Consider the following 72,089-nt stretch of genomic DNA (forward strand, 5'->3'; position numbering starts at 1 on the left):
TCCACACAAAAGTGTTTAAATGAGTTGTTGATGGTGGGTCCAACAATTCAGGAAGAGCTTTACTCAACTCTTCTTAGATTTTGGCTAAACAAATTCGCTCTGGTAGCCGACATAAAAAAGATGTAACGTCAAGTTTATAGTGTGGATAAAAGACCCGTCTGAGTCCTTGAAATTGTGCAAGCTCAACACCGTTACATATGGCACTGCACCAGCCCCATTCCTGGCCATAAGGTGTTTGAAGAGGTTGAGAGGTTGAATCCGCGAAAAATACATTCCCTCGAGCTGCTAAAGTTATTGGGTCTGACTTTTACGTCGACGACATGTTAACGGGTGCTGGTTGCGTGGAGGAGCTAAAGACAATTAAGTCTGAAGTAACTCAGGTTCTTCAAAACGCTGGGTTTTAATTAAGCAAGTGGTTTTCAAACTCTCCTGAAGTTACTGCATCCGAGAGCTCGGTTAAGCCAATAACACTTTCGGACTCAGAGCTGACAAAAACATTAGGAATCGTTTGGGTTCCTAAAGATGATGTATTTAAATTCGAAGCGGAATTCGACTAAGCGGAATATTCTTTCGGTGACGTCAAAGCTTTTCGACCCTCTTGGCTTATTAAGCCCGATCCTTATTAAAGGAAAGATCCTGTTACAGGAACTTTGGCTCAATAAGCTAGATTGGGATGAGTCCATTCCACTGCACTTGGAAACCGCATGGAACAAGATTCAGCTTGCCTTGTCACAGTTAGAAGAGATCTCAATACCGAGATTTGTGATGAGTGAGCCAATGTCACCAATTGAAATTCATGCCTTTTCTGACGCATCGATGACGATATTAAGTTTGAATTTTATTGAAGTCTAGTATAAGTTAGTATAGGGCGGAGCGGGAGCGCAAGAATAGCTCACTTGCACTCTCTCGTGAATTCGCCCCGCTTCGCCGCAATAGATAAGCTAGGCTTAAGTTCTTTTGATAGAAATATATTCGAATTTATAAAGTTGAACCGAGTACACGTATGTATTTCTCGTAGTTGCCATATTTAAATTTTACAACCACCCTTTTGTCTTTCGGTTTTTCGCGACGAGATAAACTAATCTCAGTGAACATTTTGGCGCCCCCGGGTGGACTCTAGTTAATTTAATCAAATAAAAAAGCAACAAAAACAGTGACAGTGACACAATACATATACAATAAACAATATACAACATATATATATTCAAAAAAAAAGAGTTGCTCGCGACGGTTGTGGTTGAAAGTTGAGATAAGACAAATTAAAATCCGTCTTGTGCTGGAATATTGCACCCTCCTTTCAATTCTTGGCGCATACGCCCGTTGAAAAAATAGTAGAGCAAAAATAAATAACAACATATATAAAAGTTCTAAAAATTTAATTATAAATATATGTGCTAACCTACATGTACTGCCTGTGGACAAAATAAAACAGAATATATATATATTATTAGCAATCACTGCCGCTCCCTACCCCTCGTTCCCGATTGTACGAATCTTCCAAATAAATACTAAAGTGCAGCCAAAAATATTTTATTTATTACAGATAAAATAATTTGGTTGTGCATATTGGTTTCGGTGTCATTGGCGACCAACTATTTTTTTGGATACTCTATGCCTCGACTATCAAATAATTCGTTTATCAATTAATTAATCAATTTAGATTTTGTTTTGGTTAAATTTAATAAATTGTTTATTACATTTAAATAAGATTAATTAATTATTTTCGTTTTCGCATTTTCTTGATATCAAATTAAAATTTATTTAACAAAATTTAAATAAAATATTAAATCTTAAATTTGCATTGTTTTCGTTTTTGTATTGAAAAAATAAATTATTTATAATGGAAAGTTTTAAACAAAAACTTAATTCCACAACTCTTATTGACTTAAAGAGAAGATTAAATGTCAAAGTTAAAAGCATTTGCCGGTTGGAGAAACGTTTGGAAGATGGATTACTCCCTCTAAACAAAACCGAGCTAGAGTGCAGGCTTCAGGTTTTAGATGAGGCAATTTCTAAAGAAAATGAGTTGCAAGACCAGATCGATCAAATAGGTGAATTGGATGATTTTGGAGCCGAGTTGGAAGAATTAGGAAGAACTACCAAGGCAAGGATCATGTCCTTATGTAATGCCTTTAATTCAGCTGAAGACTCCCGTCCAGCTACTGCAATTTCTGCAGCCCCAACTCGAGCTCGACTTCCCAGTTTGGAATTGCCAAAATTCAGTGGAAATTATTCGGATTTCAAAAATTTCATAAGTCTTTTCGAGACATTAGTTCATAAAGATGTAAACATTCCTGTTATTGAGAAATGTTATCACTTAATTTCTTGCCTCTCTGGTGAAGGCTTAGGAACTATCAAGGCATTCCAAGTTACCGAGAGTAATTACGACAAAGCTATCGCTAGTCTAAAAAGAGTTTATGATAACGAATGTCTCATCTTTGCGAACCAAATATGTCAACTGTTTAGCCTTCCGAAAATTTCTCAGCCGTCTGCGTCGTCGTTAAGGGGTCTCATCGACACTGTGTCATCAATTTGTGGATCACTATTATCCATAGGAGATGATACTAAAATTGCAAACTCAATGATTATCCATTTAGTTTTGAGTAGAGTGGATCCAGTGACCAAGCAAATATGGGAAGAGTCACTGGATTATGAGGAATTGCCGCTGTGGTCCCATTTCAAAAAAAAATACTAAATCATAGATACCAGCATCTGTCCGCTGAAGAGACTGGCAAACCCAAACAAGATAAAACTGGGTTCAGCAAGCAACTGAATAGAACTTCGATGGCTTGTTCTTCCACCAACGCCAAACCAGCTTGCAGTTATTGTAACGCTAACAACCATTTTTTGGCCCAGTGCAGTCCGTTCGCTCGCCTTGCTGTAATGCAAAGGTTTGAGTTTGTTAAGTCAGCCTCCCTATGTTTGAATTGTCTGCGAAAAGGTCACACGGTAGCGAAGTGCAAATCGACCAGGTGTCAAATCTGTGCAAGATCGCACCATAAACTTCGGCACCGATTTACATTGACTGAAAATAACTTAGCGTTACCACCACCCACACAAAATCCTCCTCCAGCGTTAACGAATGATTGCCCTTTTTTTTGCAAACTTTGCGACTTTTTGTTAGCAAAGTCGATCGTAAGCGTTCGAACAAAAAATGGTGAGCACATATTGGCCCGAGCATTACTTGACTCAGGGTCACAAATGAATTTTATTACAGAAGATCTTGCTCAACGCTTACAGATCCGTAGGGAGGAATCGTGCATCAACTTGCTTGGAATTGGTCAAACTAATTCACAAGTCAAGAAAAAGATACACACCGAGGTGAAGTCGAGAGTCAATAGTAGCGAGTTTCCGTTCGACTTTTGGGTTTTGAAAACAATTTTAGGCTATCACCCTGACCAGTCAGTCAACATGAAAGATTGGACCCTACCAAACAACTTGCCATTAGCAGACCCATATTTTTACAAACCTCAGCGGATAGATATGCTGATTGGAGCTGAGTCATTTTTCGAACTGTTGTCCGTTGGCCAAATAAAGCAAGGCCCGAACCATCCCATCCTTCAAAAAACTCTCCTTGGGTGGATAGTAACGGGAAAATATCTGGCAAATTCCTCAACTCCTCAAGAGCCGGTCTCTAGTCTGAAATGCCAAGAAGAAATATTAGGGTCAATAGACAAAAACTTTCTGGTCGTTGGAAGAAGTTCCATCTTCTAAAAAGATGTTGTCGCCAGAACAAGAGCTATGTGAGGAACATTATCGGAAGACTACTGCCTTCAGGTCGATTTGAAGTTAAACTTCCATTTAAGTTGGATCCAAGCGTTTTGGGCAACTCATTCGAGGCAGCCAAACGCCGATTTCTGTCGCTCGAGAGAAGATTATCTCGAGATCCGAACATAAAGAAAATGTATTTGGAATCCCTAGGCCATATGTCCCCTGCAAGCAATGACGTTCTTGCTTCTCCACACTACGTTATTCCCCAACAGTGTGTCTTACGGCCTCAAAGTACAACGACCAAACTCCGAGTCGTTTTTGATGCGTCCTGCAAGACATCCACACAGAAGTGTTTAAATGAGTTGTTGATGGTGGGTCCAACAATTCAGGAAGAGCTTTACTCAACTCTTCTTAGATTTCGGCTAATCAAATTCGCTCTGGTAACCGACATAAAAAAGATGTATCGTCAAGTGATGGTAAATGAACCAGATCGGCGATACCAGTCGATAGTGTGGAGAAAAGACCCGTCTGAGTCCTTGAAATTGTGCAAGCTCAACACCGTTACTTATGCACCACTGCACCAGCCCCATTCCTGGCCATAAGGTGTTTGAAGAGGTTGAGTGAATCCGCGAAGAATACATTTCCTCGAGCTGCTAAAGTTATTGGGTCTGACTTTTACGTCGACGACATGTTAACGGGTGCTGGTTGCGTGGAGGAGCTAAAGATAATTAAGTCTGAAGTAACTCAGGTTCTTTAAAACGCTGGGTTTGAGTTGAGTAAGTGGTTTTCAAACTCGCCTGAAGTTACTGCATCCGAGAGCACGGTTAAGCCAATAACACTTTCGGACTCAGAGCTGACAAAAACACTAGGAATCGTTTGGGTTCCTAAAGATGACGTGTTTAAATTCGAAATTGATATGTCAGTCATGGGTCAAAGGGCGACTAAGCGGAATATTCTTTCGGTGACATCAAAGCTTTTCGACCCCCTTGGCTTATTAAGCCCGATCCTTATTAAAGGAAAGATCCTGTTACAGGAACTTTGGCTTAATAAGCTAGATTGGGATGAGTCGATTCGACTTGGAGACTATTTGATCGTCTCACGGACAAAAATTATGACGTCGTATTGGAGTTGCTAGGCAGCAGAACGAAGCACAACGAAGCAGATTGCTATCTGCATCATAATTCAAGTGCTGTTGCAGAAAGTGGACGATGCCACGCAGTCTAAGTGGAAGGAAAGGCAAGCTGTAGAATTAATGTAGAATATTAAGTTTGAATTTTATTGAAGTCTAGTATAAGTTAGTATAGGGCGGAGCGGGAGCGCAAGAATAGCTCACTTGCGCTCTCTCGTGAATTCGCCCCGCTTCGCCGCAATAGATAAGCTAGGCTTAAGTTCTTTTGATAGAAATATATTCGAATTTATAAAGTTGAACCGAGTGCACGTATGTATTTCTCGTAGTTGCCATATTTAAATTTTACAACCACCCTTTTGTCTTTCGGTTTTTCGCGACGAGATAAACTAATCTCAGTGAACATTTTGGCGCCCCCGGGTGGACTCTAGTTAATTTAATCAAATAAAAAAGCAACAAAAACAGTGACAGTGACACAATACATATACAATAAACAATATACAACATACATATATTCAAAAAAAAAGAGTTGCTCGCGACGGTTGTGGTTGAAAGTTGAGATAAGACAAATTAAAATCCGTCTTGTGCTGGAATATTGCACCCTCCTTTCCTTTCCGTTGAAAAAATAGTAGAGCAAAAATAAATAACAACATATATAAAAGTTCTAAAAATTTAATTATAAATATATGTGCTTACCTACATGTACTGCCTGTGGACAAAATAAAACAGAATATATATATATTATTAGCAATCACTGCCGCTCCCTACCCCTCGTTCCCGATTGTACGAATCTTCCAAATAAATACTAAAGTGCAGCCAAAAATATTTTATTTATTACAGATAAAATAATTTGGTTGTGCATATTGGTTTCGGTGTCATTGGCGACCAACTATTTTTTTGGATACTCTATGCCTCGACTATCAAATAATTCGTTTATCAATTAATTAATCAATTTAGATTTTGTTTTGGTTAAATTTAATAAATTGTTTATTACATTTAAATAAGATTAATTAATTATTTTCGTTTTCGCATTTTCTTGATATCAAATTAAAATTCATTTAACAAAATTTAAATAAAATATTAAATCTTAAATTTGCATTGTTTTCGTTTTTGTATCGAAAAAATAAATTATTTATAATGGAAAGTTCTAAACAAAAACTTAATTCCACAACTCTTATTGACTTAAAGAGAAGATTAAATGTCAAAGTTAAAAGCATTTGCCGGTTGGAGAAACGTTTGGAAGATGGATCACTCCCTCTAAACAAAACCGAGCTAGAGTGCTAGAATTAGGAAGAACTACCAAGACAAGGATCATGTCCTTATGTAATGCCTTTAATTCTCAGCCGTCTGCGTCGTCGTTAAGGGGTCTCATCGACACTGTGTCATCAATTTATGGATCACTATTATCCATAGGAGATGATACTAAAATTGCAAACTTAATGATTATCCATTTAGTTTTGAGTAGAGTGGATCCAGTGACCAAGCAAATATGGGAAGAGTCACTGGATTATGAGGAATTGCCGCTGGCAAATTGAGACTGGCAAACCCAAACAATATAAAACTGGGTTCAGCAAGCAACTAAATAGAACTTCGTTGGCTTGTTCTTAGACCAACGCCAAACCAGCTTGCAGTTATTGTAACGCTAACAACCATTTTTTGGCCCAGTGCAGTCCGTTCCCTCGCCTTGCTGTAATGCAAAGGTTTGAGTTTGTTAAGTCAGCCTCCCTATGTTTTAATTGTCTGCGAAAAGGTCACACGGTAGCGAAGTGCAAATCGACCAGGTGTCAAATCTGTGCAAGATCGCACCATAAACTTCTGCACCGATTTACAGTGACTGAAAATAACTTAGCGTTACCACCACCCACACAAAATCCTCCTCCAGCGTTAACGAATGATTGCCCTTCTATGATTGCCTTCTAGAAAGGTTTTTGTTAGCAAAGTCGATCGTAAGCGTTCGAACAAAAAATGGTGAGCACATATTGGCCCGAGCATTACTTGACTCAGGGTAACAAATGAATTTTATTACAGAAGATCTTGCTCAACGTTTACAGATCCGTAGGGAGGAATCGTGCATCAACTTGCTTGGAATTGGTCAAACTAATTCACAAGTCAAGAAAAAAATTCACACCGTGGTGAAGTCGAGAGTCAATAGTAGCGAGTTTCCGTTCGACTTTTGGGTTTTGAAAACAATTTCAGGCTATCACCCTGACCAGTCAGTCAACGTGAAAGATTGGACCCTACCAAACAACTTGCCATTAGCAGACCTCAGCGGATAGATATGCTGATTGGAGCTGAGTCATTTTTCGAACTGTTGTCCGTTGGCCAAAAAAAAGAAAGGTCCGAACCATCCCATCCTTCAAAAAACTCTCCTTGGGTGGATAGTAACTGAAATGCCAAGAAGAAATATTAGAGTCAATAGGCAAAAACTTGAAAAAATTCTGGTCCTTGGAAGAAGTTCCATCTTCTAAAAAGATGTTGTCGCCAGAACAAGAGCTATGTGAGGAACATTATCGGAAGAATACTGCCTTCAGGTCGATTTGAAGTTAAACTTCCATTTAAGTCGGATCCAAGCGTTTTGGGCAACTCATTCGAGGCAGCCAAACGCCGATTTCTGTCGCTCGAGAGAAGATTATGTATTTGGAATCCCTAGGCCATATGTCCCCTGCAAGCAATGACGTTCTTGCTTCTCCACACTACGTTATTCCCCAGCTTCAGCCTCCCCAGCCCCAGCCTCAGCCTCCCCAGCCCCAGCCTCAAAGTACAACGACCAAACTCCGAGTCGTTTTTGATGCGTCCTGCAAGACATCCACACAGAAGTGTTTAAATGAGTTGTTGATGGTGGGTCCAACAATTCAGGAAGAGCTTTACTCAACTCTTCTTAGATTTTGGCTAAACAAATTCGCTCTGGTAGCCGACATAAAAAAGATGTATCGTCAAGTGATGGTAAATGAACCAGATCGGCGATACCAGTCGATAGTGTGGAGAAAAGACCCGTCTGAGTCCTTGAAATTGTGCAAGCTCAACACCGTTACTTATGCACCACTGCACCAGCCCCATTCCTGGCCATAAGGTGTTTGAAGAGGTTGAGTGAATCCGCGAAAAATACATTCCCTCGAGCTGCTAAAGTTATTGGGTCTGACTTTTACGTCGACGGCATGTTAACGGGTGCTGGTTGCGTGGAGGAGCTAAAGATAATTAAGTCTGAAGTAACTCAGGTTCTTCAAAACGCTGGGTTTGAGTTGAGTAAGTGGTTTTCAAACTCGCCTGAAGTTACTGCATCCGAGAGCACGGTTAAGCCAATAACACTTTCGGACTCAGAGCTGACAAAAACACTAGGAATCGTTTGGGTTCCTAAAGATGACGTGTTTAAATTCGAAATTGATATGTCAGTCATGGGTCAAAGGGCGACTAAGCGGAATATTCTTTCGGTGACATCAAAGTTTTTCGACCCCCTTGGCTTATTAAGCCCGATCCTTATTAAAGGAAAGATCCTGTTGCAGGAACTTTGGCTTAATAAGCTAGATTGGGATGAGTCGATTCCATTGCACTTGGAAACCGGGTGGAACAAAATTCAGCTTGCCTTGTCACAGTTAGAAGATATCTCAATACCGCAAAGTCGAAAGTAGCGCCGCTCAAGACAAAGACCAAGTGTATGTTGGTCAGATTCGGAAGTTTGTCTTCATTGGATTCGTTCCCATCCATCGTCGTTGACTACGTTCTTATCAAATAGAGTTACTGAGATTCAAGAGTGGTCAGAGGATAGCACGTGGCAAGTGATTGAAAGATTTTCCTCTCACTTAAAACTGCTGCGAGTGTTCGTTTACATGGTCCGCTTTATAAAGAAGTGTAAAAAGTTAGTAGTTGCTTTGATAATGTACCTTCACCTGTCGAATACGAAGAAGCTTTTAATAAAATTGAGTTGGATGAGATAAAAAATATTCGAAAAAATCTTATTGTTAGCCCAAGCCTACAGAAGTTAAGTCCATTTGTCCATGAAACCTCTCAGGCTGGGCTTACCTTTTCGTTGTTGCGGGTCGGGGGGCGACTAGCTAATGCTCCTATTTCGTAGGATGCCAAGTTTCCATTGTTGTTGACGAAGCGCTCTGAATTTGTTCAGAGCTACGTCCGATACTTGCACGAGTCGAATTTTCATGTGGGTCCACGAGCACTGGTGAGTCTCTTGCGACAGCGCGTTTCGATAGTAAACGCGGAGGAAGTCTGTAGTCAGATGGTGCGGTCATGCATACGCTGTTTTTAATGCAAGCCTCATCTGATGACTCAAATCATGGGAGATTTACCCTTAGATCGAATCCGTGCTCTCCGCCTATTCTCCATATGTGGCGTGGATTTCTGTGGCCCTATTGAAACGACGTTAAAAATTCGTGGTAGACCACCCTACAAGTCTTACATTGCCCTTTTTGTTTGTTTTGCGTCCAAGGCGTCCATTTAGAAGTAGTTTCCGATTTGTCAACTGATTTCTTTTTATTGGCCTTCCAAAGGTTCGTTGGGCGCCGAGGATGTCCGCAGATCGTGCACTGCGACAACGCGACGACCTTCGTCGGGGCTAGTCGCCACTTCGCGGCACTGCGGGAGCGAATCGAGCTGCGGCAATACGCATCAAGAAAAGGATGCGTATTTGCATTCATACCGCCGCGGGCTCGGCACATGGGCGGGCTATGGGAGGCAGGTGTGAAGTCTGCAAAGCACTTACTCCTACGAGCGGTGGGCAGCGCGAAGTTGAACGCAGAGGAGCTGCAGACCGTCCTCATTGGAGTCGAGGCCGTCTTGAACTCGAGGCCCCAGGGCGCCCTCAGTCAGGACCCAAGCGACGGCGAGGCGTTGACTCCCGGGCACCTATTGACAGGTGGGCCGCTCATCGCCCCACCAGCACCGCGGACCCCGGACCAGCAGGGTCTAACGTGCTTGCTGCGATGGCGGCTTGTCTCGTCAATCAAGCAAACGTTTTGGCAGCGTTGGTCCCGGGAGCCCGGGGGCCTACAGGCGCGGTCGAAGTGGCAGCGGGAGCAGGAGGACTCCAGGAAGGGCGATCTGGTCCTGGTCGCCGAGGACAACCAGCCGCCCCAGCAGTGGATCACCGCCAGGGTCGTCGAGACTCACGCCGGCGCGGACGGAAGGGTCAGGGTCGCCGACGTCAGGACTAGTGCAGGAGCAGTCTTCAGGAGAGCAGTCCACAAGCTGGCGAGGTTGCCAGTGGTTGAAGCCTGATGGACCCCTTCAACGGGGCCGGTGTAGAATTAATATAGAATAATAATGTAGAATAACCACTGGCAACCTCGCCAGCTTGAAGCCTGATGGAGGCCTTCAACGGGGCCGGTGTAGAATTAATGTAGAATATTAAGTTTGAATTTTATTGAAGTCTAGTATAAGTTAGTATAGGGCGGAGCGGGAGCGCAAGAATAGCTCACTTGCACTCTCTCGTGAATTCGCCCCGCTTCGCCGCAATAGATAAGCTAGGCTTAAGTTCTTTTGATAGAAATATATTCGAATTTATAAAGTTGAACCGAGTGCACGAATTTCTCGTAGTTGCTATATTTAAATTTTACAGCCACCCTTTTGTCTTTCGGTTTTTCGCGCCGAGATAAACTAATCTCAGTAAACACAAGCTGACTCGGATTCCTTGGATTCCATTCCAAAGCGGGAGTCTATCGCAAATTCCTTGAGCGGAGATGCCGGATTTTGAAGAGCTTTGATTTGACGACGACATCACATGCACCAAACTTTGCGGTAGGACGGCGGAGTCATTTTCATCCAGGTAACTCTTCATTTGTGATCACAAACTCTGTGATGGCCATTCTCACGTGATAAACTCCTGCCCAAGGTTTTTAAGCTTGTCGTCTAAGGATCGTTTAGGCAAAGTTATGCAATTGGATTTATGCCGTAAGTGCCTTGGATCCGGGCACCTTGCAATGCAGGCCTCATAGTCTGCTGCATTTGGCTGGCAATTCACCAGCTCAAGGCCAACACCCCTCTCCCGAGGTTTCCACATCTAGCGACGCTGTTTTTCGTTCAGCGCCCGCCGCCGCCAATACTCTCGTCGCTAAGGATCGTTTTGGTGATGTGGTGTTGCTAGCCACTGCCAATATTCTGGTTAGGAACCGCTCCGGAGTTCTACTGCCCTGACGAGCGCTGCTCGATTCTGGCTCGCAGGTGCATCTAGTCACTTGAACGGTCACTTGACGGACCAGTTGCAGCTACGTAAAATAAGTTCTCCGGCAGGGTTCTCTACAGCTGGGTTTTTCGCAATTCAGCTTGCAATCCCAAAGCTCTGACTACTCGGCACAATTAACTGCGATCATAGCATCCAACATCACTGACTTTCAGCCACATTTTGACATTGGACGTCAGCTCTTGGAGGCGCTATCGTTGCCTCGCTCTCTCGCGGTATCTCTATTATTCTAATTCGGTCGTCAACCCTACGCAGTCACATACATATGTCATATGTTCTATATATAAACCAAATCATTTAAATAAATTGTAATCATACATAGAAATCTAAAGGTCCTGGTTTTTTATTACAGCCTAGATTTGGAACATTAAATAAAGCTCCCGAAAATGCTCGGTAACTGAACACAGGTTAAGTAACACAACTAAATGAAAACACTATGAGGATATAAATAGAGGTAGGCAAATTATTCACTATAAATCAAAATACAAAAAGAAACAGAAAAATAACAAGAGTAAATACTATACCGGAGCTAGTGATCTCGGCGTCTTGCCATATTGTGGAAGAACTCCTGCGGATGTTTTTCCGATTTGGGCCTTTCATGGCTGCGCAGAATCTGCCCTACAGTTCTCTTTTCGGCGTGAGATTATCTGTTTTGGACAAGTTTCTAGCCCTCCAGGTTCGCTACCCTCTCCCGCACCGGTAGGAGGCATCAAGGCACTTGCTAAAAGTACGCTAAGGAATAATCGTGGGCTGCTATCCTCACATAAGTAAGGTTGAAAAGCTGCAGAGGTTGCGGTCTTGTCTTCGGGACTCAGCCTTAGGGTTCGTTCCTTCGAAATCTCCAATAAGAATTATGTCATACATCATTGTCCTTGTGCTCCTTCAAGGATTGGACTCAGCTACCCAGGCCAAGTGGGAGGAAGGTGGAATTTTGACCTTCTTCCCACTTGGCCTAATCGACTACTTGGGAGTCGATGGCTGAATTTTTGGAGCAGCGATTTTAGAGTACTGCAGGCTATGGATGCGGCCATGGATACCTACGCGCCGGATAAGCTAAAGCTAAATGGAAAGCTAAATCACATATTTCACAGTGTAATCTATTTATACACATAATCTATTTATCTATTTATTTATACGCAGGTCCAAGTAAAAGCTTAAGAATGGAGCATGTAACAATGTCTTCGGACTTTGGGTTCTAAGCCTGAACTCTGGGAAGACTTGGATTTTTAGGGTTTCTGGTTTGATTGCGATTTTGGGATCCATGTATTCAGGTGTCTAGTCGTTATTTGAATTAAATATTATCTTTTTCGTGATGATTGCAATTAATATGGCTATTTTTGGACAGGTGAGAAGACCTTATTCATTGTCTGTTAAATTGAGTTCTATCTAAGCTATTGAACTTCATATTTCTCCATTTTTCCACTTGCCTGCTCGTCCCAAAGGAAAATCAATAAAAAATTCATTAAATTTGATTTCGAAGGTAAATAATTTTAGAGCACCGTATACATAATTTGTGCCGAGCAAGATAAAAAGCTTTTTCCCCAATCGCTGACCCAAACGGATTGTCTGCCCCAAACATGTAAACTTATATAAGTCCTTTTTATGCCAGTAGCCCGTTTCCATGCCAACCGAAAAAAGCATTAGAGTAACCTTAGGATTTATGTTACTAATATTTTTTGTGTCTTAGAAGGCCGTTCCATTTAAAAAGTCTGTAGACCGCTTTGAAAATATTTCCCGAACTCAGTCTGCCTCTGACCGACAACGTGTGAACATATATTTTTATTTCAAACAAAAAAAACATTTTTATTTTCTTATTCAATTTTTTATATTATTTATTTTACTTTATTTAATTCATCAAGATGAGCAATCACATCCAGATATTTCGTTTAGTTCTTCCGAAATATTTTGTATTTTTATTGGCTCTGAATTGGGTAATCTAATGGGCTCCGAGGTTTCCTCGCTCTTGTCATAATCTGAGCAGTTACGACTCTGACATCCTTTCCTCATTTTTTTTTTATTTATTTTTTGTATTAAGGCTTAGTTTTACAAACCAATCGTTAATCCACTCTAGGATTCAAAATTGCTTATCAAAAAAACACAAAAAAGGCGGGGAATATATTTTGGGTACTCCTAAAATAAATCATATTATTTTCTTAAATTTATTTCCTTTACTTATTTTAATGTTAAATCGCTGAACATCCAATTATTCCCCTTGAGATCTTCAGAGATATTTTTTTTTACAATAACTACCTGCCATGTCTTTCGCTTTTCAGCAGATACGATTCTGTCATCACATTTTGATTATCTGATTTATATATTATCTAGCAATCGCCCTACCTCTGCCTTGTTTTCTTCTTTTTTATTTTTCCAAAGCAATAAAAACTTTTATTATTTTATTTAGTTTCCTTATTATACCCTTGCAGAGGGTATTATAATTTTGGTCAAAAGTTGTACCTTATACCTTACCTTACCTTATTTATTTCTTATAGTTTTATACCTTACCTTATTTAAACATATATACTATACTCATTATACTAACTCGAATTTATTCCCGCGATTCGAGCCGTACGTTATGCGGCAGGCGACCCTCGGTCGGTTGGGCGGGAGGTGGGGTGTACGTATGCAGTGGGAACCGCGCGAAAAAAAAAAAAAAAATAAAGTATATATATTCTTGATCAGGATCACCTCCTGAGTCGATATGAGCATGTCCGTCTGTCCGTCTGTTTCTATGCAAACTAGTCTCTCAGTTTTAAAGTTGAAACTTTGCACACACCCTTCTTTCCTTTGCAGGCAGTATATAAGTCGGAATGGCCGGGATCGGTCGACTATATCCTATAGCTGCCATATAACTGATTGATCGGAGATGCCATAACTTCGAGCTACTTATCTGGGAGAACAAAACGTGTTTCTCGCGTTTAGTCCGCGCAACATCTGGGTGCCCCATGGAAGCCATCTTGGACCCCTACTTATTGCACATTGTTATATACATCATTGGTCCGTCCGATTCTTGAGTATGGATCGTGTGTCGTGAGTCCTCAGTATGGAGTTCACCAAGATCACATTGAATCTGTATAAAAAAACTTTCGCTCTTAGTGGACCTAATTGGGATGAAAATCTTTACCTTCCCTCTTATCGTATTTTTACTAAACACTTTAGACTTTTACTAAACAACTTACCATCATTAACAAACCGTTAACCCATAATCTTATTTATGGAAATGTAGACAGCCAGCACTTACTAACAAGCGTTAATTTTAACGTTCCTAGTAGAAGGACTAGAAACTTTCGTCCTCTACTCCTCAGCCATTGTAGTTCGACATATGCCCAACACGGTCCACTCAGGGACTACATATGTTGTTATGTTCGGACTACAATGGCCTCTACCACATCTTGTCACTTTGCTCCACTAACAATCTTAAATCGCTCATATTAACCGCATATTGCTGCCTCTGCCACTTCCCACTTTTGAAGTGGAGGTTCACTGTTCTCGACCACGGTGGACACTAACCCATTCATAGGTCGGGTCGAGAAGCTTCAGCGGTTGCGGTCCTGCCTCGTGAGTCTGCCTTGGAGACTGTTTGATCGTCTCACGGACAAAAATTATGACGTTACATTGGAGTTGCTAGGCAGCAGAACGAAGCACAACGAAGCAGATTGCTAGCTGCATCATAATTCAAGTGCTGTTGCAGAAAGTGGACAATGCCACGCAGTCTAAGTGGAAGGAAAGGCAAGCTGACTCGGATTCCCTGGATTCCATTCCAACGCGGGAGTCTATCGCAAAATCCTTGCGGGGCGATGCCGGATTTTGAAGAGCTTGGATTTGACGACGTCTTCATTTGTGATCACAAACTCTGTTATGGCCATTCTCACGTGATAAACTCCTGCCCAAGGTTTTTAAGCTTGTCGCCTAAGGTCAATTAGCGCCTAGGGTCGCTGTTTTTCGTTCAGCGCCCGCCGCCGTCAATTCTCTCGTCGCTAAGGATCGTTTTGGTGATGTGGTGTTGCTAGCTACTGCCAATATTCTGGTTAGGAACTCGATTCTGGCTCGCAGGTGCATCTAGTCACTTGAACGCTGACGGACCAGTTGCAGCTACGGAAGATAAGTTCTCCGGTGACTGTATCCGGTATAGGTTACGCAGGGTTCTCTACAGCTGGGTTTTCTGCGCAAGTCAGCTTGCAATCCCAAAGCTTTGACTACTCGGCACAATTATCTGCGATCATAGTCTCCAACATCACTGACTTTTCTAGCATTCCCGCCAATGTAAACCTAGCGGATCTTCATTTTCACCATCCTTACCCAGTTGATTTGCTAATTGAAGCTGGATTATTTTACGAGCTGCTTTGTGTGGGGCAAATTCATCTGCCTCCTGGTTTGCTTTCAATCCAAAAAACTCGGCTCGGTTGGATTGTTTGGGGAGGCGGACGCCCTGACGATGGTAAGGTCCTCATGACAGCTGAGCATTTAGAGTTGCTAGTCCGTATTATTCAGTTTTACCCAGCGGCGTACGGAGCTATAAGGCGGGCAGTCAACAACTTGTGCCTGCTGCCCCTTCATGATGCTGTTGAAAGCTCATCTTCCAATGGGGGGGGTATGTCGGGTAAAGCAGCCGCCCGAAAGTTTGGCCGGCAATAATTTATTAAATTTGTTTATCTTTTTTTTATCTTTGTCTCTATTCACGTCTCCCGCTCTCGTGCATTCGATCGGCCACCTGCATCTGCCGTCAGGCGCTATCGTTGGCTGGCTCTCTCGCGGTATCTCTATTATTCTAATTCGGTCGTCAACCAACATACATATGTCATTTGTGCCGAGCAAGATAAAAAGCTTTTTCCCCAATCGCTGACCCAAACGGATTGTCTGGCCCAAAAATGCAAACTTATACAAGTCTTTTTTATAGCAGTAGCCCGTTTTCATGCCAACCGAAAAAAGCATCAGAGTAACCTTAGGATTTTTTCAGAGCTCAGTCTGCCTCTGGCCGACAATGTGTGAACAGATATTTTTTGGTCGATTTTGGTAATTTTGGTCAAAAGTGTGCAACGCAGTGAAGGAGACATCTCCGGCCCTATAAAGTATATATATTCTTGATCATGATCACCTCCTGAGTCGATATGAGCATGTCCGTCTGTCCGTCTGTTTCTATGCAAACTAGTCTCTCAGTTTTAAAGTTGAAACTTTGCACACACCCTTCTTTCCTTTGCAGGCAGTATATAAGTCGGAATGGCCGGGATCGGTCGACTATATCCTATAGCTGCCATATAACTGATTGATCGGAGATGCCATAACTTCGTCGTTTTTCATGTTAGAAGGATGGGACTTTCTGGCTTCTAATTTGGGCAAACGTATACGATCTGCAAAATTTCATAAGGATCGGCCGTCTATAACCTATAGCTGTCATATAACTGATTAATCGGAAATGCCATAGCTTGGTTGTTTTTCAAGATAGAAGGATGGGATTTTCAATGGATGCCTCTTTGGTCAAAATAATTCGATATGCCAAATAATATAAGATGCGGACTGCGACTGTAACTGCAAGGGTATATAAACTTCGGCTCCGCCCGAAGTTAGCTTTCCTTCCTTGTTTTTTTCTTTATTTCTATTTTTTCTCCAAGTTGTTCCTTAACTGATCGCCAAAATAATGAAGGTTGGGACCCTCCTCATTTTACTCACTTTATGGGCCCCCTTTTAATGACTCATCACGTGGTCAACTCCCCCTTTAACTTTAATCCAATAAAACAGAGCCTAGACAAAATAAAAGGGTGAGTATGGCGGTTTAAGGTGGAGTAAGCCATAAAGGAGTCACGGGTGGTAATACCCTCCATATAACGTCACTTATTAAATTAAAATTAAAATATATATTCAAAATAGGTTATAACCATAATGTGTGATTTTTACCCGCAGGTTCTGTGGGAAAACAAAAATCCTGAACGCACTTCTTGGCAGCCGAGTCCGGCCCTAGTCCGGCCCGTTGCAAGATGGTGTTTTGGGATGGGAAGTGGGTAAGTGCAGTAGTAGGTGCTACTTTTTAGAGGCGGCAACCCAAGCGCATACGATGCGATTACTCGCTAGATGTCCGGGGCTATTTATTTGACAGGAGGAACCCTGAGGAGGGTCCTGCTATGGGATCTTCGGCTTATTACAAGACAAAATCCTTGCCTTCATAGTTATTGCCAATGCAACAACAAAAAGGTAGGCCTAGGCTCAAGGATTTTGTAGACTTGGGTTAACAACCAGACTTTTTCGGAGCTTTTAAATTTATTTTTGACTTTTGTGCTCTTGAACTATCAACAATTTGCATTACACAATTTTTATTATCGACAGAATTACATTCGACAGATAAAGGTAAGCTATATGAATTTACTACCCGAACAATCGTGGGCTGCAATCCTCACACAAGTAAGGTGGAAAAGCTGCAGAGGTTGCTATCTTGTCTAAGCGACTCAGCCTTAGAAGCAGTTCGTTCCTTGGAAATCTCCGAAGAGAATTATGTCATACATCTGTAACGAACTTTTTTTGCTAATGTTTTGTTCGCAACAAATGCCGCGACTAGCTCACAGAGTTTTGGGGTACGTTCCACCGAATTTATAGATTCACGTGATTGCCCGAGCTCAGATATAACACAGTATGCTTCGTTTAAAACAAATCCTCTTTATTATGCTAAGTTTACAAAAAGGGTGAATCTTACCGGCCGCTTGGCTCAGCCGACCGACCGCGCGTCCTCCCGTCGATCCCCGATCCCCGCTCCGGGTTGGTGCCAATACACACGGCCTCCCAAAGCTTGCGCCCGGCAGGTCGTATGGTCTTGGTGCCTGGCGCCGAAACGGCTCACGGTTCCCTTCGTTTGGACTCACGAGCTCTGGGTTGCGGGGCCTATGTTTTTTGCTGTTGTCTTCTTCTGCCGCTGCTCCCTCGTCGTCGCTGCTGCTCCCTCGTCGTCGCGGCTACTCCCTCGTCGTCACTGCTGCTCCCTCGTCGTCGCTGCTTCTGTTGCTGCTCATCCGTTGCGGGTGCCGTGGACCTTTGGTATCTTTGGCTCACCGTGGATGCCCTTTCGCCGTGGCCGGCACCTAATCAGTGTTAACAGACCGATCGGCTCACCTCCCAGGCATACGCCAGGCAGGATATGCTTTTCCCTGCTTAGCGGCCGGATCAGGGCACGAAGGGCCTACCTACCCCGCAGGACACCCCTTTGTTGCGTTCGTCAGTCGCCTCCAAACACCTGCGTGCATACGCCCCGCAGGATCTATGGCAGGCCAGAGGTTTTGCCGTCGCGTCTCCGTTAACTCCAGGTTTTACGCTGTGCATTGGCCCCAGCGCCTGGATCAGGATTCTAATGACTCTCCCGGGGTGTCCCTGCTTGGTTTGAATGTTGGGCCTGAGTTCCCGAGCTGGCTATCCCTTTCTTCACAGGATCACACCTGGACTTATTGATCAGGAACCGACAAGGCGTACGGCAGGCCAATCCGTCGCTATCGCCAGGATACCTGTCGTGTCCGGGAAAAACCTATCCCGACTCGATTTACCCTTGGGCTTCGGTTCCGCCGCGGATCCTTGATCCTGTTCCCACTTGCTCCTGACTTCTATTGCTTGATTGACTCGCGTGCCGCCGCTGGACATACCCACAGGGGGTCCTTTGGCGACTGACTCGCAGATCCTTCACACTCGCTCTAAATACTCCACTTGAGACTGTCGGACTTACCCACGGGGGGCCTATACTCCTAATTCCTCCAAGGAAACTTTCCCGCTTGAATGTCAGACTTACCCACGGGGGTCTTCCATTCAACTCTTCCAGCTTCCCTAGAAGACTCGGTCCCGATTTGCTCCTTATATAGTGCCAGAGGCACCCGTTAATCCTTGCAAATCTACTTCCTGCCGTTAATCTTCCGCTCATTTACTTTATCCGTTAGCTTTGTCCGCGGCCGCATCATTCCCCGCCTTCCCCGCTCTCTCCTATCATCTTCGAGCGTGGCCGCGGAGGCCGACCGGGACCGTTACGTTCCACGGTGATTCCTCCTCCTCCTTCTTTCGTGGCCGACGCCGTGCTGGTTCCTCTTGCCCTTGCGTGCTGGAGTTTTTCCTTCCGATGTATATTTTATCCTTCATCCTTTTTTCTAGTATCTTTTAAATTTTGTTTTTTTTTTTGTCATGCATTTTTTATATTTATTTCCCATGCATATTTTTCATATTTTCATTTTTCTAATATATATATTTTTTTGTATATTTTTTTTTTATTATACCCTTGCAGAGGGTATTATAATTTTGGTCAAAAGTGTGCAACGCAGTGAAGGAGACATCTCCGACCCTTTTAGGAGTTTTATTCTGAAATTTATACCCCCATCCATCTTAAGTTTTTTTTCCGACTCCGACCCGAAAACTCTCCTGCCCCACCTGCCAGACCCCGCTCCACCTTCTTCTTTCTCCTCCTCCTGGCCTCTTCCTCCACTTTCTGTCGCAGCTCTGGCGGCCAGTTGTGCTCGGGCACCGCTCCTCCGTCTCCTGCCGATTCCGCTCTTTTGAGCACCGGCCTAGGAGGCCTCTACTCCGGGCAGGAAACTTGCCTCTCCAACCTCTTCGGAGTATTGCGGCACGCCCTGCAGCTGCCTCCGCCTTCCATTGACGGACCGCTTCTTTGGCCATCTCCTCGGCCAACCTTCCTCTGGCTCTTGTTAGCGCCAGAGTTGCGTCCTTCTCCCTTCTCTCCTGGCCCCCTGGGCTATCACCCGGAGGACCCTCCTTGTGGCCTGGAGCCGCCCGACGTCCCATCCTGGCAAGTCCAGTATCTAGAGGTCGCTTTCGCCGGAGGAGACTACTGGCGAAGCGTGCGATGACGTCGTGTCCATTGTTTGTAACAAACTGTTTTTGCTATATTTTGTTCGCAACAAATGCCGCGACTAGCTCACAGAGGTTGAGGGTACGTTCCACCGAATTTATAGATTTGACGTGATTGCCCGAGTCCAGAAATAACACGGAATGCTTCGTTTCAATCAAATCCCCTTAATTGTCTTTACTTTACAAAAACAAGAAAATCTCACCGGCTGTTTGGCTCAGCCGACCGACCGCTCGCCCTCCCGTCGATCCCTGATCCCCGCTCCGGATTGGTGCCAATAAAGCTTGCGCCCGGCAGGTCGTGTGGTCTTGGTGCCTGGCACCGAAACGGCTCACGGTTCCCTTCGTTCGGACTCACGGACTCTGGTTGCGGGGCCTGTGTTGTTGCTGCAGTCTTCCGCGCTGACCTTCTGCTGCCGCTGCTCGACCGTCGCTGCTGCTCCTTCGTCGATGCTGCTGCTTTCTCGTTGTCGCCGTCGCTCCCTCGTCGTCGCCTCTGCTGTTGCTGCTCCTCCTTTATGGGTGCCGTGGACCTTCGGAATCTTTGGCTCGCTGTGATGGCCCTTTCTCTGTGGCCGGCACCTAATCCGTGTTAACAGATCGAATGTCTCACCTCCCAGGCATACGCCGGGCAGGATATGCTCCTCGCTCGCAGGATCTATAGTAGGCCAAAGGTTTGGGCGTCGCGTCTCCTTTAACTCCAGGTGATACGCTGTGCATACGCTCCAGCGCCTGGATCAGGATTCTACTGACTTTCCCGGGGTGTCCCTGCGTGGTTTTACTTGTGGGCTTGAGTTCACGAGCTGGCTATCCCTCGGGTTACAGGATCACACCTGGTTCGAACGGACAGGAGCAGGCAAGGCGTACGCCAGGCTGATCCGTCGTTGCCGCTACTACACCAGGATACCTGTTGTGTCCGGGAATAATGGGCCTCAGTATTGCCGCGGATCCTTGATCCTTTCCGCTTGCTCCTTGCTTGACTCGCGTACCGCCGCCGGACTTACCCACAGGGGGTCCTTAAGCTATTAATCGAAGATCCTTGCTCACTCGCTTTAAAGCCCGCACTTAAGACTGTCGGACTTACCCACGGGGGGTCCTTCAGCCTGTTCTCCTAACTCTTCAAGGAAGCTTTCCAACTTGAATGGGAGACTTACCCACGGGGGGTCTTTCACTCACTCTCCCAGCTTCCCTAGAAGACTCGGCCTCGATTCGCTCCAGGGGCCCTCCTTATATAGTGCCAGAGGCGCCCGTTAATCTTTGCGAATCCACTTCCTGCCGTTAATCCTCCGCTCCTTCACTTTCTCCGTTAGCTTTCTCCAATCCCGCCGTCTTTCTATTGGCGAGCTTTCTTTATTGTCCCTGCCCCGATTGCCCTGCTTGGGCCTCCGATCCGCATTATTTTTGTGCCGGCCATCGGACTTCGTCCCGATACCCCGCGATCCCCCCCTGGACATTCAAAAGCATTTCTGTGTTTTTGTGCATTTTGTAAACACAGCTGCGCGGTCGCCGGCCGCTTCGTTCCCCGCCGTCCCCGCTGTTTCCTATGACCTTCGAGCGCGGCCGCGGAGGCCCGGCCGGGACCGTTACGTTCCACGGTGACTCCTCTTTCGCCCTCTTCCGTGCGCGACGCCGTGCTGGTTCCTCTTGCCCCCGCTGCTGCCCCCGCATGCCGTCTGTGCTCGACGCATTTCTCCCTTGATACCTTTCTCTTCTTCCGTATTTCTAAACACAGCAGCGCTGGCCCATTCGACGCTGCAGTGCTGACTTGCATGTTCCCCCCTTGCTGTTGCCCCTCTTGCCACCTGTCTTGGTGTGTGGGAGATCTAATCTCCTCACAATATATATATAAACTAGAAGTACCCTGCCACGTTTCGCTGTGGCATATTGTTGTTGCACGCATAAAAAATAAGTCAAACAAAAAAGAATAATTTCTGCTTTGATGACAACTTTATAGTCATCATTTGGCATGCGCTCTAAAGCACTCTTAAACAACCTGACCAACGCATGATGTTCATGAAGCAGACACTGCAAGTCTTGAAGAATTGCTCGCTTCATTCCTGCATTGATCCCTAGGCGTCGATCAAGTTGTTCTTCCATGTTGCCCATGAAATATATTTGTAAAAATTTATTCTGTGTATCTTCGAAAGGTAGTAATGATCCAATTCGATGGTGAATCTGTCCTTGTATCTACAAAATAAAAACCAGATTCTTTAACTACATTCTATGTAAGTACAAAAATAAATACCTTAAATGTCGGATTAAAACCTCCTTCTTCGATAATGTCTGCCCCAAATGACGTCATTTGGAAACAACTATTGTATTTTCGAGTATTTGCAAGAAAGTGGCGTGATTCTTGTGTTTCGCCGCAAAGCAATGAATACAATGGCTCTTGTGGCGGAGTCAACACTGGCAATTTCACTTTACCATTAACGCAGCATAATCCAGGCGTTTCTCCGGAAAACTTTAATGCACCACAATACTCGCAAACAACGTCCATTTGCAATGCAAACGCTAGGATGCAAGCTGTAATCATTGCTGCAATCGTATCGAAACGCAGCTCGATTCAAATCAGCTAAATATCTGCGTCGCAAATTGAAATCTATTTGAGAAGCACGAAGTCGAGCCATACTATTGCGGCGCTGTTCACGTGCAATTTCTCGTTCTTCTTCAGTCCTTTCATATGCAATATTTTGTATTCTTCTTGCATTACGGCTTTGTCGGGAAAGATTCGACCGTCTTGGTCGCGGCATTATTAATTAAACTTCACTTCACTTCAATCCACTTGTTAATTATTTATTTAATAGAAATAGTTTTAATATTGATTTCAGCGCAACACAATCTTTTTGGTTCGTTGTTAAATTTGAGAGCCTGACTATGAATTTGACTTCGTTTGTAACTGACATTTTGACATTTGACATTTTCTTCTTAGCTGTCTGCCTAAATAAAAAAGTATGGGCCAGGGAGGAACGCTGTCGAACGGGACAAAAAGTATCCTATGTCCTTCTCCTGGCTCTAAGCTACCTCCCTACCAATTTTCACTCAAATCTGTTCTTCCGTTCTTGATTTATAAGTGGTGTAACATAAAACACGATGTTCTTTTATATATAGATATAGATGTAATAATTATAGTTTAGCATATAATCATTTTCTCATCGCTGTTGTTAGTCGCAAGCCGACTCTTCCCGGCCGCTCGGCTTTAATTTATTTTTGTCATTAAGTTAACGAGCTTTCGCCCGTCCTATGCTAAAAGGCGGGCCCACTTGTACTCTCTATCTCAGTGCATACGCATTCTAAATTGGAACTTTCTAGCACTCCATTTCATATGCAAACAAAATAAACATTTTATAACGTTGTGAAACAAATAATTTTTTGTTATTTTGGAAAAAAGGAAAAAGTCATTGAAAAGCCTCAAGGACCAAACACCCTGATTTCAGCAAAAATTTTTTCATAATAACGGATGGAAGTAAGCAAGCGTGTGGAGCGGTTTTAGCTCAAAACAAAAATGAACTCCAACTTCCAATTGATTATGCATCAAGATCGTTTACTAAGGGTGAAAGTAATATAAGTGCAACAGAACAAGAATTGACAGCAATTCATTGGGCAATAACTTTGTCGGGTCAAGCAGCCGCCGGAAAGAAGTTTGGCCGGCAATAATTTATTGAGTTCGTGACGTCACTTTCTTTTATACTTATGTTCGCGTCGCCCGCTCTCGTGCATTCGATCGGCCACCTGCATCTGCCGTCATGCACTAGCGTTTGTCTCGCTCTCTCTCGGGCTCTCTCGGGCTCTCTCGATCGCTCCGCAGCATCTTGATGCTTGCGTTGAGCCGCGCTCCCGCATTTGTATTCTTATTCGGTCTTTACCACCACGCAGTTGCATCTATGCATATATCACTTTGTATAAAGCTTTACTGTCAGCTTTACTGTAGACACTTTACTGTCAAGACTGATCATAGACCTTTAATTTACCTGTTTTCAATGATTAATCCAAGCTCTAAGCTAACGCGCATGCGACTTGAGCTGAAAGAATATAATTTCACTGTGGAATATCTGAAGGGAAAAGACAACTATGTAGCTGATGCGTTATCAAGAATAACCATCAAAGACCTACAAAATATAACTAGAAATATCAATAAAGTCACTACAAGATATCAGAATAGACAGAAAATCCGCGCGAAAAATAAAGAAAAAGAATTGCCTACGCAATCTTTAGATTCAGCTTCTAGGCCCAACGTATATGAAGTCATAAACAATGACGAAGTACGTAAAGTAGTGACATTGCATGTAAAAGATATGTTATGTTTATTTAAACATGGCAGAAAAATTACTGCAAGATTCGATGTTTGCGATTTATGTACCAATGAAATTTTAGACTTAGGTAAATTTTTTACTGTCGCTAAAGCAATATTTGAATCTTTTATTCTGAAGTACGGTCCAATGAAGACGTTCTTTAGGGACATGGGAACAGAATACAAGTGATTCACTAACAGAATATAGTGATATCCGGTAATTTTACCGAATATGTCACTGATGACGAGCTCCGTGAAATGTTCAACCCTTTCGGCGAAATTGTAGATATATTTTCAAATGTGGACAAAAAACTTAAAATTCTTTAAGGTTGACTACCATATAATCGTCGAGAAAGCCCAACGCCCTCTTGACGGTTCAATGAGGAAGGGACAGCAATTGTGTGTCCGTTTCGCTCCCAACGCTACTTATTTCGCTTCTCAATCTTTGAGTTATAAAGAAGTCTTCTCCGCCACGGGAACCACTGCCACCTCCGTCCCGTTCTTCCATAGTGTCATTGGGGCCACCAGGGCCACCTGAACTTTGGCCACGGTTTCTGTTTTCCCACTGCTGCTGTTGAATATGTGGTTTCCACCACCACCTATAATAATAGAATAGAAGAAAATATTGTTTAACCACCTATAATAATTTCAATAAAATTATTTCGAGTTTTTCCTTAAATCCAAAATTAAAACATGGTATGATCTACTGATTTCAATAAGAAAATAAAAATCTTCCATGGGAAAATGTTTGGAAAAAAATCGTAGAAGACCAAAAATTAATGTAGAAAATCTGAGATTTCAACTTTGGATGAGTATTCCAAAGATATGGTAACTGCTACCAGTTTTTAATATTAGTTGGTACACATACATTTCAAAAATGATATGTACTGGAAACAATGATGGTCATCGCCATTACACGGCCTACATAATTCAATATATAATAAAATTTGATCAATTTCTTTCCTTAAGTGTACTGCGGAAACTGTGGGTGATAGAACCTATGTTTGTTCTGGACTTTGGTTCAGGGGTTCAGGGCTTTGGTTCAGGGCTTAAAGGTTATGGAGCAGGTGAAATTATGCGTGGAGATTTTTTGCTGTTGGCTTGTGTAATTTATATTCGAAATCTGAGCAGCAGCGGCGGGTTAATCAGCAGTTTTGTTTTTTATTAATTTGTCCCCCGTTCGTATGCGCTGCATTGGTATTTGTAGCGCTTGCGCTTTGGGGAGCTTTTTTTAGAGCTGCTGCTAGCTCATCTTGCATTTTTGTGCGTTCCCCCGCCTTGCCTCTTGCCAGCGAAATGATAAACAAATGCATTGTTCTGAGTCTCTATTGCTAAGCTCTGATTTACTTGTATTTTTCGCACTGATTTGAGCGGCTGCGAGTTTGGTTAGATTGAATCCTCGAATAAAAGCATTAACATTTAATTGAAATTGAATTGTGGAATCGTCATACCTTGCAAATAACTGTTAACCGATTCGAGCGGTCTCAAAATAAGTGTTTGTCACTGAGACTTTGAGCAAAAAGTCTGAGAGCAACCGGTTGAGTTGCTCGTATACAAATTTTGCTCGCGCTCAGTCAAAGCACACTTTTTTCTGTTTTCGTTTGGTCTGCTCATTCTAGGATTCTAGGTGAAGTTTAATGGGCTCAACTTGTCAATTTGCTTTGTAAATCTCTCGTGTAAACCGTGATTCATCAAATTTATTGAAAATGGGAGAGAACTTAATAAAAAAGTGCATCAATTTTTTATATTTAACAAAATGGACAGCAAAGTTGTCCAAAGTTTAGTTGTTAAGCTTAACTCAAAATAAATGAATTTAAAAGGAAAATATTCATTTTTTAATTAAAATAATCAATATATTAGTTTGAAATTGGAAAATTCACGTTTAAAATTTTAATAAGTTTTTTCGTCAAATTTCATGTACCATGTGCCACTGTGCAGCAAAACGAAAACAAATTATTGAAAAGACTTTTTGCGCTGACTTTTTCAGTCAATCGGTCTTTTACTGAGTCTCTCTGTGCGAGTGTCACACAAATCTCTCATTGAGCGATGTTCGGTAGATGAGAGTTTCATGATTTGCTCATTGTAATTCGTTCAACAGAAAACCGAAACAAAACAAAACAAAGCCTACTGCTCAGAGAGGAACCGAAACGGCATGCTTTGTTTCGGTTGCTCTAGCAAACAGAGCGTAAGCAAAAAAACGGTTAACAGTTATTTGCAAGCTATGGGAATCGTTTATTTATTTGGCCGCTATTAAAAATATTATTAGCTCAACAAAAATCAAAAGCCATATCATTGCCGGGACCGCGGAGCCGGCGGAGCCGAAGTTGATATACCCTTGCATTTCGATAGCAGCTAATATTATTATATATATATCTGATTGTATATAGTTGATCCTTATGAAAGTTTCACCATCAAATCACTTTTCTACAAAAAATGTTGGAAACACCTTGACGTCCTTTTTCCGCCACGCCGCACAGGCGGCCGAATGGCGAGGTTCGCTCCGCTTTTGAGACTCACTACGTTTCAAAGATTCACTCTGCTTCTTCTGGCTGAGCGCCACAATTCTCTGCTTCCTCTGCGCGCGCGGCTCAAATCACGCCTCGCTGCCATCTAACTTGTACGCCAAGACCCTTGACCTAATGAATCAAAAACAACTACGTCAGGCTCACACGACCATGACCTAACATCATGACTTACCTCGCTTCTGCGATCCGCGGCCTGCCTCAACTTAAATCCGCGTAGGCCGGCAAACGGCCGCTTGTGGCCTTTTGATTGATGCCGGTCCCACGTCAGCTTCTTAAACGCGATGATCCCTCAGAAGGTAAACCTTCGCTCTAGCACTTTTTTGAACTTCTCGATATCTGTGGTTAAAACGCTAAAGAAAGCTGCTCCCACGCGGTTTTTCTAACCTACGCTTTAAGTTTGTTGCCAGATCGTCAGAACCCCCTGTGGAATAGCTAATTATGGTCGTACTATGCGATCGGGCTGCCACGTAGGCCACTTTCCCACCGCCTCGGGTTGTCACCCCAGCCGAACTATCGCCGACGTTACAACGTTATTATAATTATATAAAAAATATTAATTATAATTATAATATAATTATTTTCATATTTTTTTTAGTCATTTGATAGCGTTTCAAATAAATTTATCCAAAGGGTGGTTTCAAATTGTTTGCGCATGTCCACAGCTCCGTTCTCACGCGTTTCCTACTCCGTCTTCTTACGTCTTCTGCAAAATCTAAAAAATTTTAATTTAATCAAATTTATCAATCAATTTAGTCTGTTTAAGTTGCATTCATTAAAATTTAAAAGAAAAAAAAGGAAATTTTACAATAATTAAATATGTAATACATATTATACATATAATATACATGTACGTGTACATGTAATACATATTGTGTAATACACAATGTGTATTTACACTAGTATATATTTTTAACATAGTCACTTCAAATTTATAAAAACTAAATTTTTTTTTCAGTTCAATTAATAGTTCAAAAATATTTGGTATTATTATTTTAGAAAGTATTTTGAAATAAAAAGTACAGTGCTAACAGAGAAAACTCTGTAGATTTGAAACTGAGCGAGTGCAGACGGAGATTCTACATTTTGATTTTTTCCTTACTAATGAAGAGTATATATACTTTATAGGGTATGTGTGATTTTGCTACATTAACATCTGGACAAAATGACCAGGGTAAAGGTGTAGAAATTATAAAGCTAATCCTATATTTTATAGTTATATACTAACCTTGTTGCAGGAGCTCTGTTTCCATTTCAATCTCTAACTTCTCCTCTTCCATTTTAAGCACGCGATTAAGATCACCCAGCTTACTCTTTTTGTTATCATGTAACTGCTTCCACCGCGATCCGTACTTAAGCTCTACCGAGTTGATATCTGCAAATCTGAGACCAATGCTACGTTCATTGCTGAACTCTGGCATCTCCTTGTTCAACGCCTTCTCCTTAAACCCTGCATTATCGTCATTAACCTCCATCGGTTCTACCAGGTTGGGTCGAAGTGACCTAGTCAAAAAGAAACATTTCTCGTTGCACAAACGAAGACAAGCACTAGCCGATGACTTATTAGCAAAACCCAACAATGCGGTCACCAAGATGCTTTTCGCGGTCATCGACTGTGATGCTAGCCCGCTCGATAGGCTCAAAAATCTCGAACTGACATCTCCCGTAAGATTACCGGAGATGTCACTGTCATCTCCTGTAAGATTAAAGGTAGGAGTCTTCTAAGGTTGACTACCATATAAACGTCGAGAAAGTCCAACGCCCTCTTGACGGTTCAATGAGGAAGGGACAGCAATTGTGTGCCTGTTTCGCTCCCAACGCTACTTATTTTGCGAGTAAGAATTGGTCCAAGATAGGTCCAGCAATGCTTCTCAATCTTTGAGTTATAAAGAAGTCTTATCCGCCACGGGAACGACTGCCACCTCCGTACCGTTCTTCCATGGTGTCATTGGGGCCCTGCTCATTGAGGAAGGGACGGTAATTGTGTCTCTGTTTCGCTCCCAACGCTACTATTTTGCGAGTAAGAAACCTTACTCCATTGGTAGTGTCCAACGAACTGCTTTACAAGTCATTCGAGATTTTTGAGCCTATCGAGCGGGCTAGCATCACAGACGATGACCGCGGAAAGCATCTCGGTGACCGCATTGTTGGGTTTTGCTAATAAGTCATCGGCTAGTGCTTGTCTTCGTTTGTGCAACGAGAAATATTTCTTTTTGACTAGGTCACTTCGACCCAACCTGGTAGAACCGATGGAGGTTAATGGCGATAATGACGGGTTTAAGGAGAAGGCGTTGAACAAGGAGATGCCAGAGTTCAGCAATGAACGTAGCATTGGTTTCAGATTTGGAGATATCAACTCGATAGATCATAAGTAAGGATCGCGATGGAAGCAGTTACATGATATCTACAAGAGTAAGCTGGGTGATATTAATCGCGTGCTTAAAATGGAAGAGGAGAAGTTAGAGACTACCGGTACGAGTCAACCGATAATTAAGGTTGACTACCATATAAACGCCGAGAAAGCCCAACGCCCTCTTGACGGTTCAATGAGAAAGGACAGCAATGGTGTGTCTGTTTTGCTCTAAACGCATCTTATGTGCGAGTAAGAATTGGTCCAAGGTAGGTCCAGTGCTTCTCAACATTTGAGTTATAAAGAAGTCTTCTCCGCCACGGGAACCACTGCCACCTCCGTCCCGTTCTTCCACAGTGTCATTGGGGCCACCAGGGCCACCTGAACTTTGGCTTCGGTTTCTGTTTTCACGCCGCTGCTGTTAAATATGTTGTTGGTTTCCACCACCACCTCCTCCGCCACCACCTTGGTTGGAGCCGCCGCCACCGCATCTGCCGCTATCGTTTTTACCAGCACCACCTACTCCAGGACCTTCCAAACCTTGTCCTTGACCTTGCTGCCCCTGGCCTTGGCCTTGCCCTTGGTTTTCATTTTGATTCGGTTGATTCTGATTAGCCGGGGGTGTATTGTTTTGTTTTTCGGGTCCATTTCCTGCATTCGGTTTTGATGCTTCATTAGAGGATTTCTGGTGAGTATACAATATATACTCAGTCATATATGGTCCATCAGCAATGCTGATCTTTGTGATCTTTGTGAACTATGTCTAGTGCTATTGTATGGTAAACAAGAAAGGAAACCTAACTTCGAATGGAAACAGAGTTTCCAGAGATAAAGTATATATATACTTTATAGGGTCAGAGACGCCTCCTTCATTGCGTTGCACACTTTTGACCAAAATTATAAGGGCAAGGGTATAAAAACTTTTTTAAATATGTTTACGTGTACGTTTTTATGTAGTATTTGTTATATATATTTTGTAGGATTGGAGGTGTGTCGTTTACTTCGTTGCACACATTTGATAAAATCAGAAATTACTCTTTCAGTTTCTTGCAAAATTTTAATCAATATTATAAAATCTAAAATTTAAAATTTTTTTTTACAATCGTGCAAAATATATAGTTATAGTTCCGTGCAGAACTATTATAGCTTTTGCACCAAATATTGTGCGAAATTAAACTTTGAACAACCCTGCCTTATCGCAACATATCTTTTCTTTCTAATCCATTGGTCTAATAAGACATGTACAGCAACTTTCTATTAATTAATTAGTTGATATTACTAAAATTTTGTAATGAAAACATAATTTCAAGTAATATATATATATAAAAGAAAGTCGTTTTAGTTACACCACTAATAACTCAAGAACGGCAGAACAGATTTGGCTGAAAATTGGTAGGGAGGTAGCTTAGAGCCAGGAGACGGACATAGGATACTTTTTAACCCGTTCGACAGCGTTCCCGTGTGACTTGACATGAAACGTCAGTCACTATAAAACGTGGTATAACAAAAAAGAATCAGGCTTGGAATAACAAAACGCAAATGACAGCCATGTAATTGACGTTATCATGGAAGCAGCAGAAAGGCGTGGAGTCAGGCTTGAAAATCAACAGCAATAGATTTAATTCGCTTGCAAAGACATGAACACGATAGGGCAAGGTCTGTTGAATTCCATGCACAGATAACAGTAGATCGAAATCAGCAATTTCCTGCATTTCTATATGATCCAGCTGTTGATTATAGCTCCAGTCGCCATGTCGTCATTGGCCAGATGAGCCATGTCCGCACTTGCTGCCAGGCTCTGAAGTTTAATGAAATGAAAGAAATGTGTTGTTCTGCCGGGAAAATCAAATTACGTCAACTTGGAACACCACCAGAGCCACTGCGAACTCTGCTTGCTGGAACCACTGCTGAATCGAAGCATTTCCTATTAAATATTAGGAAATATAATTCATGCTTACAAATGACATCTTTTGGTTCGTAAATTGTAACTGACGAATTCATGCCAACTTTCAAAATCATATCACAAAGCTGGCGCCCTGCTCCCGTTCCCAGTCAGTGAAATTTCTTCAAATGTACTTCAACATCAGGTATGGGAAAATAACTGCGAGCATATAAACTCATTGTTTGGGATGAATGTACCAAGGCACACAAAAAAGCGTATCTGTCGTGTTCTTCATTTCTTGATCGTCCAACCACAATACGGCATAGAGAAGCATGGCAGGGTACAGCTAGTTTGTTGATAAAAGTCACAATTACCAAGCCAATCACGTATAGAACTTAAAGGCCGTTTTGATTGAGCTACACCTAAACAAATTTTACTAAGGCGAGCATTTCATTTTAATATTTGAATATAATTATACCCTTACCCTTATAATTTTGGTCAAAAGTGTGCAACGCAGTGAAGGAGACATCTCCGACCCTATAAAGTATACACTATAATATATACATATTCTTGATCCGGATCACCTCCTGACTCGATAAAAGCATGTCCGTCTGTCCTTCTGTCTGTCCGTCCGTCTGTCTGTCGGTTTTTACGCAAACTAGTCTCTCAGTTTTTGTGCTCTCGAGTTGAAACTTTGCACATATCCATCTTTTTTTTGCAGGTAGTATATAAGTCGGAACGGACGGGATCGGTCGACTATATCCTATAGCTGCCATGGGAAGCAAAGGAAAGACTATCAGAATAAAGTCTACGGAGCTTGCAACGTAGGCCCCGACATTTTTTTTTCTTTACCTTACTCGGCTAATGCTCTTGTACAAATATGTCCTCTGGCCAGAAGTCAGGCGAACATATCGTCACAAACATCGGCACTGGCACACGTATCATGAAGGATGACATGCGCCTCGAGTAGGAGTATTTAAATTTCCTAATGACTTCCACTCTAATAACGGCCTTGGTTTTGGCTTTGATATAAGCCGAGATATCAAACTCCGAGGTATCGGGGCCTAGCCGTGACACAAATATTTGTCTAACAGGTGGTATTACCTGTAATGGTTTTGGTGCCACGGTCGGTAATACCGCGGTATCAGTCCGTTCCGGGGATCCGGGCGGCGGGTTACCATTTCTAGAGGAAGCTATGGGGGTTAATTCAAGGGTATTCCTGGGAATCACTTGGAGTGATGCCATGGAGGTAAAAGCAGACAAGTTATGCTCTTGGACATGCATCTTGGACAGCTCGGCACCCACTGCAGCAATAATGGAGGCCAACACGGCGGGATATGGCATCCGAGACAGATGCAGTAAGGGGCCAGCACAATGGAATAACCTAACTGCAAGGGTATGTCAACTTCGGCTCCGCCCGAAGTTAGCTTTCCTTTCTTGTTTTAAATTAGAAATGAACTTTTATTCAAACAAATATAAAACAAAATGAATCACTATCATTTATACCAATACACAAATTTTATTCCGTTCTATACTCAATGAGTATTACCACTAACCATACAACATATGTTGAGTCTGAATGACTCCAATATACTCCATATAAAAAATATGGAGTATACCTTTTCAGCTTTTAGTTTATTTATTTAAAAATAAAATCCAAATAAAAAAAGGGCTTAAAAAGTAAAATATTGGCTCAACTAGGACTCGAACTCATGACCTCCGTGTAAGGGACCACAACGCTCTCCACTCGGCTAACCTCGAACTTTGTTACTTGATGGCAAATTATGATGTAATTCTGCTTTGTGTTTCAGTGTCTCATGTCTTAATAAGAAGACTCACAAATGCACAATTTTACGAGTAAAAAGCGTTATATGCATATGCCCCCATTGAACATGTAATGCAAAAAATAAAACCCTGCTTTACTTAAATTACAGCCACCATCGTTTTTGGGCCAACTCATGGATTAAAAGCTATAAAAAACTAGGCAATTCAACTCCACGAATACTTTTCTAATATTTATTATTTTATATCTCACACACAAAATAAACATTCAAATTCGGCTTCGCTCGAAGTTAGCTTTCCTTTCTTGTTTTTTGATACCCTTGCAGAGGGTATTATAATTTTGGTCAAAAGTGTGCAACGCAGTGATGGAGACATCACCGACCCTATAAAGTATATATATTCTTGATCAGTATCGCCTCCTGAGTTGATATGAGCAAGTCCGTCTGTCCGTCTGCCTGTCTTTATGTTTCTACGCAAACTAGTCTCTCCGTTTTAAAGCTATCGAGTTGAAACTTTGCACACGTAATTATTTCCTTTGCAGGCAGTATATAAGTCGAAACGGCCGGGATCAGTCGACTATAACCTATAGGTGCCATATAACTGATTGATCGGAAATGCCATAACTTCGTTGTTTATCAAGTTAGAAGGATGAGAGTTTCAATGGATTCCAGTTTGGGCAAAATAATTGGATATGCCAAATTTCATAGGGATCGGCCGACTATATACGATACGCTATATATCTAATTATATAAGATGCGTGTCGCCACCTTGCGGACTGCGACTCAACTGCAAGGCTATATAAACTCCGGCTGCGCCCGAATTTAGCTTTCTTTTCTTGTTTTGTAATAATTTATTATATAGTGAACCTCTCATAAGGAGAGGCCTAATGAGAGACCTAATCTGTTAATTTGTTTAATGTGTAAAGTCCCAGTCTAACTTAAAAAACACCAAAGTTATGGCATTTCCGATCAATCAGTTACGTGTCAGCTATAGGATTTAGTTGACCGATCTCGGCCGTTCCGACTTATGTACTACCTGCAAGAAAAAGAAGGATGTGTGCAAAGTTTCAACTAGATAGCTCTAAAACTGAGAGACAAGTTTGCGTAGAAGCCGACAGACAGACGGACATGCTTATATCGATTCAGGAGGTGATTCTGATCAAGAATATATATACTTTATAGGGTCGGAGATGTCTCCTTTACTGCTTTGCACACTTTTGACCAAAATTATAACACCTTCTGCAAGGGTATAAAAACCTTTTGACGAGGTAAAATACCGGTGACGAACCTGCGTGCGAAACCAAAAATATCTGATATAAATTTTTGTGACGAAAATATGCTATATAGGTGTACAAAATTGCATATAAATTATATTCTTATTCGGCACGTGCCTGATTTTGTTTGTTTTTTTGGCTGATTTAGTTTGTTTTTCTTGCAATTGCCGAACAAGAATATTTTTTAAATGCAATTTTGTTCACCTATATAGCACATTTTCGTCACAAAAATTTATATCAGATATTTTTGTTTTCACATTTTCGTCACAAAAATTTATATCAGATATTTTTGTTTTCGCATGCAGGTTCGTCACCGGTATTTTACATCGTCATGAGGTTTTTTTTATATTATTAATCAATAAACTTACATTTGGATTATTTTGATTCGGTCCCTGAAAATTGTGACGATTCTAATTTCCTCCGCGGTTCCGGTTGCGATTCGCAGCAGATCCACCCTCATTAGGCAAATTCCTAATTTTTTGGGTTTTCATTGCAAATACATTTTTTTTTTTAAATCTTTTTGGAGCAAATACAGACAAACTTTCTCAAAATAGTACTTACAATGAATGAAACCTACTGACCTACTTGATTACAAGGAATTCGCAAACTCGATTGGGGAGAGAGTCATACAAGTTTTTCAGATAGTCCAATTTTATTGTTTTATACTGTGAATTAAATCCTCCTTAATAGCATTTTGCTTGCAACCATCGTACACCTACCATCCCCAGGGATGGTTAGCCAGGGGATGGTTAGCTAACCATCCCCAGATGTTTTCTATTATGTTCAAGTCTGGGGAGTATGGGGACAACTCCAGGACACCGACATTTTCCTTTTTGCAAATGTAAATAAATTGAAATAAAAACAAATTAAACGCAGTGAATTTTTTTCGAGTCCGAAAAGGCTTTATATTTATGATTTTTTATTTTATTTATTTCTAAATTAACGCAAACTTACAACTAATTTAAATTGGAATGCAAACACATAATTGTTTTTTTTTTCTGAGTTAAGCTATTTGACAACGCTTCTCTGTTATTAAATTTCTTGCGTTTGAAAAGGAAATTAAATTAACTTTTGTAGTATCCAGTTAGTAAGAGCAAGTATTCGTACGTTGCTGTTCCCTTTCGCTTTCGCCGTCGATCCCAGGGTGAATACCGACACTAAGCCCCTTCGCAACCAGGTTTTCCGTAACGATGTGGTTTACGGAAAACCTGGTTGCGAAGGGGCTTAGTGTCGGTATTCACCCTGGGATCGACGGGTCGTCTTTACCCACGGTGCGTAGAAGGTTTCGGCTTCCTACATAACACCACTCTACTCTTATAATTATTTAAGTGCACTTCATTGTTCGTCAATGATCGGGAAAATATTAGAATTGAGACCTGTTGGAAACGAACGGACACGGGTTGAGATGTTGGACGCTCCCCTGGTCTTTACCCTCCCAGCCTTGATACCTCGACGTGAATCTATTTGGTATCCCTAAAGTAATGCACTCTTCAGACTCAAACGATTTCGGAGTTTCCTGAAAACCATAAGCCCCAGACCCAGGGGCTTAACTCTTCTATTCCGTTATAATATACATTATCTTTACTGAACCAAATCAAAATACACTTCATACGCCTTAGAGCTATAGCAAAATAAGGAAACTCAAAAGAAAACTACAAATTCATCTTTTATTTTTAACAATTCAATACTTTAATTTAGCCTATCTGTCATATGTACCAATTGTCACCTCATGCACTAATATCTCATATATTTATATATGTATACATTGTATACTATACATATATATTGTATACTTGTGTATACTATGTGTATACATTGTATACTATACGTTTCCGGTGATGCAGGTTCGTTGGGCCCATCAAAGATGCAGATCTCTGTAAAAATGTTGCTTCTATCGTTGCAAGTGAAGGCAAGTGAAGGCGGTTGTCGGGTGCATGTGCAGTTACATTTAAACTAAATGAAAGTAGAAATTACCCTATATAACTATCTCTAGCAAAATCTTAATTCTAATTTTAATTGATCCAACGCATTGATACTTCTCACATCCTAGTTCGTGATTGCTTTTCTCGGGGTCTTTTGCTGAGTTTGGGTCGCTGCGGGGGGAGTGCGGAGTGGAAGAATAGGATCGGTTGATCTGCGAGATCACGTGGTTACGAGTTAATGCCACACCGGCACAAGGATGAGTGAGTCCCAAGCTTGGCTGCTGTGGTAACTGCTGCTTTAGCCTACTCTGCTTATGGCTCTGTTACGTCATCAGTTGAGGTTAGGTTGCCACGTGTACTCGACCGCTTACACTCGATCTTTTTCCAATCCTTTTTCCTCACTTCCTTCCTTTCCTACCGATTGCCTTTGTTTCTGCCAGTGGCAACTTGCCACATTGATGAGAAGCGCGAACACGCTACGCGACATGCGCAAGGCTAACCGGCCGGTGGAGATCACACCACAGGTTGCTTTCTCATTGTGTATCTATCCACAATATTTTCCTTTCAGCAATCTAAATATTCCCAACTGATGCAAGAGATGTTCCCAATACTGATGTTAGAGATGTTGGAAATTTTGTAAATTACAAAGCTGCTTTAGCACATGGTTGCTGCCTTCGTTCAATTTAGGCAGGTCAGTTTTTTTACGTCTGGTGCTCTCTCTTTCGCAAATTCAAATGAACGACCTGACAATAAGCTAACTTCGTTGCTACGCAACCGTGAAAATCTCCAAAACTTCCAATAACGGGACAATTCCTGATCTCCGTTTTCATCTATCTCTCAGCGCTCCCGCATGCGTATGCCAGAAAGAGAGCGTACCGTGTGCCAGAGCGGGACGATTATATTGCCCTTTTCGTCGCTACGCTCCGTACCCTACATTTCGGATTCGGCATTTCCGACTATCCTTGGTGAAGACTGATACAAAATAATTTCTTGGTTCTCTCTACCGCTTCGACCCCCACAACCACAGTGAATAAAGCCGTAGCTCGATCGAGGATGCATTAATTGAAAGGGGTCGGATGATGCATTTCGCCTTCTATTCGTTATGTTTTGATGTCCTTCCAAAGGTGCACTCCAAGTTATTTCTCCGTGTCGCTAACTAATTCATAATAAATCGGACTTATCTTCTTCGTAAACTTTGCTTTGACAAATACTGGTGCAAGCTTACTGCTGAACTTCTTTGCCGCATTGCTTTGCGTGAAACTACGGTCATAAACAGTGTCTCCTTCTTTCAGCTTGACCGCACGACTGCGCAAGTTATAAACTTTGGCATTTGCTTCATGACACTGACTGATCCTCTCCTTAGCCGTTTTCCTAGCTAATGCTAATAAATCCGGTGTTTTTAAAGCTACATCGTCCGTCAAAGCCTTTAACTTCCTAATTAACTCATAATCTCGTCCGTCTACCATCATGTTCTGACCAAAACAATGGAAATACGGCGAAAAGCCCGTACTTCGATGTGTACTTGCTCTCAAAGAGGCACTGAACTGATCAATGCTTGAATCCCAGTTTGTATGATCGGTATCTATATATGCCCTGATTGTTGCTAATACAGATCGATTTACACGTTCCCTTGCATTCGCTTGTGGTGAGTAGATCACGGTACATATATGTCTGACTCCAAACCGCGTCAAAAATGCTTTAAAATGTCCTGACTTGAATTGAGATTCTTTATCCATTAGGATTGACTCCGGAACACCGAATGTATAAAACACTTGTGACTCTAGATAATCGCAAATCCTTTCAGAGGTGAACTTTCGCAAAGGCTGCAAGAAATGAAACTTCGTATTATGATCCAATATGATCAATAATCCTATGTTTCCCTTCTTGGATCTCGGCATCCGCATCTCAGCATCCTTGATCGTGAGCTTGTTTACTTCTCTGGAATCTAAGCATAGATGAACCTTGGGTCCCTTTCTAACAAGAACGCAATTCCTGCTCCACGGACTCTTGAATTCTTCTATAATTCCCAATGCCAACATGTTCTCTACTTCTTTGAACAGTAAATCCTTCTTTGCTGGTGAGATCGGCCAGTGTCGTTGCTTGACGGGTTTTGCATCTCTAACATCAATGCTATGCTCCAGGACATGTGTTCTCCCTAAACCATTTTTTTCACTGAATCTAGCCTCTGTTTCTGATTGGTCGACAGTGCGTGAGTTTTAGCTACTTCACACGCTGTTTCCTCCTTATATTCCGTTAGTTCAGATACTGACTGCTTTTGTTCCATTATTTTATAAAGTAATCCAAACTCTCGCCAAAAATCTATGCCTAAATAGATCTATGCCTTGAGATCCCGGTGCGCTATCTCCGTTCTGATTCTTCCCGTGACGTTGCACTGTGCATCGTTAGCTGTTATAATCCTGCCTGAACACTTGAGCATTTTCGATTGAGTTGCTAATTCTTTGGCTGCTGTACCGCCTATGTAACTAATGGACGCACCTGAGTCCAGTAACGCTACGTATCGATTCTTCTCTATTTGCTAATAGCCTGTTACCTGAGTTTAAAAATATCGCCGAAACTAATTTCTGTCGACAAGTCTGAACTTCCCCCCAAAATCAAAATCTTCCAAATTGTTATTACTGCCGGATGGTGCCGTATCGACTGCGCATTCCGCAGCTGATAACTCTGCTTACAAATTGTTGCGCGATAAGGAAAGTTGATGAGCTGTGCACTCGGTGTAACACACGGGGCACTGACTCGCTTGCATCAAGCATTCTCGTATACATTGATTATGGAACGTGTGAACGCAACGCGTAGTTGCTTAAAGCTCCTTTGCTACTATAGGCATCGTACATATTGCACAAGCCGTCATGTCCTCGTTGGTGGCTGCTGCCAGTTTCGAATTACTGTGAGTAACTGACATTTTGCTTGTAAAAACTACAAAAAGTGTTCTTTCTTAGGGTCTGTGCTTTGGACTGATGCTTACAGTATAACTTATACTGTTGATTCATCAATCATCAAAGATCGTAAAAATCATCAAAGTTAATGTTGATTTAGCGGCTGAATTATGGCTTCTTTGATCCGATACCACTCAATCGAAGCAAATATTCCATGCTTCCACCGCTAGACTGCAAGAAATTATCCGGTATGATGGGTCGACTTGATCTGGTCGATCATTCCGATTATCTCGAAATAAGGCGCTATTCCTAGATACAGAATCCTAAATCACCACATCGATTCCACAATAAAATCTTCAACTAAATCTCATTTCCAAGTTAAGAAAATCGGTTTAGTCACTGTTGTCGCGTGGTCACCCGATCCAATGTGACTCTTAGCTTGTTCCTGAACGCTAAACTGAAATTAACTACTTAAAAAAAACCTATGAAACAATAGGGCAATACAGTGAGTCTCACAACTCACTTTCGGGGCCTACTCCAAACTAGAATCCTCGCTTCAACGTCCGCTCTGGGCGTTAAATCAAGTAATCGTAGTCATGCCTTCTTTATAAAATGTCCTCGGGCCCTGCACGTTTAGGCGCCAAATTATTATATATAGTATCCATTTAATTTAGCCTATCTGTCATATGTACCAATTGTCACCCCATTCACTAATACCTTATATATTTATCTTAATATATATAAATCTCGTGTCACAATGTTTGTCCTCAATGGACTCCTAAACCACTTAACCGATTATAATAAAATTCGCACACCATGTGCAGTTCGATCCAACTTGAGAGATAGATATGCACCGAGGAACGTAAAGCGCAACATAAATGATTGATGTGTTCGTTCCAGTCCTTTTGATCTGAACGAACGACGAAAAGCTGACTCTGTGAATAGTGAACGAAATACCGTATGATCCTAACAGATGGCGTTCGCAGCTCCGAAAAGCTGACTCGGTGAATAGTGAACGAAATACCGTTTTAAATTTTTGGTGTCATATGTTACTTAGACTGAAGTGTAAATTAAATGGAAGATAATACAGTGAATATGCCACCAAAAAAATCGAACCTCAACAACGCGAGCAGCAGAGGTTCACGTCGTAAACGTGTTGAAAGAGCTCAGCATTTACCACAACAAATCGAAACCATGAATGCAGCTCAAAGAATCAGGACTGCAGAAAGTCGTGCACAAGAATCTCAAGAACACAGAACAGAATATTACGATTATAAGAGCGGCACGAGAACCAAACATAGCTACAGTACGAATACTAGATTGACGAAGGCAATCAGCCGCTCATTAACACGTGCATCATTCGTTCGGCTTGCCTTTGAATATGCACCAGATATTAACTACTCAACGCATTCAAAAATAGCTATCGGTGGAATGGATAAAGTATGTCAATATTGTCAGGCATTGAAATTTCGGAATGAAGCAGCCGGCATGTGCTGCGCATCAGGCAAAGTTGTGCTGTCAACTCTACCCGCTCCGCCGGAGCCTTTATTATCCCTTCTTACTGGCAATTCAGATGATTCCAAATTATTTTTGCGTAAGATCCGCAAATTTAATTCTTGCTTCCAAATGACGTCATTTGGGGCAACCAAAATTTTCGATCGTGCATCCGATGGACGTAATTTTGAAACTACATTCAAAATTCTAGGCCAGGTGTACCATAAAATCATACCTTAACGCTTGCTGGTGCTGCATTGACATCGACACCGAATAACATTCGTCAGTTGTTTGCAATTATTTTAACGACATGTTATTCCTCGCAAGCACAAACTTTGTGTGAAAAATATAAAAATTGTATGACAGAAGACATCTTGCATCGAATTGGACAAACAAATCGATGCCAAAATATAGATTATACACCAGAGATGTACAATGAAGCATTGGTCTTAATCGAGGATTTATGTGCTCTTATTTCAAATTTATCACTTAATCATTATGGTATGCCATCACAAAATCGTCCAGCCACCGACTTACTCAATACCGATTGATTGCAACCTCCTCCAGAAACTACCCATCCAAAACGTGTTTTCTGCAACAGAGGCAGACCGTCTCCTAGCTGGATTTGCCCGACTGAGAGCAGATAAAAAAACAGCTTTCTCCAATCAGCTGATCCACACGCTGAGCTCTGTGGTTCCAATTGGACACATCTATGTTCAGGCCAGGTTGACGCTCCTAAAGGGAAAACGAGACTTCAGGCAAACGATGCTCCATCCGTAGTAAACTCAGCGTCTCCAAGGGCAGTCACTGCTACAGACCATTTGGACCGATGAAGATGAAGTTGACTGCCCAGCCGTGATGTGATGAGATGAACTTGGGAGCCGGAGTCAAGTAGCGCTCGACAAGGAAGAAAGGCTCCTGATCTGCCACGGACGAGAATGTGGGCGGTGGGCAAGAACACTATTTTAGCGCTGCGATCCTGTGCAACAAGAGCATTAGCAGGAGGAGCCTGAGAGGTCGCAACCCCAGATACATTGGCCGGATTAAGGCTGGGCTGACAGTCCGCAATATGAGACACTATAACCGCCTCTAGGTTCGCACAATATATGGTTAGTCGAGACTTCACACACACATTAACGGAGGATCCATCCGTAGCAAACTCATTGCCGCCGAGACCGGCGACCGCTACACAGCTTTTGGTGCGACGAAGCTGAAGTTGACTTGCCAGCCGCGATGAGATAAGGTGAACTTGTGAACCAGAGTCCAATAACACTCTGCAAGGCAGGTGGCACCTCCTCCAGAAACTACCCTGGAGCAAATCGGGACCGAGTCTTCCAGGGAAGCTGGAAGAGTTGAGTGAAAGACCCCCGTGGGTAAGTCTGTCAGTGAACCGAGAAAGTTTCCTTAAAGGAATTAGGAGTATAGGCTGAAGGACCCCCCGTGGGTAAGTCCTACAGTCTCAAGTGCGGGATTTAAAGCGAGTGCGCAAGGATCTGCGATCTGTGGCTCAAGGACACCCTGTGGGTAAGTCCGGCGGCTGTACGCGAATCATCGAAGGAGTAGAGATCAATACACCTTGTCAATTCCCAACCGTTAAGACCAGGTGTGATCCTGTAAATCGAGAGGTAGCCAGCTCGAGATCTCAAGCCCAACAGTGAATCCAAACAGGGACACCCCGGTATAGTTAATATCAGGATCAGGATTCATCCAGGCGCTGGGGCGCGACGTAAAAACCATAGGCAGCGGACACAGCATTGACACCGCACGCTTAGTCGTTTCAACCGCTGTCTTAAGTATGGCTACACGCCCAGGGTCCAGCTCCAGTATCCTGGCCAGAGGCCACTTCATTGGGGGTAGATTCTAATCTTTCACCAGGAAAGTATTAAGTACGGATTTTTGCAATTAGTGCCCAAGGGCCAGAGGGCAGGTTCTTCTCATCAAAGTGAGTCACTATAGCCGAAGTGACGGGATGGTCTCTGGGAAGAATGATCGGATGTCGTCCATTAAAATCCAGCGCAGAGTTCCGCAATCGCCCGTCAACAAAAAGTCAACCAGCATCAACCCCTAATGGTTAATGAGGGCGGAACCAATCTGCGCTATTTTAGTAAGCTTATCTCTTCCTTAAACTTGGTAAGCTGGATGACGCGCAACAGCAGATGAGTTCCTCCTTTGAAATCCTGGACAGAAATCCCTTCGTGACGGATGCGCCGGCAAAATTAGTAAATGTAGGCGAACACTCTCTGTAGGGCGGGAAACGATTTGGCAGTCTTTGACAATGCGGCGATATCCCTGGGTGGAGCCGAAGCCACTAAGGTCCTGGCACGATGGCGATGGGCCAATCATCTTTGGAACCACGAAGAAATGGAGGGCCTTGGGATCGAAGCTGGGAGTTTAATAGCTCAGTGGGAAGAGAACCTCTTCACAGTAGAACGGCTGGGTTAAAAGCAGTAGGAACATAACGCCATTTCATTTTCTTTGTGAGCAATCCTATATGGAAGAGACGCGATTAGAAAGAAACAAGTAGCATAATTAAATTGGAGGCATAATTAAATACTGAAGTCGAAAACAAATTGAAGTCTGGTCTAAGTTAGCATAGGGCGGAGCGGGGGCGAAAGAAAAGCTCAGTTCCGTGAATTCGCCCCTCTTCGCCGCTAGGCTTAAGTTATAGAATTATAACGTAGAATTATATCGACGTTATAAGAATTATAACGTCTAGCCGAGAGCATGTACTTTTTTTTCCATCGTTTTTTCCATCGAAATTTATAGTAAACAGCCACGTTTAGTTTTTTTTTTAAATTGTTGAGATAAACTAATCTCATTTTACATTTTGGCGCCCTCGGTTGGACTTTTTTATTGTAATTTGTAAATTAAAGCAACTAGTGACAGTGACATAAAGAATACATGGAAAACAATAAAAAAATAAAAAAGTTGCTCGCGACGGTAGTGCTGTGAACTTTGAAAACCATAAACAAAAAACAATTTAAAGTTCGCGTCGCGAAACAACATTAATTTATCAACTGGATTTATTCAGCGTCTTTATTGAAGAAGTCATCGTCATCCCCATGCCCTGCACTTGCATCGTGTGTACTACGAAAGTAGCCGCAGGATTAAAGGATCCAAACTCAGAACCGCAGGTATTTGTGCAAAAAATTGAAAGTAGAGAAAAGACAAACTAATATTCGTCTTGTGCTGGAATATACATGGAATATACAGCAAAAAAATATACATATACTAGCTGACCCGGACACGCGTTGCTGTGACTTCTTCACACATATGGTATTTGTAAGAAAATATAGTGATCTCCTTATTTGACTTTCTACTACTATAATCCTTTAGTACAATAAAATTATTTACGAACAAAGACGAAAATGTTGATGTTGGTGTACAAATTCACTGGACTGAGATTCGAAGGTGTAGTACGTTGAACACAATTAATCAAAATGTTCTTACACTTCGTATTAAGCAGAAATCAATAGGTAAAACAAAACAAATTTTTTCAGATTTATTATTTTCATTTAAATTTATAACAAATACAGTATATTACATTTAATTTAACACCAATCGGTGCACAATGTTTTTGGTTAACCTGTCTGTTGAGCGATCAGAGTTTTGATAGCGACCGAATTAAAGACGAGATTCAATAGTTTATATTCAATTTATTGAGCTAATTCCGCACAATAAAACAAATAGCGGCCCGTCAATAACAACTCCCAAAATACAACAAAAAGAAGAACAGCTTTGGCGCAGAAGCTCTTCCAAAGCTCCCAAAAGCGCATGCGCTAAAAAAATGACAACAAAGTGCATGCGAATCTGGGAGACAAAAGAGAAGATTAAATGCCGCTGCAGATAAAAAAATTATCAATATTCTAATTAGCCTATCTGGTGGCTGCTTAGCCCAACATCCTCCCCCTATTGAAGGGTGGGCCTTCAATAACAATTTTTGAAGGGCAGCAGACACATCTTTTTCATTAGGAAGATTTAGAACTCACAGGGCGAAAAAGGCACACCAACTTCATCCAAACCCTTGACCATGCATTGCTCCCCCCAATAGACCAATGCGGGAATCGAGTTCTCCTAACGAGTGCAGGGGGTCCGGAACGTTGATTCTTCTCCTCTTCTCCTTTTGCATAGGGCAATCCAGCCTCCCGCGATAGTCCAATGCGTTCAGAAACCCATCCAAACAGTGTATTTTGTGCAACTGGGAGGCAGTGACCTAATTGGATTTGGCCAACTGACAATAGGTTGAAGAAAAGGCTGGCTCCAATTAGCAAGTCCACACCCTGCGGTCTGTGGAAGTTGGGATCAGCCAGCGCTATGCCGTGAGGAATCTTCCATTTGGAAATATCAATTTTAAGGCTGGGCTGACAGTCCGCAATATGAGACACTATAACCGCCTCTAGGTTCGCACAATATATGGTTAGTCGAGACTTCACACACACATTAACGGAGGATCCATCCGTAGCAAACTCAGTGCCGCCGAGACCGGCGACCGCTACACAGCTTTTGGTGCGACGAAGCTGAAGTTGACTTGCCAGCCGCGATGAGATAAGGTGAACTTGTGAACCAGAGTCCAATAACACTCTGCAAGGCAGGTGGCACCTCCTCCAGAAACTACCCTGGAGCAAATCGGGACCGAGTCTTCCAGGGAAGCTGGAAGAGTTGAGTGAAAGACCTCCGTGGGTAAGTCTGACAGTGAACCGAGAAAGTTTCCTTAAAGGAATTAGGAGTATAGGCTGAAGGACCCCCCGTGGGTAAGTCCGACAGTCTCAAGTGCGGGATTTAAAGCGAGTGCGCAAGGATCTGCGATCCGTGGCTCAAGGACACCCTGTGGGTAAGTCCGGCGGCTGTACGCGAATCATCGAAGGAGTAGAGATCAATACACCTTGTCAATTCCCAACCGTTAAGACCAGGTGTGATCCTGTAAATCGAGAGGTAGCCAGCTCGAGATCTCAAGCCCAACAGTGAAACCAAACAGGGACACCCCGGTATAGTTAATATCAGGATCAGGATTCATCCAGGCGCTGGGGCGCGACGTAAAAACCATAGGCAGCGGACACAGCATTGACACCGCACGCTTAGTCGTTTCAACCGCTGTCTTAAGTATGGCTACACGCCCAGGGTCCAGCTCCAGTATCCTGGCCAGAGGCCACTTCATTGGGGGTAGATTCTAATCTTTCACCAGGAAAGTATTAAGTACGGATTTTTGCAATTAGTGCCCAAGGGCCAGAGGGCAGGTTCTTCTCATCAAAGTGAGTCACTATAGCCGAAGTGACGGGATGGTCTCTGGGAAGAATGATCGGATGACGTCCATTAAAATCCAGCGCAGAGTTCCGCAATCGCCCGTCAACATGAAGTCAACCAGCATCAACCCCTAATGGTTAATGAGGGCGGAACCAATCTGCGCTATTTTAGTAAGATTATCTCTTCCTGAAACTTGGTAAGTTTTTTCCGTCGAAATTTATAGTAAACAGCCACGTTTAGTTTTTTTTTAATTGTTGAGATAAACTAATCTCATTTTACATTTTTGGCGCTACTACTTCGGCCGACTGTCGTCGCATGCAGACGTGTTTTTTATTGTGCTCCGGGAAAAAATATTCAATAAAATTATAAAAGTGTAGTGACTGGTCTAAGAAATCTACAATAACGCGAAAAGACGCTTTTTGCGATGAAATCGCTAATGTTTATATTGATTAATTAATTAATATAAAACACAACTCTCAAAACTCAAACTAAATCAACCTCGACTGCAATGAGCTTAAACGACGTTCGCACACAACGTCAACGTGAGCAAGACGAGAGACGGCTCTCAGTACAAAGAAACAACGCGTACTTCTCTTTTAAAGCAACCGAAAACCATGCAAGCTCTGATCAATCGCGGTCAATTACCCCCAACTTGACCGAATTCTTAAACGTAGAGAGCGAGAGAGCGCGTTCCTGCTCCCCCTCGATACCATCGATGTCTCTGCAGCCAAAGAGTGCAGTAACTAGCACCTCAATTTCTTTGACAACGTCAACAGTAACAACAACAACAACCGCAACTGCATCGACAGCGCGTTTAACGACGTCATCGTGCCCGAAAACCAAAACAAAAACAATGACTATATTAAGCCGGCTGTGCAGACTGCCACGGATCGCTACATCCAAATCAAAAGGAAGCTGAGCCCCCTCAATTCCAAATGCAAAATAACCCGTAGCAATGCTAGCCTAGCAGCAAAAGAAACGCCCATTAACTCAAACCGATTTAAAATCTTGGCAGACGCCGATGAGGTTGAGGCGGGCGAATCCACTGAAGTTGAGAAAAGGAAGCCAAATCCTCCGCCTATCTATATAGGCGAAAAAAGTTCCAATGTTCTTGTCAACAAAATTATTGAGCTTATTGGTAAGGATAACTTCCACATAATACCCCTTGTAAAGGGCAACATTCAAGAAAAAAAAGTTCAAATGAAGTCTGAAGATAACTACAGAGTATTATCAAAATATCTTACCGAGAATAAAAAGAACTTTTGCACATATCAGCTAAAAAGCAGCAAGGGCCTGCAAGTCGTACTTAAGGGCATAGAGCCCGAAGTAACGCCTGCAGAGATAAAAAAGGCGCTACAGGAGAAGGGTTTTAGCGCCAAGACAGTCTTTAATATCCTTAACAGGGATAGAAAGCCGCAGCCACTCTTTAAGGTTGAGCTCGAACCAGAAACCAAGCTCCTGAAGAAATACGAAGTGCACCCAATATACAATCTTCAGTACCTGCTGCACCGCAGAATTACAGTTGAGGAACCGCACAAACGCAATGGCCCGGTACAATGTGCGAACTGCCAGGAATATGGCCATACAAGGTCATACTGTAAACTGCGCCCGGTGTGTGTAGTTTGCGGAGAGCTTCATGACTCCGCACACTGCACAGCGAGCAAAGATGACAGCAACTCGAAAAAGTGCGGCAACTGCGATGGCAACCACACTGCTAATTATAGAGGATGCCCAGTCTATAAGGAGCTGAATAGCTGCCCGCACCCAAAATGGACAGTTCACGGCGTCCAGATCAAACCCTGAAGTCTTCTTCTCGACTGCAGCCAGATCCTCACTAGGACCCATTAACTCTGACAAAAATGTGACATACGCAAGCGCCTTAAAATCAGGACCGACGACACCTGCCTCAAGAAGCTCATTTCTGCAATCAGCATATCAAGAACCGAACACGGCTCAGCAACATCAACCAACATAGCAGCCAAAAAGCAACTTTGAAGCTATGATATGCAGCCTACAACAAAGCCTGACGGAATTTATGTCGTTTATGCGCACAACTATGCAAGATTTAATGCGAAACCAAAATCTATTGATTCAAATGCTGGTTTCACAACAATTCAAATAATGGCTGGTGGAACGCTAACGGCGTTTCGCAACATAAACTTTAGTTAGCTCAATTCCTACTCGACAATCATATCGATGTAATGCTGCTTTCGGAAACATACCTTACAAACAAATACAATTTTCAACTACGAGGATATTCATTCTACGGAACAAATCATCCAGATGGTAAAGCACATGGTGGGACTGGAATTCGAATCAGAAGCCGCATAAAGCACCATTATCAAAACAAATTTGCTAAAAACTACATTCAGGCCACATCTATAAATATACAACTAAATTCTGGCAACCAACTTACACTAGCCGCCGTATACTGCCCCTCCTCGCTTCAATATAGCTGAAGATGAGTTTATGCAGTTTTTCAACACACTTGGAGACCACTTAATAGCAGCAGGAGACTACAATGCCAAGCACACACACTGGGGATCCCGTCTCGTGACTCCAAAAGGGAAGCAACTCTATAATGCAATTATCAAAGCCAAGAACAAGCTCGACTATGTTTCTTCTGGCACACCAACATACTGGCCGGCAGACCCAAGGAAACTACCAGATTTAATAGACTTTGCGATTACCAAAAACATCCCTAAAAATCTGATAAGCGCCAATTGCCTATCGGATCTCTCATCTGATCACTCGCCTGTCCTGTTTATTCTACTGCGACATCCAGGAAAATTGGAACAACCATTAAAATTGACCTCACAGAAAACCAATTGGGTTAAGTACAGAAAATATATCAGCTCACACATTGAGCTAAGTCCTCATCTCCACGATGAAGCCAACGTAGACAGCTTTGTTAATTCACTTGAGTCTGTACTCGTCTCTGCAGCTCGAGCCTCAACAGCGCAGCGATGCAGACAGAGCCAGCACGTTTGCCAATCACCTTAAAAATATCTTCCAACCAAATCCGGCCACTAGTGCCTTTACTTTGCCGACTTTACCATATGAGCCTCAGCCTCAACATGAACCAATCGAGTTTCGCCCAAACGAAATCGCTAATATCATCAAAAACCAACTAAATCCGCTCTAGCCACTTTCCAGCGAGATGGAAAAAGTCAATTATAATAATGATAGCAAAGCCGGGAAAAGACCACACAATTCCCACGTCGTATAGACCTATAAGCCTACTTTCATGCTTATCTAAACTCTTTGAGAAATGCATTCTGACTCGAATAAACACATACCTAAGGATCCAGGAAGGAATCCCGTCACATCAGTTTGGGTTTCGTGAAAAGCACGGAACAATTGAGCAGGTCAACCGGATAACAGCAGAAATTCGGAATGCATTCGAAAAACGCGAGTACTGTACCGCAATATTTCTAGATGTCTCTCAAGCATTTGATAGAGTCTGGCTAGAAGGTCTAATGTACAAGATCAAGACAACGCTCCCTTGTAATACCCACAAGCTTTTAGAGTCTTACCTTTACGACAGAAAATTTTCTGTGAGGTGCAACACTGATATATCTGACGAATTCACTGTTGGAGCTGGAGTTCCTCAAGGAAGTGTACTCGGACCAACATTATATGTTCTCTACACAGCAGACATGCCGACAAGCACACGACTAACAACATCTACGTTTGCTGATGATACAGCTATTCTAAGCCGCTCAAAATGCCCGATGCAAGCAACTGCGCAGCTAGCTCTTCATCTGGTGGATGTTGAAAAATGGCTATCAGACTGGCGAATTAAAGTAAACGAACAAAAATGCGAGCACGTTACGTTCACCTTGAATAGGCAAAACTGCCCGCCCCTTACGCTAAACAACAACCTACTCCCGCAAGCAAACGAGGTAACATATCTAGGAGTACACCTCGATAGAAGACTCACATGGCGTCGGCATAGAAGCTAAAAGAACCCACCTAAAGCTAAAAGCCAGCAGCCTTCATTGGCTTATCAACGCTCGGTCTCCCCTTTGCCTTGAATATAAAGTCCTGCTGTATAACTCGGTACTTAAACCTATATGGATGTAGTCCAGCGAGCTCAGTCGAAGATCTTGTGAACAATCACCGGGGCACCGTGGTACGTTCGCAACGAAAACATACATCGCGACTTAAACATTCTTCCAGTCAAAGATGTAACCGCAGAACAGAAGGAAAAACTTTAGCAAGCTATTGTCGCACCCTAACCACCTGGCGAGAGGTCTAACAAGGTTGAGCAACCAATCACGACTTCGTCGCAATGACCTACCCACCCAGCGACCGTCTTGAGGAACGCGCAACCAGAATTCAGTCTTAGTCTACTGTTAGTTAAATGTTAATGTTAAGATTTGAAAACTTATTGTTAGTCTCAAAATTAAGAGAAGATCCAATAAATAAAAGCAAAGTTTAAAAAAAAAAAAAAAACATTTTGGCGCCCCCGGTTGGACTTTTTTATTATAATTTGTAAATTAAAGCAACTAGTGACAGTGTCACAAAGAATACATGGAAAACAATAAAAAAATAAAAAAGTTGCTCGCGACGGTAGTGCTGTGAACTTTGAAAACTATAAACAAAAAACAATTTAAAGTTCGCGTCGCGAAACAACATTAATTTATCAACTGGATTTATTCAGCGTCTTTATTGAAGAAGTCATCGTCATCCCCATGCCCTGCACTTGCATCGTGTGTACTAGGAAAGTAGCCGCAGGATTAAAGGATCCGAACTCAGAACCGCAGGTATTTGTGCAAAAAATTGAAAGTAGAGAAAAGACAAACTAATGTTCGTCTTGTGCTGGAATATTGCACCCTTCTTTCAATTCGTGGTGCATACGTACTTTAAAATAGTAGAGCTAAAGTGAATTATAACGTTGTATTTAAATTTCAATAAAATATTGCCAATATAAAGAAACAATTGCCTGTGGCCAAAGTTAATACGCATAAATTATTTCAAAATCACTTTCGCCCCTACCCCTCGTTCTCGATATTGTAAATATTTGCTAATAAATATTTGCTAATAAAAGATAAAGTGCAGCCAAAAAATTATTTTATATTTGTGCATAAATAATTTGGTACAAACAAATAGATGCAGCGGTGAACTTATCGTTTTCGCCTCCCTACGTTATCCGCTGCTGTATGTATGCACGTATATCTATGCACTATCAATTAATTAATTAATTATTTTCGTTGGTTAAAAAATAATAATTTATTTTTTATTATAAAAAATAAAAAATTATAATACGCAGAATTACTTTAAAATAAAAATTTAAATAAAAGTAATATTTATTAAATTAATTAATTATTATTGTTTTCGTTTTTTGTACCGGAATTGAAACTAAAATTTATTTAAATTTATTATTTAAAAAAAAAAAAGCAAAAAAATATACATATACTAGCTGACCCGGACACGCGTTGCTGTGACTTCTTCACACATATGGTATTTGTAAGAAAATATAGTGATCTCCTTATTAGACTTTCTACTACTATAATCCTTTAGTACAATAAAATTATTTACGAACAAAGACGAAAATGTTGATGTTGGTATACAAATTCACTGGACTGAGATTCGAAGGGGTAGTACGTTGAACACAATTAATCAAAATGTTCTTACACTTCGTATTAAGCAGAAATCAATAGGTAAAAAATAAAATTTTTTTCAGATTTATTATTTTCATTTAAATTTATAACAAATACAGTATATAACATTTAATTTAACACCAATCGGTGCACAATGTTTTTGGTTAACCTGTCTGTTGAGCGATCAGAGTTTTGATAGCGACCGAATTAAAGACGAGATTCTATAGTTTATATTCAATTTATTGAGCTAATTCCGCACAATAAAACAAATAGCGGCCCGTCAATAACAACTCCCAAAATACAACAAAAAGAAGAAAAGCTTTGGCGCAGAAGCTCTTCCAAAGCTCCCAAAAGCGCATGCGCTACAAATGACAACAAAGTGCATGCGAATCTGGGAGACAAAAGAGAAGATTAAATGCCGCTGCAGATAAAAAATTTATCAATATTCTAATTAGCCTATCTGGTGGCTGCTTAGCCCAACATCCTCCCCCTTATTGAAGGGTGGGCCTTCAATAACAATTTTGGAAGGGCAGCAGACACATCTTTTTCATTAAGAAGATTTAGAACTCACAGGGCGAAAAAGGCACACTAACTTCTTCCAAACCCTTGACCATGCATTGCTTCCCCAATAGACCAATGCGGGAATCGAGTTCACCTAACGAGTGCAGGGGGTCCGGAACGTTGATTCTTCTCCTCTTCTCCTTTTGCATAGGACAATCCAGCCTCCCGCGATAGTCCAATGCGTTCAGAAACCACCCATCCAAACAGTGTATTTTGGGCAACTGGGAGGCAGTGACCTAATTGGATTTGGCCAACTGACAATAGGTTGAAGAAAAGGCTGGCTCCAATTAGAAAGTCCACACCCTGCGGTCTGTGAAAGTTGGGATCAGCCAGCGCTATGCCGTGAGGAATGTTCCATTTGGAAATATCAATTTTAAGGCTGGGCTGACAGTCCGCAATATGAGACACTATAACCGCCTCTAGGTTCGCACAATATATGGTTAGTCGAGACTTCACACACACATTAACGGAGGATCCATCCGTAGCAAACTCAGTGCCGCCGAGACCGGCGACCGCTACACAGCTTTTGGTGCGACGAAGCTGAAGTTGACTTGCCAGCCGCGATGAGATAAGGTGAACTTGTGAACCAGAGTCCAATAACACTCTGCAAGGCAGGTGGCACCTCCTCCAGAAACTACCCTGGAGGAAATCGGGACCGAGTCTTCCAGGGAAGCTGGAAGAGTTGAGTGAAAGACCCCCGTGGGTAAGTCTGACAGTGAACCGAGAAAGTTTCCTTAAAGGAATTAGGAGTATAGGCTGAAGGACCCCCCGTGGGTAAGTCCGACAGTCTCAAGTGCGGGATTTAAAGCGAGTGCGCAAGGATCTGCGATCCGTGGCTCAAGGACACCCTGTGGGTAAGTCCGGCGGCTGTACGCGAATCATCGAAGGAGTAGAGATCAATACACCTTGTCAATTCCCAACCGTTAAGACCAGGTGTGATCCTGTAAATCGAGAGGTAGCCAGCTCGAGATCTCAAGCCCAACAGTGAAACCAAACAGGGACACCCCGGTATAGTTAATATCAGGATCAGGATTCATCCAGGCGCTGGGGCGCGACGTAAAAACCATAGGCAGCGGACACAGCATTGACACCGCACGCTTAGTCGTTTCAACCGCTGTCTTAAGTATGGCTACACGCCCAGGGTCCAGCTCCAGTATCCTGGCCAGAGGCCACTTCATTGGGGGTAGATTCTAATCTTTCACCAGGAAAGTATTAAGTACGGATTTTTGCAATTAGTGCCCAAGGGCCAGAGGGCAGGTTCTTCTCATCAAAGTGAGTCACTATAGCCGAAGTGACGGGATGGTCTCTGGGAAGAATGATCGGATGACGTCCATTAAAATCCAGCGCAGAGTTCCGCAATCGCCCGTCAACATGAAGTCAACCAGCATCAACCCCTAATGGTTAATGAGGGCGGAACCAATCTGCGCTATTTTAGTAAGCTTATCTCTTCCTTAAACTTGGTAAGCTGGATGACGCGCAACAGCAGATGAGTTCCTCCTTTGAAATCCTGGACAGAAATCCCTTCGTGACGGATGCGCCGGCAAAATTAGTAAATGTAGGCGAACACTCTCTGTAGGGCGGGAAACGATTTGGCAGTCTTTGACAATGCGGCGATATCTCTGGGTGGAGCCGAAGCCACTAAGGTCCTGGCACGATGGCGATGGGCCAATCATCTTTGGAACCACGAAGAAATGGAGGGCCTTGGGATCGAAGCTGGGAGTTTAATAGCTCAGTGGGAAGAGAACCTCTTCACAGTAGAACGGCTGGGTTAAAAGCAGTAGGAACATAACGCCATTTCATTTTCTTTGTGAGCAATCCTATATGGAAGAGACGCGATTAGAAAGAAACAAGTAGCATAATTAAATTGGTAGCATAATTAAATACTGAAGTCGAAAACAAATTGAAGTCTGGTCTAAGTTAGCATAGGGCGGAGCGGGGGCGAAATAAAAGCTCAGTTCCGTGAATTCGCCCCCAAGAAACAATTGCCTGTGGCCAAAATTAATACGCATAAATTATTTCAAAATCACTTTCGCCCCCTACCCCTCGTTCTCGATATTGTAAATATTTGCTAATAAATTAGATAAAGTGCAGCCAAAAAATTATTTTATATTTGTGCATAAATAATTTGGTACAAACAAATAGATGCAGCGGTGAACTTATCGTTTTCGCCCCCCTACGTTATCCGCTGCTGTATGTATGCACGTATATGCATTTTTGGCGCCTTTGGTTCAACGGAACGCCAAGTGACGCGATACCCTACAATTTGGTTCGGTGTATTGTTTTCGGTATCACTGGCGAACAAATATTTAAAATCTGAGTGCCTCGACTATAGATTTATTCGACAATCAATTAATTAATTAATTATTTTCGTTGGTTAAAAATTAATAATTTATTTTTTATTATAAAAAATAAAAAATTATAATACGCAGAATTACTTTAAAATAAAAATTTAAATAAAAGTAATATTTATTAAATTAATTAATTATTATTGTTTTCGTTTTTTGTACTGGAATTGAAACTAAAATTTATTTAAATTTTTTATTTAAAAAAAAAAAGCAAAAAAATATACATATACTAGCTGACCCGGACACGCGTTGCTGTGACTTCTTCACACATATGGTATTTGTAAAAAAATATAGTGATCTCCTTATTTGACTTTCTACTACTTCTACTTATTGTAATCCTTCAGTACAATAAAATTATTTACGAACACAGACGAAAATGTTGATGTTGGTATACAAATTCACTGGACTGAGATTCGAAGGGGTAGTACGTTGAACACAATTAATCAAAATGTTCTTACACTTCTTATTAAGCAGATATCAATAGGTAAAAAATAAAAATTTTTTCAGATTTATTATTTTTATTTAAATTTATAACAAATACAGTATATTACATTTAATTTAACACCAATCGGTGCACAATGTTTTTGGTTAACCTGTCTGTTGAGCGATCAGAGTTTTGATAGCGACCGAATTAAAGGCGAGATTCAGGTCACGGGCTCAACATTGCTCAGAACACTCGATTTGGCTGGGTGTTTTCTGGCCGCGGTGGACTACCTCGGGATGTGTCGGCGCTCTGTGGTAGGGAGGACAACCCACGGAATAACCTCTGCATTAATGTGACTGCTGCCCCTTCCATCATTGTTATTGAAGGCCCAACCTTCAATGGGGAGAGGATGTGGGCCAAGCAGCCACCAAAAAATGCATATAAAATAATTATAATATGCTAAGCTGCAGCTGTTGTTATCAGCATGTTTTGGTCTCTGTTTTGTCTCCCAGTTTCGCATGCGCTTTATTGTTATTTGTAGCGTATGCGCTTTGGGGAACTTTGATTGAGCTTCTGCGCAAGCTCTTGGTTTTGCGTTTGTTGTGTTTTGGAGTTGATTGGAGCCGCATATATTAGGGTTAAATTGAACCCAAAATAAATATATTGAAAATATAATTTGAAACGCGTGTAGTTATTCGGCTGCTATTAAAAACTATTAATAGCTGAATCAATTCATTTTTATCCTGAACAACAGTGGAAAAATTGTCTGGTAGTTTAATGCATTGCGTAATTGGTTGCAGTTCTATTTTACCGATCCCAATATCTAGTTATAATATGAATTCAATTTAAGTAACACGTGGCCGGCTATGCTAACACCAAAAATTAAAAAAAGTGGAAATAATTGAATTATACGGTATTTCACGTTCGTAGATTTACTATAGCAGCGCCATCTATTGATTACTTACTCAAACCAGTCGAAAGGTAGAGACATCTGTTTGGACAATCATTTGGAGTTAACAAATAATTGTGACTGTAAAATAATAATAGACAAATAATTAGCAATAAATTCAAATTGCGACTCTAATTTGAGATTTAAACTATTCTATCTCTCAAGTTGGGTAGAACTGCACATGGTGTGCGAATTTTATTATAATCGGTTAAGTGGTTTAGGAGTCCATTGAAGACAAACATTGTGACACGAGATTTATGTATATTAAGAATGAATGGCTTAGTCAACGGGCGATTTTGGCAGGCAAAAACGTTGATGTTGACGAAATTAACTTCCAGATACAACAGTTGTTACCAGGCGATCTAATGTCATTTAAATCAATCGATACTGTTGTTGATGAAAATGAATGTGTAAATTTTCCGATTGAATTTTTAAATTCATTAGATATCCCTGGAATGCCACCACATAATCTTCGATTAAAGATTGGTTCGCCTATTATTCTCCTCCATAATTTGAATCCACTTCAATTATGTAACGGTCATCAAAAAGATCACCGGAAACATTCTTGAAGCAACCATTTTGGCTGGGAAGTTTAAAGAAAAAGTGGTCCTGCTGCCGTACCCTTCAAATGGCTACAGTTTCCAATTCGTTTAGCTTTCGCCATGTCTATAAATAAATCTCAAGGTCAAATAACGTCCATTTGTGGTTTAGATTTGAGATATCTATGTTTTTCTCATGGGTAACTATATGTTGCGTGTTCACGTGATGGGAAACCGTCGAATCTATTTGTGTTAGGTAAAGACAGTGTTGGGCTAAGCAGCCACCAGATAGGCTAATTAGAATATTGATAATTTGTTTATCTGCAGCGGCATTTAATCTTCTCTTTTGTCTCCCTGATTCGCATGCACTTTGTTGTCATTTTTGTAGCGCATGCGCTTTTGGGAGCTTTGGAAGAGCTTCTGCGCCAAAGCTGTTCTTCTTTTTGTTGTATTTTGGGAGTTGTTATTGACGGGCCGCTATTTGTATTATTGTGCGGAATTAGCTCAATAAATTGAATATAAACTATTGAATCTCGTCTTTAATTCGGTCGCTATTAAAACTCTGATCGCGCAACAGACAGGTTAACCAAAAATATTGTGCACCTATTGGTGTTAAATTAAATGTAATATACTGTATTTGTTATAAATTTAAATAAAAATAATAAATCTGAAAAAATTTGTATTTTTTACCTATTGATTTCTGCTTAATACGAAGTGTAAGAACATTTTGATTAATTGTGTTCAACGTACTACCCCTTCGAATCTCAGTCCAGTGAATTTGTATACCAACATCAACATTTTCGTCTTTGTTCGTAAATAATTTTATTGTACTAAAGGATTATAGTAGTAGAAAGTCAAATAAGGAGATCATTATATTTTCTTAAAAATACCATATGTGTGAAGAAGTCAGCTAGTATATGTATATTTTTTTTCTTTTTTTTTTTAAATAATAAATTTAAATAAATTTTAGTTTCAATTCCAGTACAAAAAACGAAAACAATAATAATTAATTAATTTAATAAATATTACTTTTATTTAAATTTTTATTTTAAAGTAATTCTGCGTATTATAATTTTTTATTTTTTATAATAAAAAATAAATTATTAATTTTTAACCAACGAAAATAATTAATTAATTAATTGATAGTCGAATAAATCTATAGTCGAGGCACTCAGATTTTAAATATTTGTTCGCCAGTGATACCGAAAACAATATACCGAACCAAATTGTAGGGTATCGCGTCACTTGGCGTTCCGTTGAACCAAAGGCGCCAAAAATGCATATACGTGCATACATACAGCATCGGATAACGTAGGGAGGCGAAAACGATAAGTTCACCGCTGCATCTATTTGTTTGTACCAAATTATTTATGCACAAATATAAAATAATTTTTTGGCTGCACTTTATCTAATTTATTAGCAAATATTTACAATATCGAGAACGAGGGGTAGGGGGCGAAAGTGATTTTGAAATAATTTATGCGTATTAATTTTGGCCACGGGCAATTGTTTTTTTATATTGGCAATATTTTATTGAAATTTAAATACAACGTTATAATTCACTTAAGCTCTAATATTTTGAAGTACGTATGCCACCACGAATTGAAAGAAGGGTGCAATATTCCAGCACAAGACGAATATTAGTTTGTCTTTTCTCTACTTTCAATTTTTTGCACAAATACCTGCGGTTCTGAGTTCGGATCCTTTAATCCTGCGGCTACTTTCCTAGTACACACGATGCAAGTGCAGGGCATGGGGATGACGATGACTTCTTCAATAAAGACGCTGAATAAATCCAGTTGATAAATTAATGTTGTTTCGCGACGCGAACTTTAAATTGTTTTTTGTTTATAGTTTTCAAAGTTCACAGCACTACCGTCGCGAGCAACTTTTTTATTTTTTTATTGTTTTCCATGTATTCTTTGTGACACTGTCACTAGTTGCTTTAATTTACAAATTATAATAAAAAAGTCCAACCGGGGGCGCCAAAATGTAAAATAAGATTAGTTTATCTCAACAATTAAAAAAAAAAACTAAACGTGGCTGTTTACTATAAATTTCTACGAAAAAAGCTTACCAAGTTTAAGGAAGAGATAAGCTTACTAAAATAGCGCAGATTGGTTCCGCCCTCATTAACCATTAGGGGTTGATGCTGGTTGACTTCATGTTGACGGGCGATTGCGGAACTCTGCGCTGGATTTTAATGGACGTCATCCGATCATTCTTCCCAGAGACCATCCCGTCACTTAGGCTATAGTGACTCACTTTGATGAGAAGAACCTGCCCTCTGGCCCTTGGGCACTAATTGCAAAAATCCGTACTTAATACTTTCCTGGTGAAAGATTAGAATCTACCCCCAATGAAGTGGCCTCTGGCCAGGATACTGGAGCTGGACCCTGGGCGTGTAGCCATACTTAAGACAGCGGTTGAAACGACTAAGCGTGCGGTGTCAATGCTGTGTCCGCTGCCTATGGTTTTTACGTCGCGCCCCAGCGCCTGGATGAATCTTGATCCTGATATTAACTATACCGGGGTGTCCCTGTTTGGTTTCACTGTTGGGCTTGAGATCTCGAGCTGGCTACCTCTCGATTTACAGGATCACACCTGGTCTTAACGGTTGGGAATTGACAAGGTGTATTGATCTCTACTCCTTCGATGATTCGCGTACAGCCGCCGGACTTACCCACAGGGTGTCCTTGAGCCACGGATCGCAGATCCTTGCGCACTCGCTTTAAATCCCACACTTGAGACTGTCAGACTTACCCACGGGGGGTCCTTCAGCCTGTACTCCTAATTCCTTTAAGGAAACTTTCTTGGTTCACTGTCAGACTTACCCACGGGGGTCTTTCACTCAACTCTTCAAGCTTCCCTGGAAGACTCGGTCCCGATTTGCTCCAGGGTAGTTTCTGGAGGAGGTGCCACCCCAGGAAAACCTAGTTTGGCCGCCTCATGTAAGATCATTCCGCACTCCGCAAACCCCTTTGACGACCTGCGAGTTTGTTGGTTAGATTGAACCCTCAAATAAAAACATTGAAATTGATTGAAATTGAACCGTAAAATTGCTATTTATTATTAAAAAATATTAAAAGATTAATAGAAAAATTTATTCATTTAATTTCTTGCCTCTCTGGTGAAGACTTAGGAACTATCAAGGCATTCCAAATCAACGAGAGTAATTATGACAAAGCCCTCGCTAGTCTAAAAAGAGTCTATGATAACGAATGTCCCATCTTTGCGGATCAAATAAATCAATTGTGTTGGCACCTGTTGCCAAGACCTACTACCCTAGATACACGTTAGTAATTTGAACCAATATACATCAGCATGTCGCAATATACAACCCATTAACCTATTGGCACACCTAGTAATAATTAGCAATAAGCATAAACAATATCCAACCTAATAACCCAGCACTAGTAGACGGCGCCAGAAGCAGAAATCCGCATTATCAGCGGGAGAGTGATCGACTGACCGAAGCAAGCAAAAACCAGCTAGCTAAGCCGAAATGCATGTACAAGCAGTAAATGAACAAACAATCTGAGTCAGCAGACTCAGAGGTGGGTGACCCTTGCATTAACATTAGTTTTAGCACTTCCATAACATTGACCTTCCTTAGATGTAAGTATGTATAATTTGGCATCTTATATAAGAATTGTTCTTCTGAAATAAAGATAGTTGCGAAATCAAAGTGAATCGTCTCGTTACTCAGTGTTTGGACTACGGCACTTAAAACAGACCTACTTCGAGTGATCCTGTTTAAAACGCTTCACAAGTTAGTACCCTAAAACAGATCTACTTCGAGTGGCTCCTGTGTAAACGTACCACAAGTAGAACTCCGCGGCATACCAGTCTAGTTCGAGTGTTGCTCCCGTGAAACGGACCGCCAGTAGGACCGGCCGATAAGGAATCACCCGAACCACCATACCACCGGTACTTGAGAACAAGCAGCCCAGGACCACAAGCACCCCACATCAACTCCAGCCTGATCACAGCAAGACTATTTACGTTTATTCAGACTATTTACGTTCTTTGACTACGACTCCGGGACCTACCGTTACTTCCGCGAGTTCAAGTTTGACGTAGTTGCCGCATAACGCTCTACGGACGAACAAATTGTTCAGCCTCCCGAAAATTTCCCAGCCGTCTGCGTCGTCATTGAGGGGTCTCATCGACACTGTGTCATTACTATCCATAGAAGACGTCACTAAAATGGCAAAAAATGGGAAGATGGCAAAAATGGGAAGAGTCACTGGCAAACTGAAGAAACTGGCAAACAAAATCAGAAGTAAACTGGGTTGGCCAACACCAAACCAGCTTGCAGTTATTGCAACGCTCAAGACAATTTTTTGGGCCAATGCAGTCCGTTTGCTCGCCTTGCTGTAATGCAAAGGTTTGAGTATTTTAAGTCAGCATCTTTCTGTTTAAATTGTCTGCGAAAAGGTCACTAGATGTCAAATCTGTGCAAAATCTCACCACATGAAGGAGCTATGGAAGGAAACCGTTACGGGATACCATGATCTCATCGACCTGGCCATAAAAAATGATGGACACACCGATGACAGATTTCCGGTTGTACGAGAAGAATACTTTTCGTTTCTGAGCGAAGAATCGCAATCGACTTTAGCATCAACACAAAAACCCCGCGATCGCGCCTTCGTTTGTAATACCATTAGTAGAAATTCCAAAGTTTGACGGAGACTACCGACATTGGATACGATTCTACGAAATTTTTACGATCCAAGAGCTTGACACCCCAGAACAAATGGTTCAGCGTATCAGCTGCGCAGCTTACATGATACCGTGCTCTGATCGATCGCCACTCTCAACTGTGAGCCAATCTTGATACTCATCATGGAGGAAAGATTGGATCCACACACGCTATCATCTTTAGAACTAACCATCAATGATCCAACCAATCGACAATCTCTGAAGGAGATGTTAGAAAACCTTGAGCGTCGGGCAACCAGTCAAGTAACAATACAGAATCGATCCAGTTCATCCCGAGTGGTGTGTTCAGCCACATTCCTGCTTACAGATAAGCCCACCGTTCTGTTACCAACCGCCCAAGTGGCAATACACCCGGACCCCCTCAGCAATGCAGCACACTCCTAGATTCTGGATCACAGATTAGCATAATCCCCAGAAGGAGGGCTGACTCACTTGGACTACAATTGGAACCATCAACCCTGAACATCGCTGCAATGGGAGGAACAACTAAAAGATCACGAAATCTGAGTCAGCAGACTCAGAGATGGGTGACTCTGGCATTATCATTAGTTTTAGCCCATTCATAAACATTGACCTTTCTTAGATTTAATTATGTATAAATTAGCATCATATATAAGAATTGTTCTTCTGAAATAAAGATAGTTGCAAATACAGAGTAGATCGGTTCGTTACTTAGTGTCAAGGTAAGGCCTACTTCGAGTGATCCTGCGTAAAACACAAGGTTCACAAGTAGGACTCTCTTAAAGCTATTTACTTCGCGTGGCTCCAGTGTAAACGGACCATAAGTAGAACTTGCATCATCAAACCTACTTCGAGTGGCTCCTGTGAAAGCGGACCACAATTAGAGCTTCATTATCTAATCTACTTAGAGAGTAACTCCCGTGAAACGGATCACAAGTAGAACCCGCGTTACCCACCTACTTCAAGTTTTTCTCCCGTGAACCGGCCACAAGTAGGACCGGCCGATAAGGAATCAAGCAAACCCCGTACCATCTGTACTTAAGGAGAACCTGATCACAGCAAGCGCCTGAGCAACCCGATCAGTGCTTGCAAAATCCAGTTACCTTTAGTCAGAACCTTTATACGTTCTTTTGACTAGGACTCCGGGACCTACCGTTATGCCCGCGAGTTCAAATTCGTCGTAGTGGTGGCCCAGGTACAATAGCTCTTCGTAGAAGAAGTGGCACTTGTCCGTGTTTTCCTTAAGTTTGCCGCCTTCAGTCTACGGAATACTTCCTTCAAATTCGACATATGCTCCTCCCTTGTGCGTCCGATCACGTTGATGTCATCCTGATATGCAAATGCGAGCGGAACCATATCCGGGCCTATGACCTGGTCTAAGGCCCTTTTGAACGTTGCCGAGGCTCAGTGCAAACCGAATGGCATCACCTTCCACTGGTTCAGACCTTTCCCTGGTACCGTAAAGGCCGTGTACTTTCTGCTCCCTTCCTCCAGTGGGATTTGCCAATAGTCATCTTTAAGGTCGAGGCTGCTGAAAAATTTTGCCTCCCGCAATTGTTTCAGTATGAAGTTTACCCGTGGCTTCGGGTACGCATCCTTTACTGATTGTGCGTTTATTTGTCGGAAGTACACGGCCAATCTAAATTGACCCGTTTTTTTCTTTACCATGTCGATGGGTGAGCTGTAAGCGCTTTTTGTAGGCTCGATACCAGCAGCTCTTCTACTTTTTCATGGATCTCCCCCTGTATTTTGGGGTTCATTGGATAATATCTTTGCTTTATCGGGATGTCGTCCTTTATCGTGATCCTATGCTGCGATATGTTCGAACAACCCTTCTGGTTTGTGAACGCCACTGGCTCCTCCTCGATTAACCTTTTGTCCCGCTCGCTCTCCCATTCCTCCGAGGATCCGGTTAAAGCTATGGACAGCCTATCCTCCTGGCATCCGCTCCATCTTTCTCTTCTCGGGATCGTGACTTGTTGGCCTGCGCAGTTTATTGTTGTGCCAAATTCTGCGAGGAAATCCCATCCAAGAACCGCGCTGTCTCCCATGCCTGGCAACACCAACATATTCAAATTTGTTTTTGTTGCCAAAACTTACTGTTGTCTGGAGTACCATTTGCGTCTCTGTTTTGGTGCCTGGCGCTGAATCGGCTCACGGTTCCCTCCGTTTGGACTCACGTGCTCCAGTTGCGGGGCCTGTGCTTTGGCTGTTGTTGTCGTCGCTGCTCTCCTGACGTCGCTGCACTCCTGTCGTCGCTGCTCTCCAGAGGTCGCTGCACTCCTGTCGTCGCTGCTCTCCTGACGTCGCTGCACTCCTGTCGTCGCCGCCGCTCCTGTTGACGCTGCTGCTCCTGATGCTGATCCTGTCGCTGCTCCTGTCGCTGATCCTGTCGGTGATCCTGTCGCTGCTACTGTTGCTGGTTGTCACTGCTTCTCCTCTGTGGGCACCGTGGATCTTCGGTATCCTTGGTTCACTGGGAATGCCTTTTCGCCGTGGCCGACACCTAATCCGTGTTAGCAGACCGATAGGCTCACCTCCCAGGCATACGCCGGGCAGGATGCGCTTCTCGGTGCCTGGCAGCCGGATCAGTGCATGAGGGGCCTACCCACCCCACAGGACACGCCCCCGGTTGCGTTCGCCACTCGCCTCCAAAAACCTGCGTGCCTAAGCTCCGCATAATCTATGGCAGACCAGAGGGTTTGGTGTCGCGTCTCCTTTAACTCCAGGTGATACGCTGTGCGTACGCCCCAGCGCCTGGATCAGGATTCTATTGACTTTACTGGGGTGTCCCTGTTTGGTTCTACTGTTGGGCTTGAGTTTCCGGGGTGGCTACCCCTCGCTTTAAAGGATCACACCTGGTCTTAACGGTCAGGAATCGACAAGGCGTACGCCAGGCCGATCCGTCGCAATCGCTATGGCCCCAGGATACCTGTCGTGTTCGGGAATAACCCAACCCGACTTGATTAACCCTTGGGCTTCAGTTCCTTCAAACTTTCTCGCTTTAATGTCAGACGGGGGGTCTTTCACTCAACTCTTCCAGCTTCCCTAGATGACTCGGTCCCGATTTGCTCCAGGGGCCCTCCTTATATAGCGCCTGAGGCGCCTGTTAAACCTTGCAAATCTCGCTTCCTGCCGTTAATCCTTCGTTCCTCTGTTTCCGCCGTTAACTTTTTCCAATTCCCGCCGCATTTCTATTGGCGGGATCTTTGTTGCCCCCCCCCCCCCCCCTCTTTTGCCCCCCTTGGACCGGACTTTGTTCGGACATCCCCGCGCTCCTCCCTTTGGGCATTCCAAATGCATTTCTGCACTTTCTAAACCTAGCTGCGCTGTCATGGGCCGCTTCATTCCCCGCCGTCCCCACTCTCTCATATGATATTCGAGCGTGGCCGCTGTGGCCCGCCCGGGACCGTTACGTTCCACGGTGATTCCTCTTGCTACTTCTTTCGTGTGCGGAGCCGTGCTAGCTTGCCTGTTCCCCCTCCCGCTGTTGCCCCTTTGCCACCTGCCTTGGCGTGTGGGAGATCTAATCTGCTCACCCGCTTTACTGATATTTATCGCGCATGCGATTTAGGAAGCTTTTTTTAGAGCTGCTGCACTCTAGCTTATCTTGCATTTGTGTACGTCCCCCGCCTCGCCCCTTGCCAACGAAATGATAAAACAAATGCATTATTCTGAGTTTCGGGGGAATTGCTAAGCTTTGATTTTCTTGTATTTTTGTCGCATTTTCTGAGGGGGTGGCTTGTGCTTCTCCTGTCCCCAATGCCCCTTTGTCGAATATCGCTTTCGGCATTCTTGGCTCTCTGCCTTGAATTGCGAAGCATGGTGGGTATCCGGTGGAGTCTGACACCACCAGCATTAATTGTGGCCAGTGCTCGTCCCATTTCCTTTGGTTATTGCCTGCAGACTGGGCGATCATCGTCTTAACTGTCCTGTTTGCCATTTACGATGCCACTTCCTCGCTTCCGGAACTGTGTGTCGGTAAATCAGGCCTGCCTCCTCAACGAATTCCGAATATTTCTGTGGGTTTTCCTTTATCTTCTTCTTCAGTGAGCCTATCCAAATGCATTCTGTGTCTTCGATTGCTGTGGCACTCCTCAGCTTCTCCACTATCGGCTGGCGGGAAAGTGCATCCGCGACAACGTTCAGCTTGCCTTTCCTGTAGTGGGCTTCCAAGTGGGCATTTCAGCGCCATGTGATCCGTGATCACGTCGAACTGGTACCCCTCCAGGTATAGTCTCATCTGCCGAATTGCCCATATTATTGCCAGGCACTCTTTCTCCGTTGCCGAGTAATTCTTCTCCGCGCCTATTAGCGTTCGGCTGGCGTAAGCGACCACTCGTTTGCCCTCGTTTGCGACCACCCCGTGCCCTGCGTCAGCACTGCACCCACGCCGTAGTCGCTGGCATCTGTTTGCAGCACAAACATCTTCGTGAAAGTCTGCTAAACGCGACTTTAACTTCTCAAACGCCTCTTGAGGTCTTGCCATCCACTCCCACTTTGTTCCCTTTCGTAGGAGATCGTTCAAAGTCCTTGCGACCCCAGCGAAATCAGGGACGAATCGCCGATACCACGACGCCATCCCCCTTCACGAACTGCCGTACCCCTTTCACGTTTGTCGGGGGTTCCAATTCCGCGATCGCTGCAACCTTTTCAGGATCCATACCAATTCCCTGACTTGTTATCCGGTGGCCCAAGTACAACAGCTCTTCCCTGAAGAAATGACACTTGTCCGGAACACTTTCTTCAAATTTGCCATATGTTCCTCCTTCGTGCGTCCGATCACGATGATGTCATCCTGATCCTTTACAAAACAACAGGCAGATCGGGTTAGATTGCCCAAAATGGAATCGGCGCCAAGTGCCATCTTTCTAACTTAAAAATCACCAAAGTTGTGTCAACAGGCAGACGGATAGACGGACAGACGAACATGCTCATATCGACTCTTGAGGGGATCCTGATCAAGAATATACCTGCCAGCCCAGCGTGGTTCTGCGGAGGCTTGCCAATTGAACGCCTCTTCTCCTAAAGCCAACTCCTTGAACGCATATGCCCTTATGAAAATTCTCATGTGCTTTATTACAGATTGAAGGTCCACCATATACCCTTTGAAAGGTTCCCCTCTTTATGGCTTTCGCTGCCGAACCTGGTCCGCCAACTTCTCGGCATACGCCGGGCAGGAAACGCTTCCTTGGTGCCTCGCGGTCAGATCAGGGCACGAAGGGCCTTCCTACCCCATAGGACACACCCCCAGTTGCGTTCACCAAAACCCCGGAGTCTTCTTACTTGACCGGGGTGTCCATGTTTGGTTTTATATACGATAAATTAATCAACCAGACTCTTCCGTTCCGGCTTCAATTCTGCCTCGGATCCGTGATCCTTTTCCCACATGCTCTTTGATTTATCCTTGTTCGATGACTCGCGTACAGCCGCCGGATCACAGATCGACTCACAGATCCTTGCGCACTCCCTTTAATTCCCGCACCTGAGTCGGTCGGACTTACCCTCGGGGGGTCCTTCAAAGGAAACCTACTTCCTTAAAGGAAACTTTTACTCTTGAATGTCAGACTTACCCACGGAGGTCCTTCCCAAAACTCTACCAGCTTTCCTAGAAGACTCGGTTACAATTCGCTCTAGTGGCACTCTTTAAATAGCGCCTGAGGCGCCCGTTAATCCATGACGATCTCGCTTCTTTCCGTTAATCTTTCATGCCTTATTTCTCGCCGTCTCTCGCTTTCCCGAAATCCACGCTGTATTTTTTCTTCTTCTTCCTAATATCTATATTTTTCGGGGTTCGCACTGCATACGCACAGCCCCTCAAATCGCGGGAATAGATCCGAGATAGTTTAAGCAAAGAGTAAGGGAAAGATATCACGAGCAAATAAAAGTCAGCCAGAGGCCTTTTTCCTTCTAAAAGGGTACTTTGAGAAACTGGCTGACCAGGTTCGGCAGCGGAAACTGCAACGAGGAGATCCGTTTAAAGTATACATGGTGGACCTTCAGACGCTAATGAAGCCTTTAGGAAAGTCCACGAAGAAGGTCATTGAAAGGCTTGTGGAGAACTGCATGACGCCCATGAAAATGTGATTATGAAACTCCGGCTTTAGCCGTCACATTTATCCTACTTATTGAATTTGGTTATCGTGCCTTAAGGGCCGTAACGGAAGGGCCGGAAGGAGGAAGGAAGTCGAAGGCGACCAACGGCAGCAACCTACCGCCGACCCCCGCTACGGATATTCAACCAGCCGGCACTACCCCTGCCACGGAGACACAGCCAGCCAGCAAAGACAATTAATAATTAATTAATTTATAAATTAATCTCTCTATATATATAAATGATTTGCTTTTCGTTAGACTCGCTAAAACGCGAGAACGGCTGAACGGATTTATCTTATCTTGGTCTTAAATTATTCGAGGAGGTCTAGGGAAGGTTTAAAAGGTGAGAATAATTTGAATAATTGCCGGGAAAATCCTCAAACCGCATTTTTTTTATTTGGAGACTACAATAGTAGTTGGCTTTGGTACGTGATACATTGTTTGACAGCTAATCATTGTTCTCTGCTCAGTTAATTTTATGTGACAAACCAATATTGTGTTTACTGATAGATTGTGAAAAAAATTTGAAAAAATTTTAATTTGAAATTTCCTCACTTCTCAAATTTCGCGGGAAATTTTCTCACTTTGGTTAATTACAATTTACGATGCCGAGTAGAAGACGGCCTGATTTACGGTGCGAAGAGCTACCTCACGTGCTAACCGCACTGATGACCAGAGACAGACAGATCAAGAAAATAGTCGTATTGCTATGTCAGAAATTCAGAATTACAGAAATGTAACAATTGTTTCCAGATAATATCATTTGGTGCTACACATATTATACAAGACAATTTCGTGCCCACTTTTAAGGTATTATATAAAAATATTCAAGTTTGTATTAAAATACATATATAGGAAATAATTAATGGCCAAATTTTGAAAAATCACAGATACTAGGACAATTTTATCACTTACTGGGAACTCTGTTACCACTACCTGATGCAGATCATCAATTTTTACAAATTTATTTTATGGGCAATTCAGTTGCGGAAATTAATAATCGTTGTGCTCACAATCCAACAGTGAAGAGAATCATTGTCCAACAATTACAAATGTTTCTTCATCAGAATAACAATTTAGTAAACATGATCAAAATAGCATTGGATCGGATGCCATTTGATATCCATAATACTGGAAGACTGGCTGTGAAAAGACTGATGAATAACGTCATTGAGGCGACAATCATAGAAGGAAAATACGAAGGAGAGGATGCCTTGATCCCGCGGATACCGATGATTCCAACGGACATACCATTCGATTTTAAACGCTTAAAATTTCCAGTACGTCTGGATTTTGCGATGACCATAAATAAATCGCAAGGACAATCGTTAGAAGTTTGTGGAATCAACTTGGAGTTTCCTTGCTTCGCGCATGGACAATTAGACGTCGCGTGTTCGCGCGTGGGAAAACCGTGTTCTTTGTTTATTTACGCAACACAAAACAAAACAAAAAATATGGCTTATGAGAAAGCTTTAAATTAATTAACAGACTGTATTTTAACAGTATAGGTCTGTGATTATCAAATTTAAATCTTATAAATAGCCAGTATTTCAGGAAAACTCGGTTTTGTAAGTAAGCAACATGATGTATCAAAAATAATAATAAAATTCATGTTTTACTCTTAACAGGGTACTCTTTAATTTTTGGGATTGAAAATGATTAAAATGATAGCTCCGCAAAACTTAATTTTAGCTATCTTCAGTTCTTACTGTAACAGATAATATTTTTAAGTTTAAAAGAAGATTTTGAACGCAACAAAAATAAAAACAACAGCTGGCAGTACGAAGTCTGCCGGGTCAGCTAGTTATAGATAAAAATGAATTGCTGTTCGTTAGTCTCGATAAAATTCGAGAACGGCTGAACGGATTTATCTTATCTTGGTCTAGAATTATTCTTGGAGGTCTAGGGAAGGTTTTAAAGGTGAGGAAAATTCGAATATTGGCCGGGAAAATCCTCAAACAGCTTTTTTCTATTTCCTACACAAACGTTTTATAAATAAAATGGATAGCTGCGAAGCTGCGTAAAATAAGTTACATATATTATAAATCTGAGTAGCGGCGGCGGGCAGTTCTGGTTTTGTTTACTTCTCCCCCGTTCGCTTGCGCTTTGCTGGTATTTGTAGCGGATGCGCTTTGGGGAGCTTTTTTGTAGAGCTGCTGCACATTGCTGCATATTGCTAAATTCATATTGCTAAGCTTTGCCACTTGTAATTTTGTTATTGATTGGCCGCTATTAAAAACTATTAATAGCTCAACATTTTGGTGACCCCGACGTGATTATCATCCCGTTCAATTATCGTGATCAGCATTAAAAGTGCCACTAAAACACCGTTGTTGGTTTTGTTGTCACAAAGTTGCATTTTAATTTAATTACCCAATGGAATCTGGAGCTGAAGCTACTGCATCGGCTGCGTCAAGCCGTGAAAAGATGCTGCGGAGACGCGCAGAGGTTCAAGGATGCCTTCTCATCCAGATCATCTTTCAAAAGCTGGACCCTGCCACAAAGGCCAAATGGGAAGACTCTCTGGCAGGAAGCACTGATGATAGCCTACCAACTTGGGAATCTATGGCTCGGTTTCTGGAACAAAGGTGCCGTACCCTGGAGACGGTGGATTTGGCCTTAGCTCCGCATTTGTCAGCGAATCAAGCGGGCCGACGTAGGCCATTTAACAACCGATCCTGCATGCTCCTGAATGCTCCGCCTGCTTCGTGTGCCCTGTACGGCATCCTGGCACCCGCTGTGCCTTCCTCCCCACATTTCTCGCCTTGTCAGTTGAGGTCCGACGTCTTGCCCTCTGCTTTGTGTGCCTCAAGTCCGATCAAATAGAGAATCTTCTAAAGATTGAGACTCTGCGATGCTTAATTTTTGTTTGTATAAACTGTGACCAGTAGACCCATCAAACCCATAACTAAAAATAAGAGTACACTGAGTAACATCTGAAAGTATTTCACAAACTTCCTTTTGCGCGGTTCCCACTGCATACGTACAGCCCACCTCCCGTCCAACCGACCGAGGGACGCTCCCGCGTAACGTACGGCTCGAATCGCGGGAATAGATCCGAGATAGATAAGCGAGGATTAGGAGAAAGATATTACGAGGGAGAGTGTTGCATAGATAAGGCGGTTAATATAAGCGATTTAAGATTGTTAGTAGAGCAAAGTGACAAGATGTGGTAAAGACCATTGTAGTCCGAACATAATACCCTGAACGGATCGTGTTGGGCATATGTCGAACTACAATGGCTGAGAAGTAGAGGACGAAAGTTTCTGGTCCTTCTACTAGGAATGTTAAAATTTAAGCGTTTTAGTAAATGCTGGCTGTCTATATTTCCATAAATAAGATTATATAGAAACATGACACCCAGCATCGTTCTACGGTTTGTTAATGATGGTAAGTTGATTAGTAAAAGTCTACTATGACAAGAGGGGAGATAAAGATTTGCATTCCAATTAAGCCCCCTAAGAGCAAAAGTAAGGAAGTTTTTTTGTACAGATTCAATGTGATCTTGGTGTACTCCATATTGAGGACTCCAGACACACGATCCATACTCAAGAATCGGACGGACCAGTGATGTATATAACGTTTTAGTTATGTACGGGTCATTAAATTCTTTTTACCATCTTTTAATAAAACCAAGCACACCCATAGCTTTATTAACCATGGTAGATACATGGTCGGTAAATTTAAGTTTCAAATCTAATAGGGCACCTAGATCGTTAACCTGAGTTAATCGTTCTAAGGCGTTCCCATAGAGAAAGTACATAGCCTGGTGGGGACTAGATCGGTAAAAAGACATACGTTTACATTTCGATCCATTAAGCTTTAGGTTATTTGCTAAACACCAATTTTGAAGTTTATCCAAATCGGATTGAAGTCTAGACTGGGCGCTAGTGAATTTATACTGAAGGCATAGCTTAACGTCATCAGCGTACATAAGTACAAGTGAATTAGTTAAGGCAAGGGGCAAGTCGTTAATAAACAGAGTAAAAAGTAGGGGTCCAAGATGGCTTCCTTGGGGCACCCCCGATGTGGCGCGGACTACACGCGAGGTAACATCTTTAAAGAAAACACGTTGGGTTCTCCCTGATAAGTAGCTCGAAATCCACATAAGAAGATCAGTTGGGAATCCCAAAAGACTGAGTTTACTTATAAGAAGCGAATGGTTAACAGAGTCAAATGCTTTACTGAAGTCAGTGTATATGACGTCTGTTTGTAAGCCATTCCGGAAGCCATCCGTGATAAAAGATGTTAGCTCCAATAAGTTGGTAGTGGTGGAGCGGCGCTTCATGAAGCCATGCTGGCACGGGGTTATTATTGAACTACATAGGTGTTGCAAATGTGGAGTGATAAGTTTTTCAAAAAGCTTTGGAATTGCTGACAATTTAGAGATGCCTCTATAATTAGCAGCGTCGGATTTTTTCCCTTTTTTATGCAGCGGAATAATGAAGGATTCCTTCCACATAAAGGGAAAGATCGAAGTTTCCAGCGATAGATTAAAGAGTTTAACAAGCGGTTTGCACAGTGCCTCGGCGCAGTACTTCAGAACACAGCCTGGTACTCCATCAGGGCCTGGCGAATACACGGGCTTAACCTTAAGAAGATCCGATAACACACCACTTTGATCGAAAGATGGGCAAAATATAAGGTTGACTGATTGGATATTATAAGTGTAAGGCTGAGCTAAACTGCTGCTAGGTGAATAGGTAGTTTGAAAAAACTGTGCAAAGAGATCGGCCATTGCCTGATCGGTGTTCGCATAAGAGTTCTCAAACGTAAGCAGTGGGGGAAAAGATACATGTTTACGCTTAGTGTTTACAAAGTTATAAAACTGCTTCGGATCCTGAGTAAACTGAATCCTGCAGCGGCGAATATAACTCCTATAACATTCTGCGTTATGCACGGTGAAATTGGACCGAGCTACTAAGTATCTTGAATAACTAACTGTACAGCCAGATAATCTATGTTTGTTTAAAAGTCTACTCATACTATTCTTTAAATCTATAAGGTGCCTTGAATACCAAGGCGGATTCGTTGAAGCGGACGGATATTTCCACGGCACGCAAGCGTCGAAAAATATGTTCAAAGTGTAATAAAATTTTTGTAATGCGATGTTTATATCCTCGCATGCCAGTAAATCAGACCAATCAAATTCCAAAATTAACTTGTTTAATTTCATAAAGTCAGCCTTACGAAAGAAACGAACTTTCTGAGATTTAACTGTAGACTTAAGGTCAAAAAAGTAATTATTTTCGATTGAAACCTCAAGAGTGGGATGATATGGATCCTCAGGGTCAGAAAGGGGCAAAGTTCTGGAAAGAGTAATTCCATCAGGATCAGAAACGAAACATAAGTCCAGCAGCCGACCTAAAGAATTTCTAACGTGGTTAA

The 72,089-nt window shown here is 42.4% G+C and overlaps 1 protein-coding gene and 1 pseudogene across 1 annotated transcript; one reads left to right on the forward strand and one right to left on the reverse strand.

Moving 5' to 3' along the window:
- Positions 1-27,225: 27,225 nt before the first annotated feature.
- On the reverse strand, positions 27,226-28,293 carry LOC6504205 (protein no-on-transient A). The gene is made up of 2 exons (XM_014903583.3): positions 27,883-28,293; positions 27,226-27,369 (listed from the first exon to the last, which is right to left on the reverse strand). The coding sequence occupies exons 1-2, from the start codon at positions 28,262-28,264 to the stop codon at positions 27,278-27,280; spliced, it is 474 nt and encodes a 157-aa protein (XP_014759069.1). The 5' UTR covers positions 28,265-28,293; the 3' UTR covers positions 27,226-27,277.
- A 351-nt stretch (positions 28,294-28,644) lies between these two features.
- Positions 28,645-29,239, forward strand: LOC116656257 (annotated as a pseudogene).
- The last annotated feature ends 42,850 nt before the right edge of the window (positions 29,240-72,089 follow it).

Source organism: Drosophila ananassae, unplaced genomic scaffold (assembly GCF_017639315.1).
Source record: "Drosophila ananassae strain 14024-0371.13 unplaced genomic scaffold, ASM1763931v2 tig00000132, whole genome shotgun sequence".
Lineage (NCBI taxonomy): Eukaryota > Metazoa > Arthropoda > Insecta > Diptera > Drosophilidae > Drosophila > Drosophila ananassae.

What these genes read in the sequence shown, in the direction of transcription:
- LOC6504205 (XM_014903583.3), bottom strand. Translation starts at nt 28,264, where the DNA reads ATGACCGCGAAAAGCATCTTGGTGACCGCATTGTTGGGTTTTGCTAAT. An exon ending in AACAGAGCTCCTGCAACAAG is followed by an intron (nt 27,370 to 27,882) that starts GTTAGTATATAA and finishes AAAATTTTTTAG; the next exon opens with ATTTTGCAGAAGACGTAAGA.